Source organism: Nematolebias whitei, chromosome 10 (genome assembly GCF_014905685.2).
Source record: "Nematolebias whitei isolate Nwh7 chromosome 10, NemWhi1, whole genome shotgun sequence".
NCBI classification, from domain to species: Eukaryota; Metazoa; Chordata; class Actinopteri; order Cyprinodontiformes; family Rivulidae; genus Nematolebias; species Nematolebias whitei.
This window is the reverse complement of record NC_056507.1, coordinates 5,631,715-5,695,674: the sequence shown is the minus strand read 5'-3', so window position 1 is coordinate 5,695,674 and position 63,960 is coordinate 5,631,715. Positions and strand designations below refer to the sequence as shown.

Sequence of the window (63,960 nt, the reverse complement as noted above, 5' to 3'; positions counted from 1 at the left end):
TTCTAGAATTGCGCCGCTCAAGGTGGCTGCATGTTGGAGCAGTTCTGTTACTTTCATTCTGAGATTTTGCTTTTGGAAACTTTAATTCCTCTTTTTCTGGATGTAAATCACATTTTTTTGGATGATTGTTTCCTCTGGTATCAGAAGCTGAGCAGCTGGAAGGATTTTTACTGAAACTTTTTTAGTTTTGGACATTTGTTATGATGCGTAACCATGGCGACAAGGCAGTTTTCTCCAACCAGCAGCTGATTAACATCTCAAAAGCTCAAATAATATCTCAACTACAGCCCCAAATCTCAAGTGAGTTGAAAGGATGTTATCTGGATGCATTCTCATCTACCTGCCAGCTGTGCTCGAGTGCCTGACCACTGAGATCCTGGAACTAGCAGGAAACACGGCTCATGACAGTGGAAGGACAGGATCGTCCCTCGGCACCTACAGTTGGATGTCTGCAGTGATGAGGAGCTCTGCAGACTGCTGGGAGGAGTGGCCGTCGCTCTGGGAGGAGTTCTGCCCAGCATTTGGGCGGTCCTACAGCCCGGGGGAACCGAAAGTCCAGCCGAGTTTGGGTGGACGGATCAGACGGCATCTGCAGCCAGTCTCTTAGGATCCACTGTGGGATGGACCTTTACAAGAGATCCTTCCTGTCTACAGCCATCAGCATCTATAACATCTCTTAATGAAATGAGGATAACGAGTTACAACAACAAATAATTTCCCTTTGGGATTAATAAAGTATTCTTGAATTAAATTGAACATAGCTCAATATTTGTATAACTGACAGAATTCTAGAATAATTTCTAGAATTTTAGAATTTATTCTAAAATTTATTTATGCATGTATTATTTATGTATTTTCTAAGGTCAGTTGGCTGTGGGCAGCCATCTTGTACTGGACAAGCTCCAAAAGGTAATTAATAGTAAAGGTACACCTACGCCTGTTGATTTTCTTCAAGGTCCATTAAAATCTGTCTAGATGTTCATGAAATATTTTGCTAACAGGCAGATGATGGACAATAAGATTAATTTGTCATTGGGTTTGTGTTGGTAATATGGGTTATGATATAAAGCAGTGGTTCCCAACCCTGGTCCTTGAGGAACGCCATCCTGCATGTTTTAGTTGTTTCTCCGCTCCAACACACCTGATTCAATGATTTAATTCATGTTCTGCAGAAGCCTGTTAATTACCCATTATTTAAAATCAGGTGTGTCGGAGCGGAGAAGCAACTAAAACATGCAGGATGGTGTTCCTCAAGGACCAGTGTTGGGAACCCCTGATATATATAGTACAGTGACTGAAGACAAAAAAAAAAACCAACAAGCATCAGTGGAAGCAAAACTCAGATATAAGAAGGCACATCCAGTCAGAAAATATAATTATAGGATCCAAAATGACTGCAGTCACATAAACACCACTCCAACCCATTATGAGCCAAAACTCAAAGTGATGCAACTGGATACTATAGACTGGCCTCCAGTGAGTGGTACTGCATTTCTCTTTATACTACATGTATTACTGTTTTTTTTTTTTTTGTACAATCACTTTAAATGGTCAAAAAAAAAATACAAGTTGTTTGTTTATTTTTATCCTATTAAAAACAAATTTATTCAGAGGATCCTCAAAGTTTTGATCCAACGCACCCAACACAGGCATTCATGCATGTAGGTGATGCTGTGACGTTTAAAAACTTCTGTCATGAAATTCTTTTGTTCCTGTGTGCGTACTTTATAGTAACGTTACATCCAGTAATATTTGAAAATGTTCATCAACCAAATTTATCTTGTTATACAAACACTTTCCTAATGACATCACCCATCATCCAGGATAAGCATATTTTCTAAAGCAGCTAAAACTGACATGAAGATGAAATCTGTCGAGTAACACACGTAAACTGGTCCCATAGTTCCCATATTTGTCCTTGGGCCAACATCTCTATGTTCTGGAGCAACGTAAAGATGAGCTGGAACGGGTTCTGGTTCACTTGGTTCGCAAGTCCATCCCCTGAGATGCACTTTATGGACCCCGTGTGTCCCCCGATAACAGATTTAAGCTTTAACTTTGTGTTGTACATACTAAAAAGCAATGAAACGATATTTTAGAAAAACCATCATCTGGACATTTTATTTAACAAGTGTTTCATAAAATCCCATAAGAGTGACATTTCTATAAGCACAAAACAGTTCTAAAATCTCCAGAACAAAAAGAATACAAGGAGACATTTTAAGTTGTGTAACATGTTAGAAGAGTTGGTGGCTCCACAGGAGGGAACTTCTGACAGGCCTTCTGAGTCTTGGTTTTATCACGTGCCCAGTTTGTATCTCATTAGTTTGTAGTGCCATGGTCAAAGCAAAAGAGTAATGATAATTTAATCCTCACTCCAAACAAGAAGATCAGGGTCACACAGATAAGTCAAGCTGATAAAAGAGCCTTTTTATCTGCTGTTCAAACAGCAGGTTCAGATGTTTACTGCCGCACGGTGCAGTACAGAACAGTACAAAAACAGCCTTTAACGCATGATCTTCTCCAAAGAGAGGCAGTCATCACGTCCCTGATTTCACATATTTAAAATAAGTGCTTTGAAGACAGTCATACAAGTTAAAAAAAGCACTAAAACAAAAAAAAAAAATTCATGAGAAGAAAGAAGATTCTGCAGAACTTCCATCCTAAATGTGTCCACATTGCGCTGGGACAACACTAACAAAAAGGAAACCTATCTAAAGGAGATCTGAGATGGCTGAGGTTCCTGGGTTTTCCCCTCACATGCTGCCACCTTTTGGTCCGCCGCTTATGTTTGGAATCTGATCTGCAAAGGACTCGTTCATCCACTCTCCGTCGGGGAGCTGGCCCTCCGTTTGTGACGTTGTCGCCTCCTGCGCTCCTTCTGAAAGACAAGGACGTCCAAGCAGAGGCAATGAACTTTTAGTTTTATCAGGTACAACTTCATATGTCTTGAGAAAAGTTTGTATTAAGGAGTTTGGCAAAAAAAAAAGCCAAGATTTAAGATCTTGACCGTGATCCACGCTTTACTGCGGTGATCATATCCGACAACCTCTCCAGGCTTTTAGAACAGAAATGTCTGATCATGAAGACGACAACGTTTTTGTATTCACTGACTTGAAACAATAAAGTTTTTTTAAATAAAAATGTATTGGGTTTACCCAAATGGGACTGTGTTTTTAGTTTTACAACAAGGTTATACCAATTTTATTGTTCCGTCGTTTCAGCTACTATAATTTTCGCCATATAAGTCAGTTTTTTGCATAAATTTACAAACCCTGCAACTTATACAGTGAAGCAATGTATTTTTATGCCCCCCCCCCATATTTAAAACCCAATTTTTGACTGACATCTGACCGTTTTCTTTCATTCTGACCTGGAAAATATTGAACACTACCATTTTCAGCCGCTAGAGGGCCCTCGAGTAATATGGCAAGCCGAGTGTCTCATTAAAAGGTATAAGTGGCTATTAATGAGACACTTTGCTTGCCATACCAGCCACTTTCATCTCGCTCCGGAAATCCTGGAACAAACGTCAAGTCAGCTGCATTTTTCTGCACCGCCCAGACAAAATTCAGCTGATTTGACCATTAAAGTGCATTTATTAAGGAAAAGTTCAACTGAGACGCACTTTTGATATAATTTAGAGCAAACAAATAATTGTTTTTGACACAACATGCACGGTGACGCATAACAGACGCGACGTATACGACGAAGCGACATATTTATGTTTTTTCCACGTTATTAGACATATTTGGACTGATGCGACTTTTACGGCGGAAAGTACGGTATTTCCTTATTTCTGTTTCCAAAATGCGTGCATTTGAAGAATGGATATAAGATTTTAAAACTAGGTTTACAAGCATTTTAAAACATATTTCACAGAAAACAATTAGCGAATTAAAACAGTTATGAGACAATTGTCTTATTTCACTGATGGGAGATAAATTTAAAACAATTTATTCTAGTAAAGTTGAACTAAGATGTTGTAATCAAAGATTTCTGGAGTTCTATATTTATTATTTCTGTGTTCATCATGTGGAAACAAGACAATTAAAATAAAAAGGAAATCACAGGAGTGAATGCACAACATTAGCTTTGACCTTGTTTTGAGGTTACCTTTGTTTTCAGCAGATGAGAATGTACAATGACCATTGAGCTGATGTTCAGCTTGGCTGTCTTCAGGTCCTTTCTTCATATATGCTCCACCAAAAGCATCTTCATAACCTGGATCATACTGCTCCTCCTTTATTGCTAACCTCTTGGCATCCTCTGTTGGTTTGAAATAGGAGAAATTAAGAAAAGGTTCAACAGAATCGAACAAACCACTCTGAAGATGTGAAGGTGTCGACATGTTTAGGTCATCAATGTAATAATCCTAATTTCTGAAAAACTGTTGAACTATCCTAGTAGTGAATTCATCTAAAATAGAGAAACTGCATTTCCTGCAAAAATGCAGTGTGAATGCTTATTGCTGAATAACTTTTTGAAAATCAGCTGAAATTAGCTAAAAAAAAAAAACATGCTGAAATGTAGCTGAAATGGAAGAACAAGCTTAAATTAGCAGAAGAAAATGGAAAGAACGCATTTGTTGAATTAGGTTTAAATAAGCAGAAATTAACACAAAACTTAGGAAATTAACAACAAAAATTGGCTGAAATAAGAAAAATAAAAACTCAAAAGTAACTGAAAATGCAGAAAGAAGCTTAAACGCTTAAAAACTTAAAGAAGAATGTAGAAAGAGCTGAAATGAGATTTTTAAAACATGTGGAATTAGTTGAAAAAGCTAAAATTAGCAGAAAAGCTAAGAGGAGAATGACGAGCGGAAATTAGCATAAAAAAGTTAATTAGACTGAAAGTAGCAGAAATTACCACACAAAAAACTTTAATTTATCTGAAAACTGTTCAAATTAGCTAAAGAGTTAGCTAAAAAGGTAGAACAAGCTTAAATTAGCAGAAGAAAGAACACACGTTTGTCCAATTAGGCTGAAAGAAGCAAAAATTAGCACAAAAGAGTGGAAATTATCTGAAAAAAGCTGAAATTAGCAACAAAAAAAATCTGAAAATTAGCTCAAAAGCAGTAAGAAGCTTAAATTACAAGAAGTGTAGAAAGCACATTTTTGTTGAATTAGGCTGAAGAAGTTGAAATGCAAAAAATGTGGAATTAGCTGAAAAAGCTTAAATTAGCATAAACGGCTAAAGAGTAGCTGAAAATGTAGAAAAAGCTGAAACTTGCATAAATAAGCTGAAAGGAGCATAACAAGCTGAAATTAGCAGAAAGAAGTTAGAAGAAGCACAGAAATGTTGTAGTGAAATAATCTGATAATAATAAACAGCTGAAATGAGCTGAAATTACCGGTAGCTGAAAAATGTTTAAATTTGCAGAAGGAAGCTGAAAGAAGCTGAAGCAGAACAAAATGTGAAAGGAGCAGTAAAAGGTTGTAAACACATCTAAAGATTTGAAGGATGTAAAATGAGCTCAATTCATTTTCTGTGAGAAAAAAAAATGGCAGAAAAGGTTAAACATTTCAAAAAGCTAAAGTTGCACCAATACCAAAAGTCACAGCAGGACTGATCTGAATGAGCTGAACATTTTGATTTATGATTTCTTGAAATAGCTTGATAACTATGGGGTGAGAATCATGTTGAAAAACGTACAGAAGAAAACTGGATCACAATAGTGTGAATGCTTTGCGAGCGTTCCCACAATAACAGTGAGCACCTGAAGAATAAATCACGATGCTACTCACTGCGCTCGATTCATTCAGCAATGGTCCGGCTTACCTTTAGCTAACTTGAGGTCAAACGTGTAGTCCACCTCCTCGATCTCGGTGCTCTTTCGAACGCCCCTCAGCTGATCTCTGAGCTCCTTCAGTTTGATGTAGAAGTGCACTTTGTCCTGAGCGCGAGGGAACTGGGCACAGCGAGCGCTGGATGAAGGCATCAGATACAGGGCCTGCACAGGACAAAGCACCATCAAATCCCTTCCCTAAAGACATTTCAAAAGATGCTTTCCCTTCCCAAGTACTGGTTTAAATTTAAAATATATTAGAAGCAGAAAAATCAGGTGTTTGCAGTCACCTTGGGCACCACTGTGCAGTATTTAAATGTTTATACAGCATATGATTAAATGAGTTGAATAAAAAGAAAGTTTTAAGGACTGGAGACCTTTTTATTTGAAAGATTTTATAGTGTTTAAAGGTATTTTTAATCCTGCCGTTTTTAGTTGGGGGTTTTTGTTGTCCTTTTTTAAGTCCATGTTTTATTTTCTCGAGAGGTTTTATATTGTAGCAGTTTGAGATTGCAAAATGTAAAATGCAGTACAAATTGAATAAATTGTTATTATTATTAAAAACAAGACCTGGGTGCACAAATGTGAATTTATTGTGGCTGTTCTCTAATCTAAAAAAGGTCAAAATTATGTGTACAGGTCCAAATATAGTACAGACGTATATTTACCTTTTTTTTTTTTTAAACAAGTGGTGGAGGAGTCAAAGCGAGGCTTTTAAACCTAAAAACACCGCACCAGTTGTCAAGCATGGTGGTGGTAGCATCATGCTGCGGTACTAATGCTCCGGTCCTGTAATTCTGGGGCTGCAGGTTTGAGCCCAGTTTGTGTCAGGAAGGACATCAGGATGAAACAATTGCCGATTATTTCACGCGAGTTCGCTCGCTGCGGTGGCCGCTGCAGCGGGGAGCAGCCGAAAGAAAAACATGTATAATCCTAAACCACAAACGATCCACATTAAATTCAAACGTGTGCACTCGCATCTTGTTTAAAAGAAAATCACTGAAGTTGCACAATTTTTCCACCCTGGAAAAATAATTATTCATTTAAAGCCTAAAATTAATGTGACATCTACATCGCCCATGGGTTCACGTACGAGCAGACTCGTCACCAGAATAGTATATAAAAGAAACTTAGGGAACGAACGGCTGTAGCTGGAGAGCTGAGACAACCGAAGCTCAGCAGCACATTGCAAATTATTTGTATTCCATAGAAGATCAAGAGTTTGCATCATCTTGGGCATGGCAAACCTGGCGAACAAAAAAAGGGGGCGGAGTCATTCTCAGCTATTTTAAAGGCATGAAAGGATTATTTTATTAGGAGAAAAATCTTTATTCTGTAATCTTATACAAGAAGAAAGGGTCAGGTAAACATCAAAAAGCATCTGTGCTGTTAATGACGGCTTTAATTTCCATACTGACTTTTTAAAAATCAGTACTCTTGGTAAATGTGTCAGGACTCCTTAAATGTGTTATTTACAGAATCGGATGATACTTTTTTTTTTTGTTTGGGTAAAGATATAGAACGGACGTTGGAGCTGAAGCAGAAAGACTTTGTAAAAATACAAACTTGGTTTAAACTTAATAAATAATAGTAATAGAAAGAGAACTGTCGATGTTCTGTTTAGAGTCGAGGGTGTTGAGATTTGTAGAGTTAGTGCGGTGAAGTTTTGGGTGTTATCATTGATGAACAGCTGACATGGAAACATCACATAAATTCTGTAAGAACAAAAATATTTAAATCTATTGCAGTACTGTACAAAGTTAAGGGAGTTATTAAATGATAAAACTCTTTATATGTTCTATAACGCAATAATTGTTCCACACTTCATCTATTGTATTGATGTTTGGGGGGAAAGCGTGTAAAACATTTACAAATCTTATTTTTTGTTTTACAGAAAAGAGCTGTAAGAATTATCACCAGGAAGCATTTCAGTCACACATCAAGTACTTTATTTTATGAACTAAAGATTATAGTATTTTATCAGTTATGTATAGGGCTCATAATAACACGTTACCTTTAAATATCCAATTAAATTTTGTTAAAAGAGAGAGACGTTATAATCTCAAGTGGATAGAGATATTTGTGAAACCTAAAAAGGAATTAGATTATGGAATAATCTGGAGAGCGATGTTAAAAATGTCAGATCAATGCGTATGTTTAAAAGAATGATCAAAGTTGATTTGTTGAAAATTTTAAAAAAAAAAGAAGCTTAATGTGCATTTGTATGAAATGTTGCTTGAGAAGGAGTTATTTTGTTTTTGTTATTTGAAGATTATTATAGTTTGAATTAATTTTTTGGTAAAAAGGGGCAGATACAAGATTTGTTGTTCTTCTTTCTACTGTCTTTCAATTTATTTGTGATTGTATGTCTTATTGTATATAGAATTGTTTTGTTTAAAAAAAAAACTTTATAATAATAATAATAATAAATCAGTGTTTGTAAGAAAATGTTTTGCACATTTGCTTTGGTGTTAAAATATTTTCAGTCCTGGGTTGATCATATAATCACACTATTGTGTTACTATTGTCAGGCCACTTGTGTCGTTTTCTTTCTAATATTTTTCTAAAGTTTAATATAATTTAACAAGTGGCATTATGACTCCATGTCAACTTGCAGATTTTTTTTTTTAAAGTGACATATTTAAGTTCTCACCACGTCACAGTCAGGGATCTTGTGCGGCTGCAAACCAAAGTCAAGTTTTTGTGGTTTTTTGCCAAACAGCTCTCTGCAGAACATCTCATAAATACCTGAAGAGAGGAAAAACTTAATTCAATAAATGTAACATTTGTAGTTAAACTGTTACTCTCATAATAAAAAATAAAAAAAAACTTACATTTTCCATTGAACACAGCAATAAGCGGTTTGTACTTCTTTAACTTCTCCACAAGAATTTTGCCTCCTTCACGCAACTCCTTACTGAAGAAGAAAACAAATTCAGCATTTAAACAAAGCTATAAACGTCGACTGAACTATTTAAAGTCAGAATGTATGCATCCATTCCCATCATCGCTGCAGTCCACTGATGGGTCACATTGCCAACAGTACCTTGAGAGGTCTTTGCTCCCTGGTGTTGCTCTCGATACCATGTTGGTGAAGCCCATTTTGTACTTGACAGGCAGCGACGTGTCGTGCATGTGGTTGAGCTGCTCCTCTGTGAATCCAGATAGAAACAGGCATTTCCCTGTAATCAAAGGGGTTTCAAGTTATTTTGTTTTGCTCAAATAAATGGAATTCCTACTCCGTTTATATAAGAATTAAAGAAAGAAAAAAGCAATATAAAGGCCTGCAACTCAACAAAGGTATTGCGGGATCACACTGTACCAACACCGCCACCCCTCAGACTAAAAAAACAACAGCTGATGTAAAATTGAATTGAAAAACCTACAACCATAAAGACAATAATAAGAATATGTTGAATCGATTCAACGTTCACACAACGGTCGTTCTACTCGGCTCCCCTGTGCACCTCCCTCTCGGCTGTCACTCATCAGTGATCCTCCTGGATGCTCTCACTTAGAAATGGAAATGGTAAATGGACTGTACTTACTGTATATAGCGCCTTTCTATCTAATCAAGATACTCAAAGTACTTTACAGCACAACCTGTGCCCTCATTTACCTCCACACACACATTCATACATCACTCTATTACATCTCTACAAAGATAATCTGAATCTGTAGAGATTAACCAGAGCTTTATCACATTCATACACCGATGGGACACATCGGAGGCAGTGAGGGGTTCCGTGTCTTGCCCAGGGACACTTCAACATGTGACTGCTTGTGGATTTGAACCCCCAACTCTTGCATCGGAGGACAAACACTCCAACCACTCAACCATTGCTGCCCCAGTAACCAGCTCTCCCTGTCCAAACTGTGCTCAGCTTCTCATCCATTTGTCAGTTTCTTGTACGAGTTTTTACTCCTCCACGTTCTGTTCAAGTGTTTGGGGGAGTGGTGGTGCAGAGGTTGGAGAAGGTGAGCCTGTGATCGGAAGGTCGCCGGTTCAGCTCTCCGTACAGACATCAAATGTGGGTGGGAAATGTGAAGCACACACACCTGCCTCCACCCTCATTTTGCTCCACTCTGGGCCCTTGAGCAAGGCCCTTAACCCCCATCTGCTCCCCCGGGCGCCCTAGACGGCAGCTCTCTGCTCCACACAGAGGGCTGTGGTAGCTCGGTGGTCTGCGGTTGTGTCAGGAAGGGCATCCGGTGTAAAAACAGTTGCCAAGTCTTCGTGCGCTTTAGTTGAGATGCAAAGCGTCTTACCGCAGTACTTCTACTTTGAAAGATCGACAATGTGTTGAGCAGCCCGTTTCAAGCAGAACATCTCGTACGTCCATCTAAATAACTATATAACGCTAAACGGATAATAAAAAAAATTCCATATAATGCTTGAAATTTTTGAGTTCATAGAGTTGTATTAAAACGGTAGCAAACCACTTTCTTCTTGGCGTGCTCAGACTACCATACCACTTTATTTATAAAGCACTTAAAACAGCAACAAGGCCAACCAAAGTGCTGTACAGACAGAACAACAGGTAACACACAAAGCAAAATACAAAATGAGGTAAATCAGAATATAGACAAAAAACGATGCAGATAATGAGGACAAACCAGTGTGGAGCTTACAGGTTCAAAACACAGATCCTTTGGTGTTGAAAGCTATTGAATAGTAGTGAGTTTTTAAATGGGACTTGAAAACCGAGAGGGAGGGGGCCTGTCTGACAAGCAGAGGTAACTCGTTCCAAAGTCTTGGTCCTGCTACAGAGAAGGCCCTGTCACCTCTGCGCTTAAGACGAGTTCCTGGAACTGTGAGGAGCAACTGGTCCGCTGACCTCAGGGAGCGTGGTGGGACATATGGTTGTAGCAAATCAGAGAGATTGGGGGGGGGGGCGACACTGTTCAGTGATTTGGAGACATACAGGAGTATTTTGAACTGGATTCGAAAGTGAACCAGTAACCAGTGCAGTGAGGCCAAAACTGGTGTAATGTGCTCTCTTTTGCCTGTACTGGTTTAAATCGGGCTGCTGCATTCTGGACCAGTTGTAGTCGTGCAATGGAGGTCTGACTGATACCAAACAGGAGCGGTTAGTCAGTCCAGTTAAAATTAAACTTTTCCTCCAAACTGAAGCCATTCAAAGAACAACTGTAAGATAGTAACTGTTCAGAACATTTACACAAGACCCCATTTAAAAAAAAAAAATCTCACCTATCCTTTTAAACAGCCTTCTTTAAACAGTATACTTTACTGCACTTGGTTTACACCGCTATATTTCTTGACCTCTACATTTGAGCAGAAGCTATTTTTTACATTAAATAGCTCTAAACTATTCTTAGATCAGAACTTACAGAAATGATTTCCTGGACCTGGAAACCAGCGGCCGATAAAAGCTGCCATCAGTCCTGGATTGATACCAATCTGAAAATACACACAAATACTTTGTAAATTTGACCAAACCAAAGTCATTCTTTGTTTGGTGCTTTCTGACACGAATCATCGAACAACGGTCACTCTTACAATGACATAATCCAGGTTGTAATCCAGCAGGTCTGGTAAAGTCTTTTTCATGACTTCCTCCTCCGACATTCCTTTGAAGCGGTCCACTTTCCTTTTCACCTTCTTGAAGCTCTCATCAATCTTCTCCTGTTTTCCATCAGCCTGAGCACCTGCAGCCTTTTTGGGTTTCGGACCTGGTTTGGCTTTTGGCGCATTTGGGTCTTTGGGCGTTTTTGGTGCCTTGGCCACTTTTGGTGGTTTGGGTGCACCTGGTTCCTTGGGTTGTGCTGGTCTGCCACGCTTTTTAGCTGGGGCTGGAAGAAGAAGAAAAAGCCATGAAATAAATACATTTGAAATTAATTGCAGAATGTTATTGTTCCCTAAATGTGGGTTAACAGCTACTTTTATACCTTATAACAATCCTCCACTGGCTAAAAAAAAAAAAGTCCTTACAAACCAGAAAATGCTCTAAAATATATTAAACTAGCCAAACATCAATATGGTCATCAGTAACACAGATAAAGGTTTCTGTAAGCTTGTACTTAATTTAAAAAAACAATTTTTTTTTTAACTTTTTTATGAAACAGTACAATCCAGGGGTAACTGCAGATCTGCAGCTTATATGTTCAGTTCACACAAAGTACGAATTCAGAACAAACACTTGATATTTTATTCAAAAAGCACTGCAGTACGTTTAGTCAGGTTGGCATGTTCCATCAAATCCATTTTGGGTTCTGGGTTTGCCATGTGCTCGTTTGCTGCCTCTTCAATGTGATTCTCTGGGTAGTGAAACTGATGGTTTGGGTCACTGCTCGCGTATTGAGCCTGGAGAGCTTGAAACTGCTGGGCAGAGCGAACCCTGTAGTAGAAGAGTAATGATAATGAAATTTAGGGTTAATTACCAACACCACAAGCAAAATGACAAGAATGTGTTGTAGGATTTAAGCAGAATTTAGCTGGTACGTTCTGTTATGTATACACCTTTGTGTTTTAACTAATTTCAAAAATTTACTCCCAAGGTGATGAATGGATAATTCATTAAAAAAAAGGGAAACAACTGACTATTAAGTCTCATTACAATTTAAATCTCATGCATAATAGAATTTAATAAAATCTCAATATGCAATATTTGAATTCAAAAACCACCTCTTTTGAACCATGTAAACAATAGTAATACATAAAAAGGAAGTAATGGCTAAATTGTAAAAAGCTGGACTTTTTTTCAGTCAACAAATAATTAATGATCAAAACTATGCCTATAAAAGGACTAAGATCATCTTATGATGAGAATAAAAAAAAAATGAGTTAAAGTTGTTTTGAAACAGGGAACATGTGTGATCTCATTCTTGATCTCAGGAGATAAATTAGAGCTTGACGTATTTGTTGAGGATGACTCTCAGATACTACCACACCAATTCTAGCTCAGTATCTGTAAGCCTGTCTGAGTTTTAGCCATTTACGCGTTTGCTAATGTCAATTAAATGTGGTGGCCAATGTGAATTAGGGTGAATCTAAAGGTTAATCAGTTGGAAGTGTGCATCCAATGATTACTATAATTGAATTAAAATCCATTGAGTGGTTTGGAATATTTTGCTAACACAACAGACAGCAAACATGCACACACTCAGGCATTTAAGAAAACATATTTGACATTTTGCCTTTGGCAAAAGTCACTAAATATTATTGAGAGACGAATCAGACGCGTTGTTTTTTTCATAACACAGAGCAGACAGAACAAAGTGCACATCATCATCGATCTTGATTCACGACTGTGAGCACGAGAATGACGGTAGGAAAACAAAGACAAAAGAATAAACATGTGGACGTGCTTTCATTTCCATTCAGAGAGGTCTCAGATGGTCTTCTGGCCGAGCTGTGGTTAGGAAGAAGACTCACCACTGATGAAGATACTCCGGGGAGACGACAGGCAGTGATCCATTCAGCTTTTCGTCCATCTTTAAGCTGGTTTACCTTTAAGAAAACCAACATTCATGTTCAGGAAACACAGCTGATTGTTGAACACAAGGTAAAACTTATAAACTGGTGTATGAAAGTGAATGCATGTGCAAACGCTTTTTAAATCAAACTAAAATATGAAAAACATAAATAAGAACACAATTAGAGATTTTAAATGGCAATGACACGTTTAAAAAGAAAGCTGCACCACTAACCTCACAGAGACGTTTGCTTGCACCAGCTCTGTTTATTTTTCCACTTTCCTGCTAACAAACCGCTACAAGCTAATGGAAACAATCTGTGGCTATCAGCAACTGTTTTGAAAACACTGTTGCCAAAAAACAATAAAACTTTGCGTCATATTAAACACAGACAGCACACATTAATGGGGATAGGATGAACAGTACTCTATTAAAAGCTGTTCAGCGCCACAAATAAAGCCAGTGTTAGCCAACAGCTAACTTAGCGGGGCTGAATGGTTTACCTTCACTGCGATTTCCCCCGCTCAAAACAAAAATAATTTGGCTCGGTTTATGGAGCTCATCACACCTTTTAAGCATAAGGTTTAAATTAGTTTCTTCTCAAACGATATTTGAAGTTTTTCCATCTACTCTACACTTCGATTCACACGATTTGCGACGCTACAGAGGCAACAAAGACGTGACAACGGAGCCGGTCAACTTTGACACGGGAAGATCTCAAGTCACACTCACGGGGGGTGAAAATAGTTAAAAGTGTTTTAAAATTGTCTACAAGGCTGACGTATATCTCATAAATGTATACATAAAATATACTAAAGTTATATATTTTTAATAAAATTATGTTAAAATTTATGTTCAGTGTGTAATTTATGCAGTAAAATAACAAAAGAATTAAATGACACCCCTACGCTGATAATGGTACAAGCTCAGCTGCTTGTCTTTTTAAACGCCGCGAGCTTGTTTCCTATTGGTCGCTGGAGTATTTAAAGGGCAAGGTGGACAAACTTTGGCCACTTTCACAAAACACTTCCGCAAAATGTTGCCAAACACCAGTCTCCGTTTTTATGCAGCCTCTGGCGGTTCATAAATCACTGTTGGAGCCGGGGTTGAACCAAAAAGTGATGGTCTGACAAAAAAATGTTCAACCACCGCGTAGCACGCACAGCCAGTTGTGCTGTTTGAATGTTTCAAGATGGCTGCCACAGCCAACAAAAAAACAAACATATATTATGAATACATTGTTCAAGAGCTTTGCTTAAAACTTTATGGAGTTAACTTTTTGTTCTGTTAGCAAAATATCTCAAACCAGTAGCTGGGTTATCATTAAAGCTACTATCATTCACAGTTTTTTAGTTTAATTTTCTATTATGTTGTCCATCCATTCATTATTTACTGCTTCTTCCATTTTGGGTCACGGGGGTCACTGGTGCCCATGTCCAGCCATCGCTGTGCGAGAGGCGGGGGACACCCTGGACAGATCTCAAGCCCATCACAGGGACATAGACAAACGAGACAACCATTCGCTCTCTCTCTCACACCTGGGGACAATTTAGAATTACCAATCAGCCTAACATGCATGTTTTTGGTCTGTGGGAGGAAACCGGAGAACCCGGAGAAAACTCACGCATGCACGGACAGAACATGCAAACTCAACCCAGAAAGACCCCCGGCTGGGATTTGAACTGGGAACCTGCTCAGTGAGAGACGGCAGCTCTACCAACTGCACCACAGTGCCGCCCAGGTGTGGGACATTCCAGCAAGTTTATGATTATTTTTTGTGTATATTTCAAATACAAGACCGGATGTTTCTTGTTTAATGTTGTAAATACATTTTACCTGTCAAGTTTTCAAAGTATTATTTTTCTCCAAATGTCTTTCTAGCCATTTGTTACCAGTAAGCTGTTGAATCACTTCATCAAAACTGTGGATGTTTACAGTTTCTGCTAATAAAATTAAGAGATTAATGCTTCTTGGAGGGAAAATCCTTGAATTGAGGATGTACTCCTCTCCACTAGTTCAAAGAAATTACAAAGAAACTCTAAAATATATATTTTATAACTCTAAACAGTTTTACTCAATCATCTCTTAGATTATAAAACCCATATCTTAACACTGTCTTTATTAGTTAGTTATAAGACAAACTACACCATTTTTTTTAAGCCATATAGAAAAAAATAATAATTTCAAGTTACAAGACTGCTAAAAAGTAAAAAAAGATGGGCATAAAACTCCTGCTTTACCTTTAAATATATTAGAGAAGATGCTGTAAGCATATCACCTGAATGCTTTTACGTGCATTTTACATGTTATACATCATAATACAACTTGACGTTAATTAGCAAAAAAATTAAAATAAAACAATCAGACAATGTGGCTGCGTTAGAATCAATTTAATAAAGTCGTACAACAAAACGACTAACAGTCTTATCATTTTATACCTCACACTGATCATGAAACAGTTTTATCAAAATACAAAAACGTTACCAGGAAACACATTTAAAACACAATAAATAGTAATAAAAAACACATTTAGGTGTTTAAAATGCAATTGTGAGTTCTTGATTTCTTGTGCAGCTCAGGAGCAGCACAGCTCCTCTTCATATGTTCTCACCGTGGTTGAACTCCTGCTGCAGCAGTTCTGTGTCATGTCTTCTGCTGACTGGCCTGCAGAGTTCTGTGAATGAACACAACACTGTGCTAACATTTTTTAGGAACCGTTCACGAGTTAGTAATAACAACACCAGTAGTGCAGCTGATACACACCTTGATTTTCCTGAGCATCTACATGATGATACATTGTGACTGTTGCAGTTTATGTCGAGACAAATAAACGTTTATTTCTATTTAAAAACAACCAGAGCTGACTAAAGGCTCACTAAATTACAGATTTAGCATTTCTTGAAGGAATGCATATCGCCCGCCATCTCTCATGCCAGGGTTTTAGGCTAATCTGACGCTGAGAAATGATGGAAGCTGCATCGAATTTGTTCAAACCTCAAGAATAACATGATGCACATCCTCATGCAAGACGTTGCCCTCAGAATGTGTGCTGTCAATGACCATCAGCTACTATCACATCAAAGTTTAGCTCAATATCTACAATGACTGACTTACAGTTATTTTTGTGTTGGATAAGGTTGGTTAATTGTGGCGGCCATTGAGAGTGGGATTAACTCTCAACAGTTAATCAGCTGCAGATTCCATCCAGTGATAACTTTCTGCAAGTTTTGACCCAATTTGTCCAATGGTACATTAAATATTTTACTAACAGACACACACGTACACAGGACAACAGGCATTAACAATTACTTATGTAAGATGATGTTGTTTTCCTTTTAGCGAGCGAACTCTCCTGACGCAACCTGGGCTCAAACCTGCAGCCTCTGGATTACAAAGACCGCCACACTGACCACCGAGCCACCACAGCCCACAGTAAGTATTATACCGTAATTTCCAGACTATAAGCCGCTACTTTTTTCACACGCTTTGAACACCGCAGCTTATACACTGTGTGTTCTAGAATTGCGCCGCTCAAGGTGGCTGCATGTTGGAGCAGCTCTGTTACTTTCATTCTGAGATTTTGCTTTTGGAAACTTTAATTCCTCTTTTTCTGGATGTAAGTCACATTTTTTTGGATGATTGTTTCTTCTGGTATCAGACGCTGTGCAGCCGGAAGGATTTTTACTGAGACTTTTTTGGTTTTGGACATTTGTTATGATGCGTAACCATGGCAACAAGGCTGTTTTCTACAACCACAGCAGCTGATTAACATCTCAAAAGCTCAAATAATATCTCAACTATGGCCCCAACTCTCAAATGAGTTGAAAAGGATGTTATGTGGACGCATTCTCATCTACCTGCCAGCTGTGCTCGAGTGCTCGAGTACTGAGATCCTGGAACTAGCAGGAAACACGGCTCATGACAGCAGAAGGACAGGATCGTCCCTCGGCACCTACAGTTGTCTGTCCGCAGCGACGAGGAGCTCGGCAGACTGCTGGGAGGAGTGGCCATTGCTCTGGGAGGAGTTCTGCCCAGTATTCAGGCAGTCCTAAAGCCCGGGGGATCCAAGAGGCCAACCGAGTCTGGGTGGACGGATTGGACGGCATCTGCAGCCAGTTTCTTAGGATCCACTGTGGGATGGACCTTTACAAGAGATCCTTCCTGTCTACAGCATCAGCATCTATAACATCTCTTAATGAAATGAGGATAACGAGTTACAACAACTAATAATTTCCCTTTGGGATTAATAAAGTATTTTTGAATTGAATTGAATTGAATTTGAATTTATCATGCAAATAATTGATTTATTGTTTATTGCGACAGGCCTACTCAGTGAGAGTACCTGTAAAAATAAACATAAAAATCTGCCCAATGAAATTACCCAACAGGTCATTTCACTGACTTTGTTTCCACCCCTCCCTGTTGTGCCCCCAGGGAGGGAGGCGCAGTGCGCTGGAGGAAGATAATGATCAATGACTTCCTGGTAGGCTACTGTATTATTTTTTTTACCAGCCGTGTTGCAGGTATTGTTCAGAAAAAAACATTTTCTGTGTGTAATTATGTATGTTACGAGTACGTATTGTAGCATTCTGCTGAGGCTGACTGTTGGTCACATGACCTCAGGGAGGGATTATGGGTAGAAATTATGTTCATTGTTAATCATTTTGGTTAGCTGTTTGGCATTGTTTTGTTTTTTGTGTGTGATTACCTGTAGTCTGTTCGTGTTAGCCTAGTTTATGTTCATTATGTGTTAGTTTGTGTTGGGCCATTCAGTAGAGAAACCATGAGTGAGGGAGGTGGTTGTCATGAAGAATTGCGGGATTCACTCAGTCTGTGTGGGAACACTAAGATAAAGTTTATAAAACGTCACCTGGTGGTTGATTCTTGCTCTATAACAAGAGCTGCAGTTACAATGTGGACACCTGCAGCTTATAGACAAGTGTGGCCTATGTATGTACAAAAAAAAAAAAAACTTTTTAAATTTAGTGGGCGTGGCTTACCATTATATTCAGGTGCGTTCAATAGCCCAGAAATTATGATAAATAAATTGGTAAATCAGATTAGCTTCAAACAGGTTCTTAAAGTGGTCAAAATATGTTTTTTTATTATTAGAATTTTTGACAAAAACAGAAAAAAGCTTGTATTTGGAGCAAAGCTTTTTATCAGACCAACTTTGCATCGGATGAAGAGTTTTGCTCAATACGTCACCTTGTGCCAATAAATGAGCCAAACATTAAATACTGCAGGCTTTTTACTGTTCCATATGGTTTCCTGCATTAGGGTTGGGTACCTGCCTTCATTTTGATAGTGGATGTGTGTGTTTTTTTGTCCCAACAGATCAGTGTTATAAGATTTGCTTCTGTTACAAAAACAATTCTACGTTATAAAGTGTAGAACCACTAGACTGAGGAACAGCTTCTACCCTGAAGCTGTTAGACTCATGAATATCTAATCAGGATGTGAAAAATCACATCATGTTGCTGCTGATCTGTTTCATGTTGTTGTGTTCATTCGTGCTCATCTGCTCACGCAGACTCATGTTCGTGCTGCTGTTCGACGTGATGTTTTTATGCTATTAGTGTATATTTAGTTGATGTTTTTCTTAGTTCGTATCTTAGATCCTATTAGTTTTTCTTTTACATTTCATTGTTGGATGTAACTGGGACCCTGTGTACATAATTTCGTTCCACCACATGTACCACATGGGGTGCGAATGACAAATAAAGAACCTTGAACCTTATAATAACTAAAAGGAACTTTACTACCTGAGTGCATCTTCATCCTGTTCTTCTCTCCTCTGCCTCAGCTGTTTTGTCTCATTCCATCATGAAGCCCACTGCAGCTTTCATACTCAGGATCCACTTGCTCCTCCTTGATCGCCATCCTTTTTGCATCCTCTGCAGCACAAAGACATCAGCTGTGAGCCAGAAAATCATCTGTAAACACTACAAACGCCTGCTTACGTTTCAGAAAGCCCTAATGAACTGGTGCTCCTTTCAGCTGCGGTATATTAGCCAAAGGCGGCAGCATTTTGTACCTTTAGCTAGCTGCAGGTTGAACGAGTACTGCGTCTCCACCACCTCGTGGCTCGGAGCCACGCCCTTCATCTGGTCACGCACCTCCTTCAGCCTTATATAGAAGTGCACCTTATCCTGTGCGCGGGGAAACTGGGCGCAGCGGGGGCTTGATGATGGCATTAGGAAGCAAACCTAAAAAGTGGGATATGCAGCAGAAAGACTCTTGTCAAACATCTGGAGTGAATCTGAAGAACCACCAACTTCTTCTTCTACATACAGTTTGAGTTTCTGGGATTCTGTAGGGCTGCAGGCCAAACTCAAGATTCTTGGCTTTTACGCCAAAGATTTCTTTGCAAAAGATTTCATAAATACCTGAAACAAACAAACAAACAAATGTTACAGCTAGGCCTGTCACAAAAACAAAATTTTTTGCTGGGCGATTAATTGTCTCAGAAATTATTGCGATAAACGATAATATTGTTTGAAATTTGACCGTAATTAGTAATCACGGTCAAATTTAAGAAGAAATGTTGTTTTGAGTGTAGTACCTTTTTTCAACCACCGGATGGCAGTATAAGACTGAACCTAAGGATGGATAGTGAGGGAGCGAGCAGCGTGTCTCTTTAAGAAAAATGGGAGGGAGGCCCCTTGACTCTTCTTCCCATTTATCGGTTCTCAAAATGGTGGATGCTCAGTGTGGTTTGAGCTCTTAGCATAGCATTTTTCACACAAATTAATAAATCGGTAAACGAGTTCTCAGCTGCTTTTTGCAGAGAAAAACAACTTTTTACACGAAGGCACGGGTTTCAACCGTGAATTTTGGAGCTTCGACAAGACGGAGGTGTTTTCCCCGAGGTCGGCCTGTTAGCTTAGTAGCTTAGCTTTGCGGTTTAGTTGCTTTTAACGATCCAAAGACACGATTGTGGATCATTAAAATTATGAGATCATTTTCATTCATCGTGCGATTAATTGATTAGTTTATCGCGACAGGCCTAGTTGCAGCTGAACTAGTGTCTGCGACTTCAAGCAATTTAGTCATTTGAAAAAATGTTACCTTTGCCGTTAAAAGCTGCTATCAACGGCTTATATTTCTGGAGCTTTTCAAGTAACTGTCGACCTCCTTCACGAATTTCCTTACTGACAAAAAACAAAACAAACAAGTTGCAGCAGGATTTTAACATAAACTCTGTATTAGTGAGGTTGGAAAGTAGTTTCCAACTTAAAAGTAAGCACTCGCCGCCAACTGAACTACATTTAAATAAAATGACGTTAGCAAGTGTTTATCTCACTTAGAGAGGTCTTTGCTGCCAGGCGTGGTCCTTTCTACCATGTTAGTGAAGCCGATGCTGTATTTGTCCGGCAGGTTCTGGTCGTGCACGTAGCTCAGCTGCTGCTCAGTCAGACCAGACAGAAACAAACATTTCCCTAAAACACAGGAAAAAAAATCAGTAACTGAGCTTTAAATCCAACAAAAAGCTCTTGAACAAACAGGAAAAAAGCCTAAAGCCCTTGAAGGAACGCAAGTCACTCACCTCCTTTACTGTCAGCTACATCACCAATTATACCTCAATATTTGCAAAACGGACCCAGTTATGCCCTTTTTGTGATTTCTAAAGCTGTGGCTGCAGTTTTAGATGTATATCAATAATTACTTTTTGAGAGTTCCAGTAAAATTCTTCCACGGGTCCATGGGATGTTTTTTTTTTTTTCCCAAAATTTTTTATTTGCAGTTTTTATAAATAAAAATATTCCAAAAATCAAATTTGTATACAGTATTTGGTACAAATTGTTAACCAAAATCCAACACAACATAAAAAAGGAAATATATATATATACAAAGTGCCCTTACATTCTCTAAAGGTTTGAGCAGTTCAGAATCTGATCATCTTCTGTCTCCAAGTTTTTGATATATAAGATGAAGGGTCTCCAAACTGTTTCAAATTTGTCTTTTTTGCCCTTCAATATATAAGTAATCCTTTCAAGTGGAAGAGTTGATGTCATATGTCGTAGCCATTGATTTGCAGTTGGTCTGTGGGACTTCTTGCATGGGATGTTTTGCTTCAAAACAAACAAATGAACACGCACAAGCATCATCGCCTGCCTTTTACCTTTCAGCGACAGATGAGAACAGTTCCAACAAGATGTTTTCTGGTTGCTCACCATTATCTCAATGCTTATTGTTGCGCAACGTCTACACTGTTCCAGACTCGTACAATCGACGACACAACATGCTTCACTTTGTGTGAATGTTCATGAAGCATTCACTCTATTGTGAGCCATTTTTCTTCCGTACATTTTTCAGCACATTTCTCATCCCAGTTTTCAAGTTATTTCAACAAATCACGAATCAAAACGTTCGGCTCTTTCAGGACAATCCTGCGATGACTTCTGGTTTTGATGCAACTTTAGCTTTTTGAAATATTTAGCCTTTTCCGACATTTTATTTCTCGTAGAAAATGAACCGATTTCATTTTCCATCCTTCACATCTTTACATCCGTTTACAACCTTTTACTGCTCCTTTCACTTTTTGTTCTGCTTCAGCTGCTTTCAGCTTCCTTCTGCAAATTTAAACTTTTTCAGCTACTTTCAGCTGTTTTGTGTTCCTTTCAAATTCTTTCTGCTAACTACAACATTTTTGTGCTTCTTCTAACTTATTTCTGCTAATTCCAGCTTGTTGTGCCCCTTTTAGCTTATTTCTGCAAGTTTCAGCTTTTTCTGCTATTTCAGCTACTATTTAGCCATTTTGTGCTAATTTTAGCTTTTTCAGCTAATTCCACATTTTTTGCACTCGTTTAAACTTTTTACAGCCTAATTTAGCACAAATGTTCTCTCTCCACTCCCTTCTGGTAATTTAAGGCAGCACAACGGTGCAGTGGTTAGCAATGTTGCCTCACAGCAAGAAGGTCCTGGGTTCAATTCCCAGTTGGACCTGGGGTCTTTCGGTGTGGAGTTTGCATGTTGCGTGGGTTTTCTCCAGGTACTCCAGTTTCCTCCCACAGACCAAAGACATGCATGTTAGGCTGCCTTCAGGCCTCCCTTGCAAGAGATTAAGCTTCGTTCTGCCTTTTTAGTCACTATCAGCTGTTTTGTGCTAATTTCAGTATTTTTCAGATTATTTCCACTTTTTTGTGCACATTTCTGCTTCTTTCAACCTAATTGGGCAAACATGTTCTAAATTTCCAGCTAGATTTTTAGCATTTTTTTCTTTTTAGCTAATTTCATCTTTTTCTGATAAATTCAAGTTTTTCATGGTAATTTTTGCTACTTTCAGCCTAGTGAACTTCTTTATGCTAACTTCAGCTTGTTATGTTTTTTCACTTTTTTCCAACGAGTTTCAGCTTTATCTGATATTTCAGCTATGATTTACCTGTTTTATGCTAAATTTAGCTTTTTCAGCTTTCTACCTTTTTTAGCTTATTTCAGCTCTTTTCACTTCCTTCTAGTAGTTTAAGCTTCTTTCTACCTTTTCAGCTAAATTTCATCTATTTTTGCTAATTTCAGCCTTTTTTTTTGGCTAATTTCTTAATTTTTGTGCTATTTTCTGCTAATTTAAAACTAATTCAGCAAATATGTGTTCTTTCTGCTTTCTTCTGCTAATTTAGGCTAGTTCTTCATTTCAGCTACATTTCAGTATGTTTTTTTTAAGCTAATTTCAGCTGTTTTTCAGCAATATGCATTCAAACTGCATTTTCTCCGGTTCATATCTAAATGAAGGGAATATTCCTGAGCAAATACTTTTTATCATGAGTCTTCAAGCCTTCACTTGCAGAGGCCCAAGTTTAATTTTATAAAAGAGAACTAAGATATGGAGCAGGTTTGGCTAAAAACTGTTCCTACAACAAATGTTACAAAAATTATATAAGTTTCAAACAGTTTTTATGAAGTACTTGTTTCTATCTTTGTTTTGAGATATGTGTTAGCACTGTTTATGCATCGTTGATTGTGTTTAAATGATTATTAATAACCAATCAAAATATCCTTAATTTACTGCACTAAATTTTTAGGATTGATAAGTTTCATTCAAGCTCCTTGACGTTTGTCTCCCCCTGCGCTGTTTTTGTTTTATCTCAGTTGTCTCAGTTTCTTTTTTTGTGTGTATTTTATTGTGCAAGTAAAAGCTAAAATTGTTTTCCAGCTAAATTTTGATCATTGTAATTTAGAAGAATGAAATCTAAGATTTATTGGAAACTTAGAAGAATAAGAAGAAGTGAAAAGCTTTAAAAACCTGTTTGGTAAAACTAAAGCTGCTGATAAGTCAGTAAACATAAACACTGATGTGTCTTCTCTGTAGGTGTTAAACAGAATTTGAACCTACAGAAATGGTTTCCTGGGTTTGGGTAATGATGTCCTTTGAAAGCTGACAACAGTCCAGGATTAATTCCAATCTGAGGAGAAAGATTAAGGTGTTTTCATAAAAATGCAGTGGAAAAACATCATATTTATTCAGTCGCAACTCAAACCTGAAACTAAATCTTGCCTGAACTCACATTTTTAAATACAAAGGAACAGATCCCGTCATCTGTGATGAATAACTTACAATCAAAATGTCAAGGTTGTGTGTTATAACGTCAGGGAGGGTCTTGGCCATAACTTCGGCCTCCGACATGCCGTTGAAGCGGTTGAGAATCCTTTTAGCCTTTTTAGCAGCCTCAGCCTCATCTTCTGCCTTTGTCTCCTCATTCCCCATTTGTTGTTTAGGTCGACCTCTTTTCTTCTTCACCGATGTCAGAACTGCAACACAAAGAAGAAACAGGCTGAAATATAACTGAATATAAAGACCTAAATTTTAAAATCTAAGGTGAAGTCTCCAAACCTGTTACCAAACAAGAAGTGGAAAGTATCTTAAGTTAAAGTGGATTTTTTTTCACCTTGTTGGGGGACAGAAGACTGAACACTTAGCTCCTGTTGCTGGACTGAGTGTTGGTGCTGAGGCTGCAGCTGAACTGCAACATTCTGCTGGTAGGCCTGTTCCTGGTATTGATGGTCTGGAACTGGTGGGTAATTATAGTAAAAAGATTCTTGGTAAAGAGATGGGTCCATTTGGACAGATAGCCCAGACATGACTGGCTCTTCCCCTGGACCTTCAGTGTAAGGGCTCATGTAGTGATACTGCATCATATGTGAGTCCTCTGGCTGCTGCAAACTGGCCTGATACCTGGAAGAAAGAAGGAAGATGGAGATGAGAACAGAGAAGGCAAGAAAAAAAGACCATGAAGGGTTTGCAGATGGTACGAAAATGCATGTTACGTTAGGGGTAAATAGACTGCGTGAGAAAACACAACACACACATTTACATCGCCTATAAACACGTACAGTATGTGCATCACTTTGTTGTGCAAATGCTAAATAAGTCTCCTTGTTTTGAGCTTACAGAATCCATCTGGTGAAAAGTAAATATGGCAACATGTCAAAGCAAGGTGGGTAAGAAGTAAGAAGATTCTTCAACTTCATCTCACCAAAAGCAGAGTGCCCATCACCCTCCACCACTGTGATTGACAGTTAATGGCTTGCGTTGAAGTGCTGGGTTGATTTCACCACGTTTGCATTGTATTATAGTCAAACATTTTTATTTTGGATTTATAGCTATAAGGCTAAATTGTATAGGTCAGACATAAGTAATTACACTTAATACTTGTTTTCTCCACTATGCATGAAAATGAATGTAAAGAATAGATAAACTGGGCAATTCCCTTCCTGCACAACCTCCAGCATTATAATCTCACCTCCGACTAGTTCTCATGCATCTTAACTGCAGACACAAATGATAAACTCTACAGTCAAGTCTTTATTACAGGACATTACAGTTGACTATATTTACCCTCTTCCTGTAACTGACTTCGACGCAAAGCCAGAAGGCTGAACTAACCAGTTAATATTACTAAATTATTCAGTTGTATATTAGCGAAACAAAAGCGTATATATTAACATTTACCATACCTGTCGTACATTTTCTGCGAGGGTTTTTTAACAGGAAAACCTTGAAGTCCTAAAAAACAAAGGCCATCTGATTTAAATGTCTTCACATTATGTTCACTTATTATTTACTGCCACCTAGCGTTAAGGATGTTAACTGCAATAATCACTTTATCTTGTTTATTTTTTTTATGTTTTAAATTAGAAGGGGCGGGAATGGCGTAATGTATGGTCGGTAATTAATAATTAAAAGAAAATACGGTGTTTAGTAATGTAAACATGAAAAAACACGAGGTTACTGAATCAAAATACTACCCGTCCCTAGAAGGCACTAAATGATATTATTACGCATGCGCCAACACGAATTAATAACGTAGAAGAAGATTGCGGCTCAAAGATAGTTTGAGTCACAATCGTAATCACTCCCAATAAAAATAAACAAACAGAACACGCTCAAAATTTGTGAATTTGAATCCGAATCTTCTCATTCAGATAATGTAGATGTAGATTATTTTAGTAATCCTATCCGCGTTATATTGTGATGATATATGAGTGTTTCACAAAATACGTGTGTTTATACCCGTTGATATTTGCTGTGCTTTAGCTTTTGAATGTGTTGAGAGCATCACTGTATGGCACAACATGCGTGTTCAGGCCGTTTAAAAATAATTGGCAGAAAGGCACACTTGTTTTTAGTTTTCATTTGAGCCAAAAAAACTGGACCAGTAATACGTGTAAACATACTAACTAACATGTAACTGATGCGAAAACACAAAAGCGTGCAGAGTGAGACCTCTTACTCTTTTAAAATCAAACAGTATGACCTGCTCATGCGTCTCAATGACGGACACAGTGGTGCGCGGTGGTGGAAACCAGCTTCACATGCATGCCAATAACCCGCTGTTAATGTAACAAGCAAGGTAAGTTTTTTACAACCTTCACTTCAGGTCATTCTGTGTTTCTGTCTCAATTATGTCTGATTTTTAAAATTACATCGGGGCTAACTGTTCGCTATAACCCAGTGCACACAGGCAGCATAGTTTTATCTGCATTTCGTACATATTTACTCATCAGTACTAAATAATTATTTTACATTGCTCATAAACTGTGCAGTTTTGGAGGAACGATTAAATTACAGTTACAGCTAATGATATTTGTACTGTTCTTGAGAAAGTACAAAATAAATAAATAAATAGCTGAAAATGCATTTATGTTTGACAGACCGTCAAATAAAAGACTGACAGATGGAGTTAGTCATGAAAATGCATCAAATTGAGCTTTTAACCCACAAAATAGGGCAGCAGGGTTTCAAAGTTACAATGTTTTCATATCAATGGTCAGTGCAAGCTGCTGCCTTCCTTAGATAGATAACTTTACTAATTGGCTTTTATAATGTGAATGATTGTGTTCAGTGCCCTGAGGCAACCTGTTGTGAATTCACAACACAACAGTTTATTAATAAACTGAATTGAATAAGAAATGTTTAATAAACTGTATTATATTATTCTTGTTTAGCGTATATCTTAGTTCCTGGTTTCTTTTTTATATAGTTGTTTATAGTTTATATTTTGCTATTTTTTTGGGGGGTGTTTGAGTACACAGTTTCATTCCACCTCATGTACTACACGGGCTGCAAATGACAATAAAGTCACCTTGAACCTTGATTTATGTTTACATCAGACTATTATAAAGTGAAGAAATGGCTGTACGACGTATACGTTTTTCATGGGGGGGGGGAAATTGCAATATCTCAGTTTTCTGATATGTTTTTAATAATCGGCTACTGTTCAATCATGAAACTAGAAAAGATGACGCGTCAAGAGTTTTAACATATTTAGCCTCGGCAACATCTGGCAGGAGAAAGGATTGGAGTAGTGCTTGTATGTGATGTGTGTTCAAATCTTCTCCAGGTGTGGAGTCACATCAGTTTGTAAAGATGCCAGCCGGTGTGTCGTGGCCTCGATACATCAGGCTGTTCGGAGCCTGTATGCTGACCATGTTTGCAGGAGCACAGGTCGTCCACCAGTACTACCTACCTGATCTGGTGAGGGACAACGTGAACGTCTTTTAACTGTTTCTACACTTAAAACAGGAACAAGAACCACTTAAAACGTCTTCAAAATGGCGTCATAAAAATAAAGCTTTGAAGACTAACCGGTAATGTTACATGTCTGAAAATATTTTAATAATTAGATCAAATTTAGCTTTGTTGATGTATAGCTAACTATAAAAAATAAAATAAAACTTAGTCCATCTACAATTTTAATGTTTCATAAATTGTTGAAGTGTGCTTTTTTCCATTTTTTTTTTTTTTATTTCAGAGTATCCCAGAAGTTCCACCAAAGCCTGGAGAGCTTCAGACAGAACTACAGGGCTACAGAGTCAGAGAAGAAGCGGTTGCGGCCTTAAAGACGTTTAAAAATGGAGGAAATGCGGACTGATGATTTTTGCGATTTGCTATGGAAACCTACACTTACATGCTGCAATGCATTTTGGGACATTATAGTCTGCAATGGATGCTTTTATTTTTGTTTCTTCTTTTACTAAAGAAAAAGGCAAAATTGAACAAAAAAAAAACAAACATTTATTTTTTCTGGTTATCCAAGATAAGGATCCTATCAATCAACTGATTGCTGTGTGTACATCTTCATTATTTTTTTATGTATTTGTATGAGAAACAATGAAAATGTCATGTGATACTAAAATAATACGCTTTATAAATACAAGTGTTCCCCTGTTTGAATAATTAAAGTGGTGGATGCTTCAACTAGACATGGTAAATGGACTGTGCTTATAGAGCGCCTTTCTATCTTATCAAGATACTTAAAGCACTTTACATGCTTTGACCTCTGTGCCCTCATTTACCCATTCATACAGCACGCTACTATATCTATAAAAAGATTAATCAGTGCTTTATCGCATTCATACACCGATGAGACACACATCTTATGCTATGAGGGGTTCAGTGTCTTGCCCAGGGACACTTTGGCATGTGACTGCTGGTGGAATCGAACCCCCAACTCATGCATTGGAGGACTGCGCTAACCACTCAGCCACAGTAGCACTTTTTTATTTTTTGTAGTAAAGGTTTTTGTTGTTCAAATTAATTGTAAAACATTTGAGCTTTACAAATAAATGAGTGTCCTCCTTTATTAGAATTTGTTTAAAAAAAAAGTAAATTTGTATTCTACAATTCCATTTAGAATGTGTTTCACCTTCAATTTCACTAGAAGGTGAAACACATTTTTTAAAAGATAAATAACTGCAGAATTTTGTGATTCGTTGTCGATAATTAGCAAGTTCTTTGAAAACTGGTTTACACCGAGACATCATTATTTACATCATTTATCAAAATGGAAACATCTTGAGTCTTTATAAGTAGAAAGATGCTTTATTAATCCCAGGGGAGAAGTCGTGCATTTATTTCCTCCGTGTTGTTTCACTGTGAATGAGATGCGTTTGCCTTTGGATGTATTTGATAAAAATCATTTAAAAAAACACGAAATGCATTTGAAATAAATTGGACATTTTAGTGTGTCTGAACGAGCGCTGTTCTAAATGTTATTAATTCTTCTGGACTTGACGTCGGAGCTGTAAATTTAAAAGTCAGACTGCGCATGCGCCCGTCCCGGTGTCATGGCAACAACAAGCAGCGCAAAAGATGGCGAGCCAGAGGGAGAACGACGCCGCAGAGTATCTCGACAAACACAAGATTATCGATCTAATGGACAACCTGAGCAGCATGCTTTTGTTTTACAGACCTGGTCAGAGCTCATTCTGTTCCTGAATATAAATTATTCTGCTATTTTGTGAATTACGAAAAGTTTTGCCTTACGTTCACGTGACACCGCTAATCGTTTGGTCGATTTTAAACAGTTTTGCTTGGGTGTTAAATCCTCTTTATTTTAATTAAAATTGCATTGCGTTGCAGCAAAAAACTAAAATAAACCTTTAAAACTTTATTCTTTTCTGTTCTGTGATAAAGGTAGGTTTACTCTCCAAACGAGAAAATTGTTGTATTTTTTTTTTTTTTTCTGTTCAACATAAATGTATAAAAAAGTTAAGTCTGGTCCTCTGGACATTCAAAAAACTAAACCAAACAACAACAAAAAAAATTGTTGAAACGTTTCGTATTTCATCCAATGAAAGACGAAACGTTTCTACAATTTTTTTTTTTTTTTTACTTAACTTTTTTAGATTTTTCTACCTGGATTATTGAGCATGCATTTAGATAACCTAAATGTCATTTAGAGTCCTAATAATTGTTTCTTTTTAAAATCACTAACTCTCCTGTACTTAATTCTTTGATTCTGGTTGTGCCACTCAGATAATCCCAAAGAGTTTCTTATTGAGCAGCTGGAGTTGTTGAAGATGTGTCAGCAGAGCGGTGTAAAAGGACCGAATCTGTTCAGCATCTCCAACATGGATGCAGTGTTTGGGATAATGGACCCTGCTAATCAAAAGTATATAACCTTTGCACAGTACAAGCATGGTGAGTGCTGCAGGTCACATCGTCCATGTGCAGAGTCAATGACAAATAAACAAAGAGGGTTTAATGTAAATCCACATTTTCCATGCCTATTCATGTCTTGGTGCTTATTCAGCTGCATGGAGAAACTTGTTCATATGTGTGAGGTAAACGATTGCTTCACTGCTGCTTTTTCCTAAAGCTTAACTACCAGTACTTTCTTGTGTTTTTATTGATTATTGCTGCAGACCTCTGTTCAGAACTCCATATTAACACTGTATTTGAGATCAAATGATTGTGATTATTCTTCATTCACAAAGTTATTTGATAGGTTTTATGACCCATATTATATATAATATTTTATATAGTATTTTTCCACCAGGTCTATATGTTTACAGGTTTGACCTGAACATCCAGGTAACCTCAACATTATTAGTGCACCGTAACAGTTTTGATTATCTTCTCAAACGATTAGTTTGTGCATCATACAGTAGGGTAATAAATTGTAATGCTGTCATAGGATTGATACTTGAAAAATAAAACAGTGAGAACTAACAAAGTGACTTACTGGCCTATTTATCCCAACAGCTCTGACCATGCTTGGCATAAAGAATATTAATGAATGTCCCGAGGGAGTAAATGAAGACAGAATATCCCATGAGACATTCAGAACAGAAGCGTAAGAGCATCTTGTAAGGTTGAATTAGTATATACAGTTACATTTATCACTTTTTGAAGATGATTTCATTTTGCTTTTTTAGGATGGAAGGCCTGGAGAGAACTTCAGCAACATATGCACAACTGTGAACCTCAACTTTTTTTGTTGTTTTTCCACATGTAAAAGCTACAACATGTTTTGGTGTTTTGCACACTTTTCATTTGAACATTTCAATTAAAGTTTAAATGAAACTTTCAATGAAAACTCAATCTGCACTGTGATTCTTAGTAAAGTTAGAAAATTATAACAGTGACATTAATCCCTGCTATAACGTTGCATATCATACTAGTTCTGATTTAAAAAAAAATCAGTTTTTATGATGAAATAACATTACAGAAAAATAATACATACAGTTTGCAATTTATGGGGGTCAAATTGAATGAGAAAGCAGGTTTTTACAGGACAGCATAGAAATAAACATTAGCAAATGGGATATAAAGTTAGAGACAGTCCCAGTTACAGTCCACAATCATTCCATAACTCTCTTGTAAATGAGTCCTCGAGGCTCAATGGGATTAACCTTCATAGGTTGAATGAATTCCAGTTCAACTTTGGCATGCAAAAGAAAATAATTATTCTTCTGCTGTGAATAATGCATACTCCACACACTGTGTGCAGTTATGAAAAACCATCTTAAATTTCTACCTTTAAAGAATAAACAGAAAACGACAAAGTGAGAACTTGAAAGTTTGTTTGCTATCAACAAAGACTGTCAAACATCAAAAACTACGGACTATAGAGAAACAAATATTCTGTGTGTAAATGTTGCGTGGAGGCTGAGTGCTGAAATAACTGCTGAAATTATTATGTTGAAAGAAGCTAACAGGTAAAAAATAAAAATAAATAAGCAGAACATTAACTAAAAGCTAAATGTATAAACTAGCCGAAGCAGCAAAGTGGCAGCTAAAAGTAGCAAAAGCTTAGGGGAAAATATAGCTAAATGCCTGCTGAAAGTTTCTAAACACTTGCCAAAATAAAAAATCAACTAAAATTAGCAAAAGTACTAGAATTGTAGCTACAAAACTGAATTAGTATAAAAAGACAAAAACAGAGCAATTATACTGAGGACAATTTTAAAGGAAGTAAAGTTTTTGAAACAACAGTTAATAAAGTCAAAGCACCCAACATGTAACACATTGAGTGTATAAACTGCTAACATTTCGGAAGCGTATAAAAAGACACAAAGGTCCAAAATAAAAAGCAAAACACATTGACATCATTGGAATTGGATATTTATTTTTATTTCAAAGTGCTGAATTTACCATGCGTACTTGAAGTACTCATCGGAACGCGAACCAGCAGAGGGCGTGACCAGGAAGTGACGTCACCGCCCCCTCCTTATACGGAGGCACGGTCCTTGCCGCTCTTCGGGCGCTTGGAGGTTAAACTAGCTTGTCGTTTTCCGAGCAAACTTCGGGAACTTCTCGTGGTGACAGCGCCCTGCGGAGCTCAGCATGGGCACCGTCCATGCCAGGGTAAGAACGCTGCCCGAAGAGTTAGCTGTGGTGACTTTGACCTCTCTGGGCTCCGTGTGGACGGTGGCAGAGTTAAATGACAGGACGGCGACGAAAGGCCCGACGAGAATGTGTTCGTTCATGAACATGCTCAGACATTCAGCCATCAAACTAATGTTGCGGTTACTGAAGTGAACGAACATGAAGTCTTCATGCTCATAATGACTAATGTAGAGTCTTCCTTCACGGTACCTGGCTCACACAGGTTGTACCCACCACACCGAATGTATGACTAAAACTTAATGTACTTTAGTTTGTGCTTTATTTTTCAAAACTTGGTGAATTTGAACCAATACGTACTTTGGTATATGCACACGTTGAATACCTTCCTTTTCTCTCCCAGCATAACTCCCCCATGTCAGCAATGTGTCATTGTGCTTGGCTCTGGTTTTGAGTGTGTTCTTCAGCCAGATGGTCCAGTGTTGTAGTCTGGCCAAGAACTACATCTAATTTCATTCAACATCTTGTTCAGGCAAACACTACTTGCAATTCTAATCTAGTGTTTTTCACATTTTGTTTTTGTAGAGCCTCGACCCTCTGCCCATGCGCGGGCCAGAGTTGGGAATTCAAGCCGATGACATTGAAGCGTTGGAGATTGAGCCGGAGCCCAAGCAAGAAGTTCTTGAAAACAAAGACGTGAGAATGACGGACACACTCTCACTATGACTGCGTTCTTAAGGCTTCCACGGGTCCGCGCGGAAACTGTGCGCTCTGTCCGCAGACGGTTGAGACTTCGTACTCGAGCGTACACCCTGATGGGCTGCAGTCAGATCCGCAGGCGAGGGGCGTTTACCTTCAGGACAAATTGAATTTGCTGACACGCCTACTGGATTGATTGACAGGTCGCTAAAAAAACAAAACGAGAGGTGGCAGCGATGTTCTGTGTTTGTTTGTTGTTAATAGAAAGTTCTAAAAAATATTTAAAAAAAAACAGGGAGCGCTGGCCCTGCAGCCCACACATCAGACCAGCCCACCAGAAAATCTCCTGACGCTCCCGCAGCCCTGGTTTTATTCTCTCGTAACAAATTCCTTCATTTCTCACCATTTCAGTCATGGCGTCAACGGACGAGGAAGAAGGGCGTGCTCGCCTCTTGGAAAGAAAAACAAAAGAAAAGGCCAGATCAGGGATGAAGAAGGGGAATTGAATACATCGTACGTCGCATACAAAACAGTCCGTCACCGGGCAGTTTATTGTGCCACACCAATTACGCAGTCGTAAAAATCGTTCGTTGCACGGGCATGCCCTGCGGGCGTCTGCTTCGAGACTAATCCGGTATGTGCACGGAGGTCCGCCCGACTATGTGGGAGCCTTTAGAAATCATGCGAGCCGCAATCGTTTTTATTCATGACTCCCTCACAGTTGTTTTTATGGTTTAAATGCTCGTTGTATTTCCTTTTAGGTTGTTGTTCAACAAGTTCACATAGATGGACTCGGGAGAACTAAGGAAGACTTTCTGACTTATGAAATTGCAGAAGTTTTCCGGGCAAAAAGCTTGATTGATGTAAGTACATGCTAATTAGACTACTTTTTAATGCCGTCTCAATGTGAACTTGTTTGTACCGTGACTTGCATTAACACTTTTTCCACTTTATTATGCAGGTGATGCGAAAGTCCCACGAAGCTCGTCAGAGGCTGCTGCGTCTCGGTATCTTCAGAAGGGTTGAAGTCGTTATCGACACATGTCGAGGTACATGTACAGGAAAATACCTCTGTGAGAAGATTTGTTTATACATCAGCTTTGTTCACAACTTCATTGCTTGTTTTGTGTCCGTGTGTGTTTTCTTGTGTCTGAAGGTGAAGACGCTCTTCCCAACGGGCTTGACGTGACGTTTGAGGTCACTGAGCTGAGACGTTTGACGGGCAACTACAACACTATGGTTGGAAACAACGAAGGAAGCATGGTTAGTGCTTTCAAGGGTTCGTTCCTTGAATGTGCTGTTTTCTTGACATTTTCTCAATAAATAAAACCTTTTTAATTCAGTTTATTCATATAGCGTTATTCGCGCCAAAAGTCATCTCGGGGCACTCTGCAAAAATGGAACAATCCCATTAAATTACTGCACATGCAGTTAATCTTGAAAAGTCTAGATTCAAGTTTATAATTACATATTACCATGAAATTCATCCATCCATCCATTTTCTTTACCCGTTTATTCCATTTTGGGTCACGGGGGTCGCTGGTGCCCATGTCCAACAATCACTGTGCGAGGGGCGGGGTACACCCTGGACGGGTCGCAAGTCCATCACAGGGCCACATAGAGACAAACAACCATTCACTTTCTCACTCACACCTAGGGACAATTTAGAGTTACCAATCAGCCTAACATGCATGTTTTTGGTCTGTGGGAGGAAACCGGAGTACCCGGAGAAAACCCACGCATGCACGGAGAGAACATGCAAACTCCACCCAGAAAGGCCCCCGGACCGGGGTTTGAACCAGGGACCTGCTCGCTGAGAGGCAGCAGCTCTACCAGTTGCGCCACCATGCTGCCATGAAATTCAATATATTACAAACTATAGGCAAACCAACAGATCATGTCGATCTGACAAAATTGTCATAAAACCCTCGAGCTCTGTTGCTCGTTCGTCTACCATTAAAAATTTAAAAGTTAAACTCCCTAAACATGACAAATGAAAAACTGGTACTTGAGTTTAACAGTCTGTTTAGTATTTTTCTCAAGCAGCTGTCCCCCTCGGTTCAGTACAGTAGATTTATGTTGCACAGCTGAAACTTTTATATTTTTTTTCTACTGTTCGTTTCTCATCCCGGGTGCTCTTGATGCTGGTGTCCATTTCCAACAATCTTTTCATTAATTAACTGTGCGCTCGGACTCTAATTGTGCTGAACACAATTTATCTGTAAGGTCCAGAGACCTCATGTACCAAGACTTGCATGGATATTGTTTTCTCCATTTAATATTTTTCTTTCAAGAAGTGTTTTACAAGTTTTATGTTTAACAAAAATACATTTTGCATTTGATATGCTCATTTCCTCTGGTTTCTGCTTAAACTTTATTTTAGGTTCTTGGTCTGAAGTCACCCAATGTGTTTGGTCGAGCAGAAAAACTGACATTCCAGTTCTCTTATGGCACCAAAGAAACATCCTACGGTCTTTCCTTCTTTAAACCTCAACCAGGACACTTTGAACGCAAGTAAGTTTTAAACCGGTTCATAAAACTAAGCTGAGGTTAAAACACTTGTCTTGAAGAGCCATGACCCTGATAGGAACGCTGTAGAAAATCTTTTATTATGAGTGAATTGAAAAGTACTTTTCTTGGTTGTCATACCATAAATGAGTGTTTCTGTTTACAGAGGGGATGTTTTATTTTTAATTTTAATGATGATCATTTTACCGCTCTCACGAATTTAAGTGCTTTATTGGACGTACATCATAACGCAACAAACTTGTACTATATTGAAGGAGTGCCATTTTTAAAGCAGTTTATGGATCTATCAAAGCAAGGTCCTCTCTTTTCACTTGCAGTGTGTCCGTCAACGTGTACAAAGTAGCAGGTCAGTTTCCATGGAGCTCGCTGAGGGAGACGGATCGAGGCGTCTCTACAGAACTGAGCGTAAGCACTTCGTGTTTTAATTATTTTCTTCTTTTGGTGCAGTTAAGAATAATGTTTGTAAGGAAAATGCCATTTTCTTGTTTGCTTGTGGTCGAAGTGAACCGACAATTTTGTCTTTGTTTTTACTGTAAATTAAAATCATGATAAAGACTCTCAAGAGGAGGGATCAAAATATTCTGTTATGCAACATAATGACTATCTAACCTAGAGTTTGTAGGAAATGTTTTTTGTCAATGTGATTAAACTTTATAATGGAAGAAACATTGTTCTTCCTGTGTGGTAAAGGAACAACCGTCTGCTGTATGCTAACGTACGGCGTGTGATCGGCAATAAAACAAAAATCAAAACATTGTTTTGTGTTAAACAGTTCCCTTTGTGGAAGACCAACCAAACCCTGAAGTGGGAAGGCGTGTGGAGAGAACTGGGCTGCCTGGGGAACACGGCCTCTTTTGCCATTCGTCAGGAGAGCGGCCATTCCCTCAAATCCTCCCTTTCGGTATTTGTCCTTTTGTTTATGCTCAATTTTACTGTGAGGCTCAAAACTGTTGTGCAGTTTTATAAAAGCCTCTGTCAGAAGGTTTTCAGTGCCCGGTTTAACTATTTTTTTGCTCAACAATTTCCAGTAAAATGTCTTTGTGGCAAGTGGCATATTTGAAACGTCAAGACGAACGTTGAAAGAAGTTTCAAAAGACACCTATTAAAAAAAATAAACCAATACAGTTTTGACTGGTGTGCGTGTTGTTTTTCAGCATGCTATGGTCATTGACACCAGGAACTCCTCCATCTTTCCCAGGAGAGGTGGATTATTGAAGATCCATCAGGTTTTTTTTTTTTTTTTTAAATAAGGCACCTTTTCAAACACTGCATAAAAAAAAAATGCTTGAATTATTATTAATTATTATTATTTATCGGATTTGTTTTTACCCATTAATGTTTGTTTTTGTAGGAACTTGCTGGTTACACTGGGGGTGATGCCAGTTTCCTGAAAGAGGACTTTGAGATCCAGCTCAACAAAACTCTCGTCTGGGACTCTGTAAGGATTAGTATTTAACATCTCACCCATTTATCAAACTGAGCCATTTAAAAAAAATAAGACCATTTTAAGTCTGATACTGAGCCAGTAGCGTGGTTTGAGGACATTAAATTATTAACATTAACTTTAGTCACACATAAGTACACAACCACATGCACACAGAGCCACATCACACTCCAGTCCCCTCTCCATGTAGTTTATATCTTGTCAGGTATGTTTGTCCATTTTTCCTCACCAGCTTAGAACAACCAAGGGTGCACATTTGGGTGAAAACACACATTAAAAACATTACTATTATAAAATTACTTGTTGCTGTTGCATCTGCTCCCCTCGTTGCACGGCAAAAGCTGGTGGACGATTGATTTTCACTAAATAAATGTTTCCTCAGTCATGTGACTTTAAATTATTATTTTTTTGCATTGTTGTTGGATTAATTGGGATTTGTGAGTGAGAATGAACTTATAGTTGCATTTGTTTAAATTATGGTTAAACCAAGTATACTTGAAAGAACTGTTCAGCCTAGTGGGAGGAGCTAAAGATTAACTGCCTGACAATGAGCCGGCAGAGAGAGAAGGTGGTTACAGAGTGTGGGAATTATTGTATCAAACTTGCAATGAAGGCAAGTGTTTTACCCTTTTGGAAGACGAAATAAATACGGGGGATGATCTGAAGATATGCCAGAGAACACTTTCATTCAGCTTCAAGAAAGTGCTTGTGTGGTAAAGAACCCCGTGACATTTAAATGCAACTATTGTTAAAGAACGTCGTAATTGTGTAATGCCGTGTACACAAGACACACTAATATTTGTCACAAAGCAAACCATTTTTGTCTGTCACTAAGGATTCTAAGCACAAGTCCAAATTATTACGATCTTGTTTCTTTTCAGGTCCTGTCTGCGTCATTGTGGGGAGGCCTGCTTTTACCCATTGGTGACAAATCAACTTCTATAGCAGACAGGTACAGAGACATGTGACATTTGGACAAATCGTTTATGCCACTCGGTAAAACGGATTTCCGACAAACTTAAGACGGTGTTTGTACAAGTTTTGTATTAGAAAATGAAAGGCGCACGCTTTTATACGTATGTTTATATCATGTGGACGGAGGATGGATTCAGTTGACGTCAATGATGCTTCAGCGACAGATTCTCTTGATCTGAATCTCAAGTCAGAATTACTTAATCCTTGTTACTTTAAAAAAGTATTTATCACCTTCTGCTAAAAGGAGAAAGTGAAGAAAATTGGAAGTACCTCTACAACAGAATGACTATTGGCGTTGACCACATTCAAGATGGCTGCCACAGCTGTCACTGTTGTGCTACTGATAGCCGCTATTTACTGTCGTACAAGTTTTGGCCTAACTCGCATCGTACTTTAGTTTTCTTTAATCTACAAATACAGTTTGAATAAAGAATACTTCTGCCTAGTGTACAAAAGGTGATTTGCACACAAAAAAACAACCTTCAAGCATGAACTTACTGACTATAAATTCATAGTTGACAACATGGTCTTTCATCATTTTTTAATTGTATGGCTCACCGAATATTTGCAGTCACAAAAATTGCACATGAAGGTAGAAATGATAGAAGCCTAATTATTCTGTCTTTGACCTTTTTATAGGTTCTACCTTGGTGGGCCCACCAGTATCAGGGGATTCAGTATGTACAGTATGGGTCCACAAAGTGACGGTAAGCTGTGACCTTCAGCAAGCTGCTCAGGGATCTGCCTGGATTTGGGTGTTTTCTGGGAAGACCTTCACGTTGATTATATTGTCATGACAGGAGATTACCTGGGAGGTGAGGCTTACTGGGCTGGAGGTCTCCACCTCTACACACCTCTACCCTTTAGACCAGGCAGGGGAGGCTTTGGTGACCTCTTCAGAACCCACTTCTTCCTCAATGCCGGAAATCTTTGCAACCTCAACTATGGTGAGCAGTTGTGAACAGAAAGATGCCACTTAGAGCTTTTATTGCTGTTTTACTGATGCACCATAAAGCTGCTGTGGATGAGTGGTTAGAGGGGTCGTCCTCCAATGGGAGAGTTGGGGGTTTGATTTCACCAGCAGTCACATGTTGAAGTGTCCCTGGGCAAGACAGTGAAACCCTCATTGCATCCGATGTGTGTCCTATCGGTGTATGAACGTGATCTTAAAGCACTTTAGTCTCTATAGAAGGATTTGTACTACCGGTATTATCTTTGTGGAGATGTAGTAGAGTGCTGTATGATTGTGTGTGTGTGTGTGTGTGTGGAGGTAAATGAGGGCACAGATTGTGTTGTAAAGCACTTTGAGTATCTTGATTAGATAGAAAGGTGTTATACAAGTACAGTTCATTTACCATTTTATTTACATAAATTACTCAAATCTAATATGTGGAACAGGTCAGTCTGACTTTTATTGTTTAATTTAATCTCACTTTACTGTGTCGGGTCCTCCTTTCTGACGTGTTTGTTTTAACTCAGGTGAAGGACCTCAAGCACATTTGAAGAAACTTGCAGAATGCATCCGCTGGTCGTATGGACTGGGCATTGTGCTGCGTTTGGGGAACATTGCCAGGCTGGAACTGAACTACTGCATTCCCATGGGAGTCCAGAATGGAGACAGGTACAAATCTAACATTATGGATTTTAAGGGGGGGGGGGGGGGGGGGTGTCAGAAAGAATGACAAACTATGGAACTAGCTCTACTAAATCCAAATGTCACATTAACATGGATGGAATATTAAAAACTTGTGAGGTCATAAAAAATAATAAAGTATTATGATTAAAGCTAATATAATTTGAATTGCACTTTTTATTATTAGGCAGGATAGAGAGGAGCTGCGGTAGTTTGGTGATCGGTGTTGCGGTCTTGTAATCCTGAGGCTGCAGGTTTGAACCCAGGTTGCGTCAGGAAGGGCATCCGGCATAAATCAGTTGCCAAATCTTTGCAAGTTTTCTCACTGTGGCGACTTCTGCAGAAGAAAAGGGTTGAAAGCAAAACGACAGTTCTTAGACTAGTCAGAGTGCTAGTCAAAATGTTTAATCTACTGATTCAAACCAAACTGATAGATGTTTGCAAACTTTTGACAAGTACCTTTATTTTAATATGATTTTAATGGTATATGTTGATTCTTTGCTTGATTTGATTTAATTTTTGTAAATATTGCCTCCTTTCCTTTCAGGATATGTGATGGTTTCCAGTTTGGAGCAGGAATCCGATTCTTGTGAAGCCACATCATTTTATTTTATTGGAAGAGGATATTTGATTGTACAGAATTGTTGTCAGAAAACTTGGTTCAATAAAAGTGCTTTACCTGGCTTTCTATTGTATTGCTTCTTTTTTTTAGTGTTTGTTGTGAAATGTTGGTTTAGTGCTTTCACAAGGTAAAGTTATTAGACAGCACAGGAAAATATTTTCATTTATGCTGACGATACTCAATAAAATCTTTTATTCTTCATTAAAACTAAATAACTCGATCAATTAATTAGATTGCAAGCATATCTTAAAGACATAAAAACCTGAATGACACTTTAATTTTCTGCTCTGAAACTCTAGCTAGCACGTGTCTGTGGTGTGATTGTTTAGTTTATGTTCTTGGTTTTAATTTTCTACATCGCCTTACAGCCTGGCTCTTTTTTTTTTTTTTTTTTACATTTTCTTTTAAATTCCATTTTATTTTCACTTGTTAAAAAAAATCTCAATTTGTACTCATCCTTTATGATTGTCTATTGTTGTCTACTGTTGTCATCACTCTGTTAAAATCAGGTCTCTCTTGTAAGGTTCAAGGTTCTTTGTCATACACGCCACGTGGTACATGAGGTGGAATGAGATTGTGTACACAGGGTCCCAGTTACATCCAACAAAAGTACAAAACGTACAAGAAAAACGGTAATAAGATCTAAGATATGAACTAAGAAAAACATTAAAAAATATGCTAAGCACTATAGTATAAAAACAATACGCCAAACAGCAGCACGGACATGAGTCTGTGAGCAGATGAGCACGCATGATCACATCAACATGAAACAGATCAGCAGCTAAATGAAACGGATCAGCAGCAACATGATGTTATTTTTCACAGTGATTATTCTGGTTAGAGATTCATGAGTAACGGCCTCAGGGTAGAAGCTGTTCCTCAGTCTAGTGGTTCTACACTTAATGCTCCTCAACCTCCTTCCTGAGGGGAGCAGGGCAAAAAGTGTGTATGCTGGGTGAGTGGGGTCCTTCATGATGCAGGTGTATGGGATCAGATTTAAGCAAAAAGGTCCACAAGCATGTTATGCTCCACGCGCACACATTAAATCCACCACGCACGTATATTACACTTCACGCACGCATTGAACCTCCCGTGCGAGCACAGTTCAGTGACCACGAGTTTCAGCTGCCTGTGCTCTCGGTGTATCAGTCTGCTCGCTCGTTGATCTACTGCTGCACGCTTGTATGAAACATTGGGACCAAGTGTAGAAAAAAAAGGATGGAAATGTTAACCTTCATATGATTGGTCACTTAATGTGCGCGCATGGAGCATAACACGTGCTCGTGGTAGCCCTTTTGGCATAAATCTGATCCCGTAGTCTGGGTTTCTCCTTTTCACCTGATGGCTGGCTGTGTTTGGGTTTCTTCTCTGCTTTCAGGAAGGTCCAGTTAGGATATTCACATTGCTCCAGGGCCTGATCTTGTGTGGGATTTCTCCTTTTCAGATGTTATTGCAAGTATCACTCAGCATGAGTGAATAGCAAGCAGCCACCACTAATGATTGGTTGTTAGGCTGATGTTCCTCACTTTGCATGTGAACTAGTTTTGGCTGTCACCAACAGACTGGTTGACCCACTATGAGAAGGTGAATTTAAAAAAAGTTCAAGACAAAAAACAACTAGACTATTTGTAACAGAAGACGTTTCGCTTCTCATCCGAGGAGCTTTCAAGAAGCGGAACATCTTCTGTTACAAGTCCAGTTGTTTTTTGTCTTGAACATTTTTGTCCTGAGAATCTTCACCAGCCTATGAGAAGGTGCTTTTTATAAGAGTTTGCAGCTCCTCAAACTGAAGAAGTCTTTTTTTTTTTTTTTGATAAAAGATGAAACGTTTCAACAAAGAAGAATCCGTCCAGAGGAACTGACTTAACCTTGTTAGATTTATCTACCTGGATTATTGAGCATGCATCAGGATATAAATCTTATTGTTTTGAGCTTAGCCAGACTTTAAAAACAAATGTTCGGTGGCGTAAAGTTTACAATAGGTGTATTTTCCCTCATATGTTTACAGGTCGAGCATGATTACGTATGTGCAGTATTTTAATATGCCTAAAAAGTTTACAGACTGGCAACCAAATTTAAAAAAAAAAAAAAAAACCACTTGTGTTGTGAATATTAAAAAAAATTAACAGCTAAATATTTAATCATCTTAATACATACCTGAACATGTAGGTACAGTATAGTTAACTTGAATAGCAACATACTTGTGGAATGTGTTGAATGTACAGGCTTTGCATAGTTTACACTTCTTACGTAATAAATGTAACTGCGCATCAATTTAGCGCACACTGTTGTCACGTGCTCCTTGATACGCCTCACGATTCGTTCAACTTGCACATGCGCATTGCACAGTGTTCCCTAGCATCGTAGCTGTAGAACATTGCGGGAAAACGAACAGAAGGGGGGGTTCATTCACTGTATCTCGAATTTTCATATTTGTGTCCCATTAGCGCACAACACAGTACCTAATATCACGGAGTATTTTGTTCTGTTATCGGCCAAAGCTGTGCAGTGGCGACCCGAGAAGGGCTTTTCTTGTGTTCTTTCATCCTGAGCGGCGGGGAATTGGACACACGCTGATGGCGGTCACCATCGAGGATCTTTATCGAAACTACGGGATCCTTGCTGATGCTAAAGACAACTTGAGCCAGGTAAGGAACAAACGGCTTATTAGTTTGAATATAAAACGTTATTGTTCATCTCATAATAGTATTGTAATATACTTAGCGGTGTTGTATTTTATTGTGTTATGGGTTAGCTACAACCGTGGCCATGCTAATGCTAGCTTCTCTGGCGACCATAACAGTCAACATTTAAACGTATCTAATGAGTTTTTGTCTTTTTCTGAAGTAAAGGAGGCTCTATTTAAGGCTTATCGTTATATTTAATCATCATTGCTGCGTTTCATATCTTATGTTACATATAAAATTTACACATTAAAGTTAAAATTAACTGCATAAAGTGCTGTCCTAACAAAAATTAGCCTAACATTGATTTTGGTTGGCAAGTCATTTTACACATAATCAGATCTATAAAAACAAGACGCTAGATTTAATAATCTATTTATTTGTTATAGTCCGATTGTTGTTTGACATTAGTAATTTAAAGATGTACACATTTTAATCATGCTGTATTATAAAAAGTTAAACACTGAGGTTGTAACTTGCATATTTTTATTTTTATTTACACTCTCTGAGACATTTAAATAAATCTGTTCTCAGTAACGTAGTTGTGTGGTTTTACAGTAAAAAAGTGCTACAAAATACAAATTATTAATATACAAGATCCAGTATTGCCTTTTAATTAAATATTTGCTTTTTAACAGTTGTATGTCCCTTTTATTCTTCAGCATAAAGATGCGTATCAAGTGATTTTAGATGGGGTGAAGGGTGGTGCCAAGGAAAAGCGACTGGCAGCACAGTTTATTCCTAAATTTTTCAGCAGCTTTCCAGAGTTGGCCGATGCAGCCATTAATGCCCAGCTCGATCTCTGTGAGGATGAAGATGTGTCTGTAAGTACCAAACGAAACAGTTTCTTAAACATCGTCTTCATTACTGCAACTTGCCTTCGTTCGATTCTTTACGCTCAGTTTATGGGTTCTAGTTTCATTCCTTCGTAAAAGTATGTCTTGTGTGTTTGTGTCCAGATCCGCCGACAAGCCATCAAAGAGTTACCCCGGTTTGCAACTGTCGATAACATCTTCAGAGTTGCAGATATCCTGACCCAGCTCCTTCAAACAGGTGCCAGACTATTTTGAGTCGCACACATTCTTCAGTGCGTCAGAGTGGAGTCTTGAGCAGTAGTAGTAATCTGTATGATTGTGCTTCTAGATGATACAGCAGAGTTCAACCAAGTGAATGCAGCTCTACTTTCTATATTCAAACTGGATGCTAAAGGTAAGTTTTGTTTTATTCTTTTTGCTAGTGGGGCTCGATAGTGGTTTTGTTGTTGTTAAATTAATTGCTGAATAGCTTAACCCCACAATGTCATCTCTCTCATAACCTGATTAGAAAATGTAAAAAAAATTTACTATATTCTCATCTGTTTTTGTCTTTGTCCTGCAGGTACCCTTGGAGGTCTCTTCTCTCAGATTATTCAAGGGGAGGACGTTGTGCGAGAAAGAGCCATCAAGTTTCTATCCTCCAAACTGAAGACGCTACCAGAGGATGTCATGTCAAAGGAGGTGGAAGAGTTTGTCTTTGCAGAAACAAAGAAGGTTTGTAAATAGCGTCAGTTGATCAATACAGCGATATTTAATCATTGATTAAACATAGACGTTTCACTAATGATTAGAGCGTTCAAACACAAAAGAGTCCCTGTTGATTAAAGTTAATCTTACTCGCTGGCTCCTCAGGTGATGGAGGATGTGACAGGAGAGGAGTTTGTGCTTTTGATGCGTGTGGTGTCTGGTCTGCGAGTGCTGCAGTCGGTCAATGGGCGGCAGCAGCTCGTAGAGTTGGTGGTGGATCAAGCTGACCTGGAACAAGCCCTCAATCCAGCAGACCCAGATGCTGTGGACCGCCTCCTGCAGTGCACACGTCAAGCCTTACCGTTGTTTTCTGTGAGTATCCCTAAAACCTCTCAACTCAAATAACCTTTAAAAAAATGTTTTTATTGTGCTGTTGTGATGAAGAATTAGTCGTTCTGCCACTGCTCTCAAGGTGTGTTTGCATTCTTGCAAGATTTTGAGAATTTTAGAAACTTATTGATGGTAAAATAAAGAAAAACAATGTTGTATTTACCAAATGAACACAATTTGTACTTGATGTTGCTGTTTTCATCTTAATTTACCGGTACGCTTTAATCAAAGGTGTCTTGTTTTGTAGAAAAATGTCCATTCCACTCGATTTGTAACGTACTTCTGTGAACACGTCCTGCCCAACCTCAGCACCCTGACAAGTCCTGTGGCAGAACTGGACATTCAGCTGGAGGTGAGTTTATCATTTTACCCTCCATAACTGATTTGTAAGTTTTTGCCACTGAAGTGAAACAACAGTTCAAGACTGGAAGAAAAAAAAAGCGTCATATTTGTTAGTAGATAATGATAGATACATTTCTGTGTCAGTAAATAAATTTGCCCCGAGTTGAATTTTTTTGGTTTATATTATAATGTCTACGTTTTCTGGTTTATGCCTGCAGTTCTATTTTGTTTTGGTATTTATTTAGTATTTTAAAGTCCACATGTTGTAGGTATTAAACAGGAAGACTCGGTTATATGTAGCCATTATGCTTGTGTTGTTTTTATCAGCACAATAAATCACCAGTTAATCAGCCTCTGACAAATATCAAGCAATATTTGTCTTGGATCATTTGATAAGTGACTTAATATTAACAAATATTACTATTACGCATGTGAATTTCACTTACTGTACTTGTTAATAAAAGCTCATGATGTAAGTATCACTGATCTCACATTCAGGATTGTAATATCCCAAAAGGACAAGAGGCCTGTTTATGTTGTCGGGACGAGAAAAAAAACAATGAAGACTTTCAATTTGAGCAATTTGTGGTATTATAGGTGCAAAGTAATGTTCCAGAAAAGTGTCAGTTTGCAATCTGCTTTTAATTTGTTCATTCTCACTGCAAACATTGTCATTTCACAAACCAAAGGGTTTAAGGTTTTTGTTTCCTAATGAAAACCAAATTGACTCCAGGATCTCTTGTGTATTGCTCCCCCCGTTTATTTTTATCCATGTAATTCTTGCTCCAAATCAGCACTCGAGCACTGTAGCTGACAAGTAAGACGACATTAATTTAATAAAAGAGAGAGAGGGGGGGCTGTTATCTGCTCTTGATTCATTCCGCCTAAATCAACACGGTTGTTGAATGTGACCGCTGGTGTTGGGGCGAGAACTCCTCTAACGTTTGACATTTTGTAAGAAGTTGTAAAATCAAAGTCGGCGTGGCAACCACCTGTTAAGTGCTAGCCAGCTGCATGTTAATGGTCGGTGCTATGCAGCACTGTTTCTCATTAGCAGTACACATCACAGAGTGTTTGGACCTGTGTGTTGGTGTTGGCAGGTGCTGAAGCTGCTGGCTGAGATGAGTCCGTTCTGTGGAGACATGGAGAAGCTTGAGGCTAATCTCAGCATTATGTTTACCAAGCTTCTGGTAAGAATACTTTTACTGTTGTCCAGTTTGTTTAAAATAAATCATTACCTTAAATCAAACAATGTTTGAGTAGTATTTAACATACAAACAAAGTTGTCATGTTTTGATTGTTTATTTGTAGGAGTTCATGCCCTTGCCACCAGAAGAAGGGGAGAATGGCGAGAGCTCGGCAAACGAGGAGCCCAAGCTTCAGTTCAGTTACGTCGAGTGTCTCATCTTCAGCTTCCACCAGCTGGGCAAGAAGCTCCCCGACTTCCTCGTTGATAAAGTGGACGCTGAGCGCCTGAAAGACTTCAAGATCAGGTAAGTGAGATGCAAACTAAACGAACGCTGATATTCAATTCTCTGATGCGAGTTCTCCGAGGGTGAAGAGCTAAGTGGTTCTGGAAATCCAACAAGGCTAAAATAGTTGTGACGAGGATTCCCTAAAGCTGACAGCTGTAGAAGTTTTTCTGTTTTTAGCTGCTGTTGTCATCATGTAAGAACGACCATCATAAGAGAAGCACAAAACACTCGATCGAACTTGTTTCCTCCATAAGAGGACTACTTATTGTGCGCACAGCTTCCTGTAAGTGAAGGCGTGTCTCGTTGTTTTTTATGCCAAAGTGTTAACCTAACGTCATCTTATGATGAGAAGGGACACTTGTAACTTTTGGTGAAACCTTAAAGTATTGAGTTGAAGACGTAAATCCAATTATGACTTTTTTGCTTGTACAGTTTTGCCAAATCTGTTGGCGCCTGTAGAGTGTGTTGAGAATTGTTCCGTCACTTTCACGTCAGACTTTAACTCTATATCTGTACGCTTGACTGAGTTATAGCCGTTCTTTGTGGTTGCAGAAGCTGATTAGCCGTAACGACTATATTTAATAGGGACGACTCAAAATAATCATTGCTTTCGTTCTAAACGTTTCATTAAATCCCATCCAATAGTTGAGATATTTTGCTAACATACGGCATTGCCTTAACAGTTAATTCCACAAAGTTGCGAAGACCTAAGAGTGCATATTGCGACTTGCATTTAGCGAGCAGTTTTAGCACAGAATTTGCAAATTGGTCGAACTATGGCCAAATTTATGTTGCTGAACCTTGATTAGTCATGGCGGCCATCTTGAATTGGCGACTCAGAAATCTAATCGATTATAGATGTACACCTAATGATTACTTTTTGAAAAATTTGTGTTCATCCTGTCATCATTTTTGATGTTTGAATCCATATTAATGCGTAACCAAAAACTCACCGTAGAACTCCTGTTAATAGTTTTTGTTGTTTTACAAAAAAAAATGTAGATTTCAGTGCAGAAAAGCTTCTGGGGAAGATTTCAGTTTATTAAGTTATTTTCTCAGGATTCATTGTGAGATTCGTTTAGAGCATAAGGTACGAGAGTGCATATGTTTTACTGGTCATTTCTAGGATTTTTTCTGACAAATAAACAACTGTTTGTTTGTTTATTTTTTTTAAACAGGTTACAGTATTTTGCCCGCGGCCTGCAGGTTTACATCAGACAACTGCGAGTAGCTCTGCAAGGAAAGACGGGAGACGCTCTGAAGACGGATGAAGTAAGGACTTTCTGCTGATTTTTACTTAAACTAAAAACTTTGTCTTTGACATGTCGTTAAAAGAAGCATTCAAAATGAGTCAGGGATGGAAAAAAAGGAACGTTCTGCTGTAGAATAACTTGAAGTTCAACAGTTTTGTTGTTTTGTCAGAACAAGATCAAAGTGGTGGCCCTTAAGATCACAAACAACATCAATGTGCTCATCAAGGTAAAGTTTTCTTAAAGAAAGTGAAGCAAAACAATGAAATGTTTTTGTACGTTTGTTTTCTGGCTCAGTTTTTTTTAATGAAGTTAAACTGATACATTATGTGGATGTTTGTCCACCTCGTGTCCAGAAGCAAATGAACGTTTTGCAGAACATAACTCGAAGGAGCAGCCATGGTTTGGTTCTTAATTGTTACTTTTCCGTCAGGATCTCTTCCACAACCCTCCATCATACAAGAGCACCGTTACTCTGTCCTGGAAACCCGTCCAGAAGCCGGAGGCTGTAGCGTAAGTCCACTTCAGAGAGGAAGGCTTTGATTTATTGCCCTTCTTGTTCATCTTATTCGCTTTTGTTTTTAGGGCGAAGCGTCTTTCAAGTGAAGAAATGGGATCTGGGGGAAGCGCCAAAAAACAGATCGCCCCTTTGCCTCGGCGGGACGCACGGCAAATTTACAACCCCCCCAGTGGCAAGTACAGTGCCTCTATTGGCAACTTTGGTGAGGAATGCAGGGTGGCACTCCCCTCATAGTGTTATGCACGTTTTTTTTTTTAATCTTCACTTTTAGTGGGCGTTTCAGGCGACGAGAGCACATGGGACATGAGTCGTTGTGAGTTTGGAGTTTAAATAGATACAGTTCCAGTCTAATGTTTAAACGTTTTAAACTAAACTACATGCATACTACCATATTTTTCAGCCTATAAGTCACGGTTTTTGCATAAGTTGCGTGCCCTGCGACTCATACGCTGAAGCGACATATTTATGGATTTTTTTCTCATATTTATAAACCAATTTTTGGCTGAGATACGAGCGTTTTCATTCATTCTCACTGAACACTACCATTTTCAGCTGCCAGATAGTACTCGAGTCATGTGGCATGCCGTTGTGTCATGTAATCGCAACCGTCAAATCAGCTTCATTTTGTTGCATCGGAGAAATGCAGTTAATTTAACCAATGAAGTGCATTTATTAAGGAGTTCAACTGAGACAAACATTTACTATAATGTTGAGCAAACAAATAGATGCGACATATACGGCAAAGCAACATATTTGTTTTTTTCCCACTTTATTAGACATATTTGGACTGATGTGACGTGTACGGCGGAAAATACGGTAATGCTGACTGTAACTAAAGTTTAACTTCGTCTTAAATGTTAATGTGTTTGGAGCCTCGTCGTCATAGTGCAGACGTGCAACCTGCACGCGTGACCAAACTCCGAGTCCAAGAGAGAGACGGACGAACCGCCGCAGGAGCACACAGCCTGTTTGTTTCTCTAAGAACATCGCAGCCTATTTTAGGGCACGGCCTGCAAAACTGTATTAAGATAAGATGGAACTTTATTGATCCCACGGGAGATTGTGCCAGAGTTTCAGTACAAAGGAACAGACACAAGGAATCACACGAGAGATATAAAAATAACAGCAATTATCTTCTTGAACAGGTCAGGTGCAGACAGAAACATGAAACTGTTAAAACGGTGTTTTCTATCCCTACACATTATTGTGTTTCCCACGTTACACCCACCTCGACTAGTTTGCACACCATGGCTGCCGTGCCACATTTCCGATTTATTAATCTATTGGATTATTTCATTATTGTGGTTTTTAGACGTAGACCTTTCTCTCAGGTTTTTCTGTCAGGAGAGCCGTCTTGTAGTTGTCAAAAACGGCTGCTGGCGCTCTTGGGTTTGCAGCACTGGTGATTGCAAGCATCTGTGACGGGACAGGAAACTGAGCGTCCCCATGAACATTTCAAGACGTTTTGGAGACCTCCTTACAAATGTTGTTCACCAGTTAGAAGCAACTACATAGAAACTGACTTGAAGAAAGACCGAACGTTCCTAAAAATGTGGGGTTTATTTTCTGTGCAGCTGTCAAATGTTGATTGCAGCTGTTTGATAACGAGTCACTGGGTGCTCAAAAGCTTCAGAGCAGCGCTGCAGTCGGACACCTCAGGGCATGTTCAAGGCGCTCTGTTGCTCTGGACTGTGCTTGATATGCCAAGAGTTTTTTTTTTTTTTTTTTTTAAAGAAGTACATCTAAAGATGCAAGCTAATTTAGATTTTTTTTTAATTGTCTTAGGTGGGGGGGAAAGGAAATCCCTGAAATTGCCCGGTAAATTAATTAGCGTGTTTTTGTTTGTAACGAAGCGGTCGCAAATCTGTTTTTATACGTTTTCACAACAGAACAAGTCTTGAAAGACGGAGGAGAGGCAGCTCGGCTATGAATTAAGTTTAAAATAAAATGTTTATACTGATTTGTTTCTCCATTTTGTCTCTCCAGAGCAGCGCGGCGGCTTTCGGGGCGGCCGAGGACGAGGCTTCGGAGCCAGAGGCAGCAGGAGCCGGGGCCGAGTCTACTGAGTGTACGCTTTGCTCTTTAACTGCATCACATCAGGATCTTTTCCTCGCAGCACAGACCAGTTCGCATCTTCTGTATTTTTTTTTTTTAAGGGTTCACTTTCTCGAGGTTTGGTTTTTAGTTTGGGTGGGGAGGGCAGGGGTTGTTTTCCTGTTGTCTGAAGCTCCGGCTCCGACTTTTTTTACTCACCATGTCGATATTTACTCCCTTTATTCCTCTTAGCCAAGGTGATAGTAAATCCAAATGTGTTGTTTTTTTTGTTGTTGTTTGTTTTCATCAAACCTTTAAGCGTATATTTTTGTGAAACAAGACTGCCAAGTTGTGATTAATTTTGTTAGATACTTGTCAGAAAAATAAATGAAGATCGTCTTGTCTTGCGACATGTCGGTAAATGCATCCATTTCTTTTTATTTAATCTTGTTTTTGTTTGAGCTTAATTTGAATTGGCTGACAGCTACTTTGTAATAATTATTGATGCCGTTTCATTGGATTTTTATCATAAACTTGTATGGAATACGATCCACTGACTGATTTCCTTCCTAAATCACAAATTTTGTCTTTGATGCCAAAATTTCTTCGCGGTTTCTGATTTTCACACTTCCGGGTTGCAAAAGCATTAACCTCCCATGGTGTTCCCTCTACTTTGCTGCCTTTCAACCAGGAATGCAAATGGATTTTCTGTTTATTTTTAAGTAATAAACATGGGAAAATCCTCCAAAAATAATGACTTTAAACAGGAGTGGAAAGGTTTATTGTTTAATATTTAAAACATAAAAAGCTGTAAAATGTTGTGTACCTTATTTTCCGGTGTATATGTTGCACCTTTTTGTCTAATTTTCATACACTACGACTTGTACGTTATGTTTTTCTCCCATATTTATAACCCAATTTTTGGCTGAGATCTGACGATTTCATTCATTCTGACATGGAAAATATTGAACACTACCATTTTCAGCCACTAGAGGGCCCTCGACCAATGTGGCAAGCCAAGTGTCTCATTAATAGGTAAAAGTGGCTATTAATGAGACACTTGGCTTGCCATACAGCCCACCTTGAGTAAACATCAATTCTGCTGCAGCTGAATTGATCATCAAAGTGCATTTATTAAGGAAAAGTTAGACTGAGACACACCTTTACTATAAGGTCGAGCAAACAGATAATTGTTTTTAAGTGTTAATCTTGTTCTCCAGTCACGTGCACGCTCCCGCGGTCACCTGGCCCACGTTTCTGGGTTGTCAACGGTGACGCATAATAGATACGACTTATATGGTGAAACTATGTATTTATGTATTTTTTCCCCTTTTATTAGCCATATTTGGACTGATGTGACGTACGATGGAAAATACGGTACATATTATTTTATCCTTATGCTTTAAAGTCTCAACAAATACCTCCAGAAGTCACATGGGTAGTGTTCAGCAGGATCCACCTGTGGGCAATAAGTGTCGGATGGTTTCAGTAAATGTACACCAGTTTACTAATTGTAAGTGTTGGTTTCAGTAAATGTACACCAGTTCACTAATTGTACGTGTTGGTCTACCGCCCAATAATAGACATTAAGACGAAGGAACTCCACACAGGTCAAAGACAAACCTCTGGAGAAATATACAGCTACGGGTTAGAATTAAATATTTCTGAACCCTAATTATCCCATGGAGCTTTATTAAATCTGTTACTATACGTTGTACATGATGGAGCAGTGGTTTGAGCTGTTCCTTCAAAGGACAAAAGTTGCTGATTTGATTCCTGGCTGCACTGCACGTCAACCCTGAGCACACACAGGTTTTCTCTGGGTACTCTAGATTTCCCAGACCAAAGGCGTGCATGTTGGGCTCATTGGTAACTAAATTGACCCCAGGTGTGTGTCCCTGTGATGGGCATGCAACCGGTCCAGGATCTACCTGCCTCACACAGTGACTGCTGGTGGAGATAGGTGCCTGTGACCTGGAAAGAAGCGGATAAAGAAGATGGATAGAAAAATGTGGACAAACTGCTGGGAGACATTCATCCACCTAAACTCGTACTGGGTATGGAAGGTATTAATCAGAAACATATAGTCTAACATGACCTTGGTGGAGCTGGGCAACTTTTCTGCAGAGGTGGTAGCATCTGTTCATACAACCACTATAAGCTGCACAAATTAAAAAAAAGATTTGAAATGTGGCACAATGGTTGAGTACAGCATATCTGGAGAAAACCTACCACCGCTCGGCGTGCTGAGAATACCATCCCTGCACCACGCATGGTGGTGGCAGCATCATACTGTGGGGTGTCCCTCTTCAGCAGAGACGAGCAGGACCCATCCAACCTGCAGGAGCTGCAGCAGTCTGGTTATGAAGGATGGAGAGAAGTTCTGGGGCTTCGATGTGCCACGCTTGTGGAGACGGACCTACAGAGACGATGCTGTAACTGACGCAAAGGGTGGTGACGTTCACCGTAGGCATGCACCTTTTTATGATTGTTGAAATGATTTAAATCAAGTTCATCTCAAGCACTTTGAATGGGTCCACTATCATTTAAATTTTACGTTGTACAGTAATAATCAGAAACAAGGCCATGCGACGCAAACGTTTGCATTCCTTTGTATCAACGTCTCTCTTCCCTCTTTCTGTTCAACCTCTTGTTTCTGTTCCTCGCCGGATGAAGGTTACTTTAGCTCACAATTTGCCATCCCCATGTTACCACACAGGGTCCTGTATGAATCCGTTAGTGTTCCCCTTTCCTGTCTACAGATAGTGTGTGAATTGGTAAATACGAGAATCAGGCCCTCAATTATTGAAAGAGCTATAAATAGCTCCTGTCTTGTTCACGGCTTGTTTCTTTCTCACACAGCCAGGTGGTGGAGCCTTCAGTTCTCTGAGGAACATTCTGACAGTACACGAACACCTGAATGATTTAACACAAGCAAAGACTTAGTTTTAGTCAAAGAACAAAAAAAAAATCAAATGTTGCCTCAACACAAGCATCGTTCTCAATCTTTGATGCACATACAGTATATTTGCATTTTACTGATCATCAAATTATTATAAATAGCATTTTAACGGTTGTAATTTGAAAATACATTCAAATGACTGTTTGCAGCAACCTGCAGCACAACTCAGTGTTACAATGAATGAAGAGAAGAGACAGGATCCAAGAAAAGGAAGTAGAGAACACGCAGCCAGCTCTGAGGGAGCAACAGGTCTTCATGTAAACACGCGTGTGATGGTGTGTAGGTGGAGACTGCAGAGAGGAGGAAGGTGAGAGGGGGCACCGAGCTTTCTAATTGGACTGCAGCAGCCGTTTGCAGCGAGGAGACTCTTATAACAAAAGCTTGAAAGTTTGTGAAGATTTTATAATTTTCTATTTTTCTTCATAAATACGACCTAAAACATCAGATTGTCACACAAGTTCTAAAAGTAGCTAAAGAAAACCAAATGAGACAAAAAAAATATTATACTTGGTCATTTATTTATTGAGGAAAATGATCCAGTATCACTGATCTGTAAAGTATGTGAACCTCTAAGATGATCAGTTCGTTTGAAGGTGAAATTAGAGCCAGGTGTTTTCAATCAATGGGATGATGATCAGGTGTGAGTGGGCACCCTGTTTGATTTAAAGAACAGGATCTATCAAAGTCTGCTCTTCACGTTTGTGGAAGTGGATCATGGCAGGAACGAAGAAGATTTCGGAGGAGCTCAGAAAAACAGTTGCCGATGCTCATCAGATGGAAAAGGTTACAAAGCCATGTCTGAAGAGTTTGGACTCCACCAATCCACAGTCAGACAGATGCTGCACAAATGGAAGAAATTACCCTCCCCAGGAGTGGTGGACCAACAAAGATCACTCCGAGAGCAAAGTGTGGAATAGTGGGCGAGGTCACGAAGGACCCCGGGGTAACTTCTAAGCAACTGAAGGCCTCTCCTACATTAATGTTCATGAGTCCACCATCAGGAGAACTCTGATAAAATTTCCTTAGAAATATAACTTAAAATATATAAATATAAATGTTTTTGTCATATGCACCACATGGTACATGTAGTGGAACAAAATTGTGTACACAGGGTTCCAGGATATGAAACAAGAAAAGCATTAACTAGAAATACGCTAAGCACAAGTAGTATAAAAACAAAAAGCCGAACAGCAGCACAAATGTGAGTCCGCGCGAGCAGACGAGCACGAACAAACGCAGCTTCACGATGTGATTTTTTTTTTTCTCATAGTGATTATTCTGGTTAGAGATTCACGAGTCCAACAGACTGAGGGTAGAAGCTGTTCCTCAGTCTAGTGGTTCTACACTTTATGCTCCTCAACCTCCTGCATGAGGGGAGCGGGGCAAAAAAGTGTGTGTGCTGGGTGAGTGGGGTCCTTCATGATGCAGGTGGCCCTCTTCCTGCATCTGGAGGTGTAGATATGCATCTGTGATGGTGGGGAGACTGACTCCAACATCTTCTGTGCAGCCTTCACCACTCTCTGCAAAGCTTTTCTTTCTGCAGCTGTGCAGCCTCCATGCCACACGTTGATGCTGGAGCACAGGATGCTCTCCACTGCACACCTGGAGAAGGAGGTGAGGACTGAGCTTCCCAGTCCAGCTCGTCCCAGCCGCCTGAGGAAGTAGAGTCTCTGATGTGGTATGAATGTTTCTGTCCAGTGCCCTGAGATGACCTCTGTTGTGACTTGGCACTATGCAAGTAAACTGAATTGAATTTAACAACAATATGGTGCGCATGGCCGGGTTAGAAAGCCAACAAATACTTATTACTACTGTTCATGCTAGGTCAGGTTGGGTCATGTTGCTCCGACTTTCTGACTCAGAATTCCGACATCAGGGTGAGTTCCAGTCGAAATTCTAACTTCCAGTACAACTGGAGTGCAGTTTTGTACATGCAATATAGAAAACAACCCAAAACAAAACCTGTAAGTGAAGTTATTCATTATAAATATTCTGGGCTTATCGACAATGTAAAGCTTTTGAATAGACAAATCGTATGAATTTGTATATGCATTTTTTAAACATCTTAATAATTATTATTATTACCCGCCACTAAATGCAATAATGTTTTTTTTTGTTTTTTTTATCTTGTATGGGTTTTTTTGGTTGTTGATCTGATCTGTTAGCAAAATATGTTATGAACCAGTGGACAGATTTTAATTAAACTTTCAGAAGATGCAGGATGTATCCCTTATCCTGCTGCTGCTTAGACTAGAGGACAAATGGACATCATTTCATCAAAGGAATAGTTACAAATGAATAGTTTGTATTAGTAATTATTTCTATCCTATCATGTGTTTTGTTTGTTTTCCCAGTGAGGGACCTGCTCGCCTCCATTCTGGACCCGTTTCTCCTTCTTGTCCTCTCAAATCCAGCCGGTGGCCGCACATGGCCGCTTGTCCTGAGCCTGGTTCCGCTGGAGGTTTATTCCTGTTAAAAGAGAGTTTTTCCTTTCCACTGTTGCCTTTGTGCTTGCTCAGGATGAGAGACTGTGACAAAATGATGAAAACACAATCTGCTGAGTACACGTCACTACCTTTAAATATTGTAATTGAATGTTTCTGTTCGGTGCCCTGAGATAACTTCTCAAGGTCAAGGTGTCTTTATTATCATCACATGTGTGGAACGAAACTATGTACACGGTCCCAGTTACGTCCAACTAAAATACAATTTGTAAAGAAAAACAGTGATAAGTTATAAAATATGAACTAAGAAATAAGCTAAACTAGGAATATACTAAGCACTTATAGTACAAAACAATGTGCCAAAACAAACAAAAAAAAATGTTGTGACTTGGTGCTAATATAAATAAACATAATTGAATTGAATGTACATCTATAACTGATTATCTTTTGGAGTTAACCCCATTCAAGATGGAAGCTTATCAACCGTAGAGTAACAAAAATGCCTCCAATTGTCTAATTGTGCTGAAATGTGGCGTGGAAGTAGCTGAGAGTCATCCTAAACGTATACTTCAAGGGCTAACAAGTCACGCAATATATGGCAATATCATCTGAGATCACATAAGTTTTATTTATTTATTTATTTGTTTGTTTGTTTATGTTTTTCCCACAGCATCGTGATGATTTTGAAGCTGCAGTTCTCCATCTGGGCGGCAGGGGGCGCCGCGAAACCGCGACAAACCCTCCATTCGTGAATCGTGACCAGGTGTTTCCCAAACAGGCACACGCACACGCGCGCACGCGGAGCTGAAAATAATCAAGTGTCGGGGAGGAGTGGGCGGCGGTGGAAGCAGCGAAGACCCTGGAAGAGGAAGAAGCAGCAACAGAGAAGTGAAGGTAAATCAATAGTCCTGAAGCACTCGGTGGGTTTCCCCTCCTCATTAACAGACTTTGGGGAGGGGGGGCTGCTGTTTGTGGCTATAAAACAAACATACTGTGCCCAAACAAGCAGGGGCACGAGCTAAAATGATCATAAGGTGTCCCCCTCATTCAGACTGTTGTCTCCATGAGGCTCTTTTGGTCTTCAGGCTTTAAACACTCTTCAGGTGCTGCGCAGAGGAAAACACAGCTTTGGTGCAAATACCGCAGTGGAAAGCCACTGGCTTTATGTTTATAACTTTATCATCTGTAAGTTAAGATTTCATTTATAATCAGTTTATTTAATTACCAGCAACAAAAAGCATAAAACTAAGCAATTCTGTTTGGCCCAGAAGCTGTAAGGTAGTCTGGATGGCTCCCCCGTTTTCCTTGGTCCCTCGATTATCGAGTATTGTGGGAGTAATGTCCCACACACCACCGCGATAAGTGAAAAACAGCAAAGTAGGAGGCTATACAGTAGTCCCTCGTTGATCGCGGGGGATTCGTACCCTGACGACCAGCGATAAGTGAAAAAGCGCCAAGTAGGAAGAGTAGCACAAGTAGTAAGTAGTTTATTTTATTATTCACACACACATATATTATATATATATATATATATATATATATATATATATATATATATATATACACACACACACACACATGTGTGTGTTTTAAACACTTCCCACACTTTTGCGCTATTCTAAAAAATGTTTCTAAACACTAAATGCTCTGCAAGAGCACAGAATGTCATGATTTCAGCTCCCTGCCTCCGCTGCTCTCAGCCACCTGCAAGGGCTCTTGGCCACGCCCACTTCTCCGCTCTGCACGCTGAACAGCTGATCAGCTGCAGCAGGAAGTTTATCCTGCAGTCTGGGCTGCACAAATGTGCAGCAGGTGCTAAATAATTTAAAATTATTCATGCTGACCGTGCGGCTCATCCATCAGTCAGTCAATTGTGTGTCATGTCCACTCTTATTTTGAAAAACCGCGAAAGAATGAGCCAGCGATAAACGAGCCGTGAAGTAGCGAGGGACTACTGTATTTATTTTAGTCTTTTTACATATATTACTTTATAAACCCTTCCCGCACTCTTGCAACGTTCTAAACTCTTAAACCTATATAATTTTAACAACATACGTATATGTACTGTACAGTACTGCAAAAATGTCCTCCCCAGCTCTGCAGAACAGCAGCTCGGTTCCGGTCGGGCTTGGCTCCGGTTCTGCAGACCTACCCTGCAGCGAAGAAGCCCACCGCCCCATCCAGGTCGGTGTGCACATGAATAATGTAGCTTCAGGATTATTTGTGACTTTCCTGCCAGTTCTGTGAGCGGCAGAGATCGATCGTTACTTCTGACTTTGGGTTGCAAAACTTTCCCTCCATTTTGGCAGAAAGCAGCAGCTGGAAGCACTGTTGGCTTCTGGGTAGTGTAGTTTTTTGACTTGCGTTGCAGTGTAGGCTTATTGAAAGAAAACTACAAAAAATTGGCGCCTGCCTGAAGTATGTTTTTTCTTTTTTTGTTAACTTTTTTATCCCGTACCGTCCCAATTACGTGAGTAATATTAAAGTTGACAATCACAGAAAAAACGAGAAGGAGTGAGTCCGCGAAAGTCGAACCGCGAAGTAGCGAGGGACTACTGTAACTCCATCGCTCAACATGAGAAGGTGACGGGCGATAAGCATCCCTCCAAGGAATATTAGGCCTTTATTCTTAAACGGGCTATTTTAAATGAATAAGAAAGGAAATGGTTGAGTGAAGAGCAGCCTGGTGTTTGCATCAACTGCAGTGCCCCTGAACTAATTCGGTGTCAGTGGATGAAAATGTAAAAATAAATGTGTTGTGGAAACTTTTTCTTCCTTTTCAGGAAAAAGAACAAAAAAAAAAAATAGAAGAAGAAGAAGAAGAAAGAAGCTCCACCACCCCGCCCCCTCATGTACAAAGCTGGGAATAGTAACAGCACTGCAAGACTGGGCTAAATATAGCAGCCAGTGAGTGTTAACATGTCAGCTTCAGCAGGGAAGCTGCTGCTGCTGCACGTGTGACGCTAACATCACATCACGCATAATTTACTTTCTGCAACTGAACATACACCACATATAGGGACTGCTTCATTTAGGAAACAAAGGAAACGAACAGGGAGCAGTGAGGAGCATCATCTTTCAGCCGGAGCTGCAGATGTTCGTCCTCTGCTTCCTGGATGTGATGATTTGAACAGGACGTGAAGCTAAACCCCCCTCTGACCACGAAACGGATCAGCTGCCGCCTTCTCTCTGCTAGAAATCTCCACCGTCCTGTTGATGAGGGCGAGTGTGAGATGAGGAGTCCTGCAGCGGGCTGGGGAGGTGATGGAGGAGGAGGAGGAGGAGGAGGTTTATTTTTATCACGACTGCTTTTCCAAAATAGAACAGTCTTAAAAAAAAACACCACAAGAGGTCGTGAATCCTTCCGAGTCGCTTGTGCAGCACAAAGTGTGCAGTTCTGGTTAACGTGTGTGTGCGTGTGTGTGTTGGACAGTGGCACACGCGTGCACGCACACGCCCTTCATCCACTTTACGTAATCTCTCACGTGAATGTCAAGATCCAATGCGACTCTTGGACAGAGCTCCCAAAACTCCTGTCCGTAGAACGACGTGTACCCTGTTGTCCCGCGAGACTTAAAAACCTTAGGTACCCCCCCCCCCCCCACACACACACACACACACCACCACCACCAACCACATCCACCCGTGTGCCTAGGCGCGCGCGCACCACGTGCACGCGCTCCAGTTCTGTTTGAACAAACGACAGAGCTGTTGCCGAACGAGCAGAGAAAAAGTGTTGAAGCAGTCCATTCACAGCTCTGCAGGAGGAAATGTGTGAATGAGTGAGAGGGAAATGGATGAATGAATGACTGCTAGAGGTGAGTGAATGAAGAAGAACGCAGGGGTGCGCGCGCATCGCCCCTGTCCCTCTCAATGGCTTTTTTTTTTCTCCTCCTTTCATTTTTTTCTTCTTCTCTCCTTCAAAGGGAAGTGCGGCTGCACGAGCAATAACCAAGCATGGACAACAAACACACACAGTGTGTGCACGATGCTGACGATGTGTGTGTGTGTGCGCGTGCTGGGGAGGGGGCGTCTATAAATAGCCATATAGCTCTGCCTCCATTGACATCATTTAGGCAGAGATGGAAAAATAAATAGGTGTGTGTGTGTGTGTGTGTGTGGGGGGGGGGGGGGGGGGGGTTGAAATTCACAGAAAACCTGCCCATCCATCCCTCTGAACACTCCGAGGAGAAAAGGGTGGTCACGGATTTTCCAGGTTTTGGTTGAATTAATTAAAAAAAAAAAAATTTTTTTTTGGTTGCACCATAATTTGAAATGCAAGTGGCTTTTCAGAAAAAAGGGGAGCACTAATGGATTAATCTATATAATAATAAATATTTTGGATTAATGAAGTGGAATTAAGACAAAAACGTTTTGTTTCATAAAAACCTGAAACTGTTATTTTCAAGCCCTTTGTGTTGACAAGTTAAAAAAGAGCTGCATGTGCGCAGCCTGAGTGCTCAATGATCCCGGTACATCTGCTGTTACAGCCCCCCACCCCCACTATCAACACCTGTAGTATGGACTTCCACCAAGCAAGAGACATCGTGAAGATTAGAGAAGTTTCCACACGGGTCAGAGACAAATTGATGGAGAAGTCCAGATCAAGGTGAAGTATAACTCTGAACATCCCACAAGACTCCATTAAATTCATTATTATGATAAATGTGGACGACCACACAGAAGAGGGTCATTCACCCAAACTTACAAAACAGATAAGGAGAATACTAATCGGAGAAACATCCAGGAGGCCAAAGACGACATTGATTGAGCTCTCGGATCTGTTCTTGCGCCCACTATAAGCTGCACAAAGCTGGGCTTCATGGAAGAGTAGCACAAAAAGACACTCATCAAAAGAAATGGCAACTCATTTTGGATTTTGCAAAACGCCATATAACTAAAATAAAACTTTTTGACTATCAAGAGCATCGATGTGTCTGATCCGAGAGATGTGGATCCGTGTATTTGCAATACAGTAATAAAAAATAAAATCACATTTATAAGCTTAAGGAATGAAATGTTTTTTTTCTTTTCAACCATCTCTACTAAGATTAAACTTCAGAATATTTCTTGATTACAATTAGATTTGTTTCAAGTTTTATTTTGAATATCCATTTATGAATCAAAAAAACACCGGAAGACACTACACTGATTATTATTATTATATTTTACTCTTGGAGCTTCATAGTTGTATTAATTAAAGTTTAAAGCTGTAGCTGTATATTTTTTCAGAGTACTCACTGGGACCCAGTTGGAAACATTAGCCCAAAAACACACAGTGATTCCTAGAAAGATGAAGCCTACGACAGAAGAAAGCAACAAGGCAAATGGGAGAGAGGACGTCAAACAAACTGGGACCTGTGTCTACAACAACTACTGCTCTCTCTCTCTCACACACACACACACACACACACACACACACACACACACACACACACACACACACACACACACACACACACACAAGCAGAGATCAGAACAGAAAAGATGGCAACCATTGTTCCATCCAGAGAAAACATTTTGGAAGGTTACTTAAAAAGGACCAAAGCAGATGGACCAAATGTCCCTCCACCATGTTTACTGGTGAGTTTATGAAGGAGGAAAGTGCAGTGCGTCTCTCTTTCCATTGTTGGAGTGTGTTAGTCACACCCAGGATCTGTGTCTGTGTCGTCAGTCTTGGCACTGACCCCTGACGGCTGCGTGACTTCTTCCGGTGCCGATGACGTCCTCCTGTGATACATTTCTTTCCATACTTCTATGTCCTGTGATCACACATCTCATCTATGTTCTCCATCTGCTCAAAAAAACAATAAATGCTTGTTTACTTGTTAGTTTTTCTTTAAAATCCACATCAGCTGCTGTTTCTAGACCGGGACATTTCTTCAGAGCTGAGTTAGAGATCTTCAGTCAAATCAAAATCTGGTTGTAAACAACCTTTCTCTCACGCAGCAGCACATTTTGTGTATTTGTGCACCAACGGTGAATCTTTCTGTTGTTGATCCCACCCTCCACCCCCCCCACCCCCCCAACAGCACTCACACCCTTATTTTAGCATGTTCTGCACACGTATCGCAGCAAAAAAGCCAGAGAGGTGTGGTTATGAACGGATTTACTGGTGATGAGATGGTCCTTCGACGTTTCAGATGTGAGACTCTAACTCCAAAGGATGATTCATGAGGCCTTATTCAGTCTTTTGCCACAGAGTCTCTCTCTTTTTTGTTTTATTTTTCTTCCTCCCTCTTGATACTGTATATAGCCTCACACCTTTGGTCTTCATTTCTTTTTCTCTCCTCACAAACAACACATAGAAACACAAATTTAGCACAGACCCCCATGAAAAGACAATACGGTAACTAAAGTAGGCAAACTCTTCAGAGTTATGAATCTAAATGTCAAAAATCCAAATGAAACCAAGGATCTTGGTGATAAATGTAGGTGATTTACAAAATTAAAAGCCCACCTTTACTTGAAGGAATTAATGTTTTTTTTTTTTAATGCTAGCGTTTTAGACTAAGATTATTTTACATGGAGAAATTCCAAAATTCCAAAAGTTGTGTTTTAGTCAAACCTTGAGAATAACATGAGTTATCTCAAGCAACATTGGGAGCTGCCATGCTCAGAGTACGTGTTAGGCATAACTCTCGGCTACTACCACATTACATTTAGTCAAATATCTGTAAAAATGCTTGAGTTATAGACATTGTTGCTAATGTTGATTAGCCATTTTACTAACTCTAACAGTTAATCAGTTAGACGTGCATCCAGTAAACGTTTCATTAAAATCTGTCCTGTCCTTTTAATTAAATTTATCCACTAGTTCATGGAATATTTTGCTGACAGACATAATCATGCACATACAGAGACATGGATAAACATGGTCTCCTTTTTGGTTGCAGGTAATATTTGTTTTTCTTCAAGTCATGGAACCACTCAGGTTTGTGTCTTATAGATATTTTTTATTTTTATTTAGCCAGTTGTCATGGAAGTGTGGTCAGCTCAAAACTGACCAAAAGACTTAGTTGTAAGCTTTACAAACATGTGCTGTGATCAGATGAGATTAAAATAAAACGTGCTGTCCATGATTAACACCATCCCTGGTCCAAGCCTAACATCTACAGTGAAACATTGTAGTGGAAGCATCATGCTGTGGGGAGGTTCACCAACAGCAGAGGGGAACTGGGCAGAAGGGAAGCAGGACATCCATTCATCCATCATCTTTACCCACAAGAACATGCAAACTCCACCCAGAGAGGTCCTCAGCTGGGATTCTATCCGGCAACCTTCTCAGTAAAAGGCAACAGCTCTACCAACTGAGCCAGTGTGCTTCCCTGAAGCAGGACATGTAAAATGATATTTATTCAAATTATTTGGTTGTATTTCCTGATGTTCAGTCGTTCCCTTTACGTCACAGCAAGGTAAAAGTTCTGCCTGGTCAAAATAACAACAGCCACCCCTCCCACCATTAAAACCAGTCTACAGTTCTTGAACATTCTTATGAGAACTCCACATAAAGTGAAAAAAGACCAACAAATTCTGAATTCAAGTAAAAACTCAGGGGAGGGGTTTCCTCGATGACTTTCAGCACCATGGACAGCTCCAGGAGACGAACCGAGCCAACACCCTGCAGCTCCTGAACAACCATCTAAACTAAAATATTCTCAACATTGACACTAATTTATTTATTTATGTTCTTTTTATTTTTCCCCATATCCTCTCTGACTCACTGTCTCCATTCATTTTTGCTTCAAAATAACCATCTCCAAAGAAACAAAGCGTTCAAAAGCAGCATAATTCAACCACTTGCTAATATTCACTTTGTGTTTTATGTCAATTTGAGCGTTTCTTAAAAATAAATATTAATATAGTTGTTATTTCTGTCCTCCCACTCATCAGTTCCCATTCATTCCCACTTCATTCAGTCCCCTTCCCAGTTCCCCACCGTTTTCTCTGAGTATAAAGAACGTGTATCCCACGTGCATTCCCTCCTAAAGGGCTGCAGGTTAAACAGGGATGTGTTTCAGTGCAGTCAGCTGCAGGTTGGAGGATATATTTAGAGCCGAGGCGCCAGAAAGCGTGAGGGAGACAGAGACAGTAAGAGACAAATCTATTTTGACCGCTTTGACCCAGTAAAGCTGCTGTCTCTCACCGTCTCGAGCGGGGTTCCTTCCTTTACTCTCACGCTCTTGTTATAATTGGCAGCCGCACGAATAACGCGCGCGAGTGAGATTCTGCTCGGATTGGAGTTATTTTGGCGTGTCTCCACCTCTCCTGGGACTACGCGAGCTATTCGTGGCGTGGAGCTATTAATGTGTCCGCTGCTCCATCGCTCCACCACAGATGGTGCTGAATGGGGAGAAGGTGTGTGGTGGATATGGGGTAAAATAATAATAATAATAATAAAATAATAATTATATATGTATTTCTACCATAGCCACAAACCTTCCCCATCACTCCCGAACGCCCCAACCCTTGGCACGCGTAAGCCCCGCCCACCCCATCTTCTTGCCAGCTGAATTAATTTGATACTATTTTTGAAACTCGGTGTTTCTAAGGGATACCTAATGACGCAATGACGTCAATACAGGTCAATAGCACACTGCTGGAGAAGAGGGACACACACACACACACACACACACACACACACACACACACACACACA

General features: G+C 39.3%; 6 protein-coding genes across 6 annotated transcripts; 4 read left to right on the top strand and 2 right to left on the bottom strand.

The window, feature by feature from the left end:
- Positions 1 to 2,661: 2,661 nt before the first annotated feature.
- tdg.1 (thymine DNA glycosylase, tandem duplicate 1) lies at positions 2,662 to 13,555 on the bottom strand. The gene is made up of 11 exons (XM_037682556.1): positions 13,460 to 13,555; positions 13,185 to 13,259; positions 11,981 to 12,147; positions 11,310 to 11,602; positions 11,141 to 11,210; positions 8,835 to 8,970; positions 8,623 to 8,705; positions 8,442 to 8,536; positions 5,782 to 5,953; positions 4,117 to 4,269; positions 2,662 to 2,881 (listed from the first exon to the last, which is right to left on the bottom strand). The coding sequence occupies exons 2-11, from the start codon at positions 13,241 to 13,243 to the stop codon at positions 2,757 to 2,759; spliced, it is 1,353 nt and encodes a 450-aa protein (XP_037538484.1). The 5' UTR covers positions 13,244 to 13,259; positions 13,460 to 13,555; the 3' UTR covers positions 2,662 to 2,756.
- Positions 13,556 to 15,607: 2,052 nt separating this feature from the next.
- On the bottom strand, positions 15,608 to 25,286 carry tdg.2 (thymine DNA glycosylase, tandem duplicate 2). Its single transcript, XM_037682555.1, has 10 exons — positions 25,181 to 25,286; positions 24,112 to 24,398; positions 23,781 to 23,974; positions 23,559 to 23,628; positions 20,532 to 20,667; positions 20,297 to 20,379; positions 19,520 to 19,614; positions 19,263 to 19,434; positions 18,991 to 19,122; positions 15,608 to 15,899 (listed from the first exon to the last, which is right to left on the bottom strand). The coding sequence occupies exons 1-9, from the start codon at positions 25,189 to 25,191 to the stop codon at positions 19,028 to 19,030; spliced, it is 1,143 nt and encodes a 380-aa protein (XP_037538483.1). The 5' UTR covers positions 25,192 to 25,286; the 3' UTR covers positions 15,608 to 15,899; positions 18,991 to 19,027.
- A 706-nt stretch (positions 25,287 to 25,992) lies between these two features.
- c10h12orf73 (chromosome 10 C12orf73 homolog) lies at positions 25,993 to 27,708 on the top strand. Its single transcript, XM_037682554.1, has 3 exons — positions 25,993 to 26,076; positions 27,067 to 27,200; positions 27,478 to 27,708. The coding sequence occupies exons 2-3, from the start codon at positions 27,093 to 27,095 to the stop codon at positions 27,595 to 27,597; spliced, it is 228 nt and encodes a 75-aa protein (XP_037538482.1). The 5' UTR covers positions 25,993 to 26,076; positions 27,067 to 27,092; the 3' UTR covers positions 27,598 to 27,708.
- Positions 27,709 to 28,817: 1,109 nt separating this feature from the next.
- Positions 28,818 to 30,431, top strand: si:dkey-42p14.3 (EF-hand calcium-binding domain-containing protein 10). The gene is made up of 4 exons (XM_037682553.1): positions 28,818 to 28,920; positions 29,484 to 29,648; positions 30,213 to 30,303; positions 30,386 to 30,431. Exons 1-4 carry the CDS (start codon positions 28,818 to 28,820, stop codon positions 30,429 to 30,431), a joined length of 405 nt encoding a protein of 134 aa, XP_037538481.1.
- Positions 30,432 to 31,668: 1,237 nt separating this feature from the next.
- On the top strand, positions 31,669 to 39,754 carry samm50 (SAMM50 sorting and assembly machinery component). The gene is made up of 15 exons (XM_037682552.1): positions 31,669 to 31,817; positions 32,382 to 32,492; positions 33,257 to 33,358; positions 33,457 to 33,544; positions 33,652 to 33,758; positions 34,879 to 35,009; positions 35,342 to 35,429; positions 35,797 to 35,925; positions 36,179 to 36,250; positions 36,376 to 36,462; positions 37,350 to 37,420; positions 38,083 to 38,150; positions 38,244 to 38,390; positions 38,923 to 39,064; positions 39,624 to 39,754. The coding sequence occupies exons 1-15, from the start codon at positions 31,797 to 31,799 to the stop codon at positions 39,667 to 39,669; spliced, it is 1,410 nt and encodes a 469-aa protein (XP_037538480.1). The 5' UTR covers positions 31,669 to 31,796; the 3' UTR covers positions 39,670 to 39,754.
- A 2,295-nt stretch (positions 39,755 to 42,049) lies between these two features.
- api5 (apoptosis inhibitor 5) lies at positions 42,050 to 50,029 on the top strand. The gene is made up of 14 exons (XM_037682551.1): positions 42,050 to 42,346; positions 43,045 to 43,206; positions 43,342 to 43,435; positions 43,526 to 43,591; positions 43,760 to 43,911; positions 44,050 to 44,256; positions 44,522 to 44,626; positions 45,717 to 45,806; positions 45,928 to 46,109; positions 47,270 to 47,363; positions 47,514 to 47,570; positions 47,775 to 47,854; positions 47,927 to 48,063; positions 49,848 to 50,029. Exons 1-14 carry the CDS (start codon positions 42,275 to 42,277, stop codon positions 49,925 to 49,927), a joined length of 1,578 nt encoding a protein of 525 aa, XP_037538479.1. The 5' UTR covers positions 42,050 to 42,274; the 3' UTR covers positions 49,928 to 50,029.
- The last annotated feature ends 13,931 nt before the right edge of the window (positions 50,030 to 63,960 follow it).

Bases quoted from the DNA above. Each gene is read 5' to 3' on its own strand.
- tdg.1 (XM_037682556.1), bottom strand. From the start codon at position 13,243: ATGGACGAAAAGCTGAATGGATCACTGCCTGTCGTCTCCCCGGAGTAT. The intron at 11,603-11,980 runs GTACTGCAGTGC...TTCTTCTTCCAG, and splicing joins ACATGCCAACCTGACTAAAC to CCCCAGCTAAAAAGCGTGGC. The intron at 5,954-8,441 runs GTGAGAACTTAA...TGTCCTGTGCAG, and splicing joins AGATCCCTGACTGTGACGTG to GCCCTGTATCTGATGCCTTC.
- tdg.2 (XM_037682555.1), bottom strand. The intron at 23,975-24,111 runs GTGAAAAAAAAT...TTTGTGTTGCAG, and splicing joins GTCTTCTGTCCCCCAACAAG to TTCTGACATCGGTGAAGAAG. The intron at 23,629-23,780 runs GTAAGTTATTCA...CTTTCTCCTCAG, and splicing joins ACAACCTTGACATTTTGATT to ATTGGAATTAATCCTGGACT.
- c10h12orf73 (XM_037682554.1), top strand. From the start codon at position 27,093: ATGCCAGCCGGTGTGTCGTGGCCTCGATACATCAGGCTGTTCGGAGCC. The intron at 27,201-27,477 runs GTGAGGGACAAC...TTTTTATTTCAG, and splicing joins AGTACTACCTACCTGATCTG to AGTATCCCAGAAGTTCCACC.
- si:dkey-42p14.3 (XM_037682553.1), top strand. From the start codon at position 28,818: ATGGCGAGCCAGAGGGAGAACGACGCCGCAGAGTATCTCGACAAACAC. The intron at 29,649-30,212 runs GTGAGTGCTGCA...TTATCCCAACAG, and splicing joins CTTTGCACAGTACAAGCATG to CTCTGACCATGCTTGGCATA. The intron at 30,304-30,385 runs GTAAGAGCATCT...TTGCTTTTTTAG, and splicing joins GAGACATTCAGAACAGAAGC to GATGGAAGGCCTGGAGAGAA.
- samm50 (XM_037682552.1), top strand. From the start codon at position 31,797: ATGGGCACCGTCCATGCCAGG. The intron at 33,759-34,878 runs GTTAGTGCTTTC...ACTTTATTTTAG, and splicing joins GAAACAACGAAGGAAGCATG to GTTCTTGGTCTGAAGTCACC. The intron at 35,430-35,796 runs GTAAGCACTTCG...TGTGTTAAACAG, and splicing joins GCGTCTCTACAGAACTGAGC to TTCCCTTTGTGGAAGACCAA.
- api5 (XM_037682551.1), top strand. From the start codon at position 42,275: ATGGCGGTCACCATCGAGGATCTTTATCGAAACTACGGGATCCTTGCT. The intron at 43,207-43,341 runs GTAAGTACCAAA...GTTTGTGTCCAG, and splicing joins GTGAGGATGAAGATGTGTCT to ATCCGCCGACAAGCCATCAA. The intron at 43,436-43,525 runs GTGCCAGACTAT...TTGTGCTTCTAG, and splicing joins GACCCAGCTCCTTCAAACAG to ATGATACAGCAGAGTTCAAC.